Raw genomic sequence first — 70,804 nt, 5'->3', positions numbered from 1 at the left:
TCTTGATTCGGACCAGCTGCATTTCAAGTCCTCAGATAGCACAGATCAAGAGATACAAAAAATAGTAGCACCCAGACCTTTTACTGGAGGGGATCACTGCTTGGTGTGCTAGTGATGGGGGGGTAGGGGGGACAGACATGGAAACAGCCAATTATGTAAAGCAGGGCTTGGTAAGTGCTACAGGGTGCCAGAGCAGAGAGGATATGTCCAAAGTGTCCTACTTGGGCTCTGGAGACTGGGCTTTTGGGCCCTGCTTTGTCACTTGGTACCCCTGCCCAGTGCCTGGTGAGCTATAGACACAGGCCACAGGCAGGCATTTAATGAATAACCACGAGGAGACGCCCATCAGACTGAAAAGTTAAAAGTGCTGGTCCTGGCCGGAGAGCTGAGAACTCTCTGCCCTGCTCACGGAGTGGGAAGTGGGCAATTCTTGGAGGGCAACTTGGCAACATCTGGGGAAGCTCGTCCCCTGCCACCCAGTCACTCCACTGAAGGATGTGTGTCCTCCAGAAACCCATGTGACCACGCGGAGACGGCATGGGGGTGTTCACTGCAGCATGGTGGGTAACAGTTCGAACTTGGAAATGCTCTGTTTGTTAGAAGAATGAATAGACAATCAGTGGCATATTATCATGACCTACTCATTCAATGGAAGACCACACAGCAGCCAATATGAAAGAACTAGGTCTACGTGCATCCACATGTGAAATCTTCAAAAGCTTATTGAGCAAGAGAAAAGCAAAACTGCGTGGTATGACATCGATCGGAACATTTTGAAAAAGACAAACCAGTTTATAAATGTACATAAAACACTTTAGCATTCTGTAAGAGGGCTGCCCACTGGCTTTAGATGAGCAGTTGATTCTGGGAAGGAAGGAGAAAAAGGTGGGATGGGACAGGAGGACAAAGGGGGTCAGGGTCTTATATCAACATTTTCTCTCTTAAAAACTTCAGTGAACATGGCAAAAGGCTAATCTACGTTAAATACATGAGTACAAGTTAAGGTATTCTCTGTACTTTTTAATACTTGAAGTATTCCATAATAAAAAATTAAAACCCCTCTGAGTTAAAAACATGAATTAATGAATGGCCTTCAGAAAGTCACCCATCCTCTCTGTGCCTCAGTTTCCATGTCTGAAAGATGGGTGAATAGTGTCTATGTCACTGAGTTGACGTGGGGCAAAAATGTGGCCATTTTTTCATGATCAGACTCTGGTAACAGAAGCCCTTAATCAAAAACCGTCGTGAATGTTTACTGAATACTTACTATGTGCTGGACACAACAAATGAACTGGCTTAATGACAACTACAAAAGGAAGGCATCCTTACCCCCGTCTTACAGATGAGGATGCTGAGGCAGAGAGGTTAAGTAAGTTGCCAGCATGACCAGTGGCGGACCCGAGATTTCAGCTCAGCCAGTCAAGTTGACTTTTGGCATTTTGACCCCCTTCTGTATGTCGGATTCACTTGCCTTTTCTGGAGATTGAACACTATTTTTCAAGTCTGCAGGTGCCAAATCACGCCCAGGGCTCCGGGCCTGGGCTAATCTCAGGAGAGGCAGGTGGTGCCCACTCTGGTTGCAGATGGCTCAGATCTGGGTCCACTCCTTGGCATGGACAAGTCCTTTTAAAAGACCAAATTTCTACCCACCGACTTTAGGGGGCCCCCATGCGCACCAAGTTCAATGAGCTCATTAAATGCTTCTGAGGATGTGGCCACCCATCTTTACATCTCCTAGCAACAAAAACATTCCACAAGGTGAGGTGGTCACACAGAAGAGGGAGTTCTGAATCCTAGATCTGCCTTCACGTTGCCCTGGGGCCCAGAGAGCAGCTCACCCCCGGGCCTGGCAGCCTCAGCTGGGGAGTGAAGACGGAACTCGAACACTCAGAGATTCTCTCCTTGGCAGCGGGGCTCCACTCTCTGAGCAAATGAATTGTGCAACAAATGAATACCATCTTCCCCGCGGGCACTGGCAGGCAACAGTGAGAAGAAAATGAACTTTCCCTTCTACATGCCATTTAATTTCAATATCTCATTTAATTTAAATTGGAATGACTCACACTGAACCGTGGTTTGGTGAGGGTGGGGGGTGGGAGGAAGCAGCTCTGCCACTTCTTTCTCTAGTATAAAGTTCTGTAATCTTGACATTAAAAAAACCCAGGAGTACATATGAACTGCTATAAGAAAATAAAGATACAGTGTTAAAAATTCAGGAAAAGAGGTACAGGAAAGTGCTTTGCTTGCCATGCTGCTGGGCACACAGAAGGTGATGTTAAAAATAGACAAGAGGTCATATAGTGAGGACAAAAAGGCAGGGCTCCTCTCCAAGCTTTGGAGAGGTCCAGAGGCTGCACGGGGACCAGGCTGCTTGCCCTCCAAGCCGCGAGTGGAAGCCCCTGCAAGGTTACCCTCTTACCTCTAGGAGAAGAGATCAGTGGCTGTCATGCATCTCAGGCCAGGGACAGTCGCTCACTCATCTGGGGTGGCCATCTGGGCAGGTTGTTCTCTGTCCCCTGCTGGCCTGACTCTCTCCTGACTCCTCATTTGGACTAAATGCCTGGCCTTTGCAGAGAAGAGAAATTATGGTTAAGCTCAGGCCTTCCAATGGCCCCCGTGGCTTTTGAAGCTTACTCTGTACCATTAATCCCTGGCTCTCATACGCCCAGGTCTGGCCTCGAGGACATAGAGGGATGGATCAGCTGGAACCCACACAGAGGACAGAAACCCACATGGTGAGGGGAATCAAAACCACGACAGGGGAGGAAGAAGGAGACAGAGGACGTGACCATTTCCGAAAGGCTCTCCTGGGACTTGTGTGGGGCCCTCGTGGGGGAGTTTCAGGAAATTGTTTATATATAGCAGAGGGGGAAATTTCCGGCAATCAGAACTGGGGTGAGTTGCCTCAAGATATGTGAGTTCCCCGAGTTTGAGTGTGTCAGGCATGTTGATCACCACAAGGGGATCTACTGGGATGAATGGCCCGATGACCCTGGGAGCCTGGGAGGGTTTGCACACACTCCTCTTGTGAGCTGGCTGCCTGTCTCCTCAGCTTTCTGAGCTGGGGTGTGTGTGTGGGGGGGTCCTGCAGCACGGGGTGCCCTCACAGTGTTGGTGGGACAGGGTGTTGCGCTCCATTGAAGCCCACATGAGATGTCAGACAAGCAGCCCCCAGGGCAAGACAGCAACCCTGATCCTGGCCTGGGGGCCTCAAACTGAAACAGGCCAGGCAAGCAGCCACAACGGAGCACGTGGATACAGTTTGGGTAGAGAGCTGCAAGGTCTTCGCACGTGGCCGAGACTGTGTGTGGTGGGTGGTTAAGAGCAGCCAGGCAGAGAGACGGGGATTTCCAGCAAGCTGCTCAGAACAGAGTCAGCCATGGCAAGGAAGTCTGCTCAGACCTGTGAAACCCACCCCGAAACCATTCATTCGCACCGGTTCTGGGAGAGGAGACAAGGCTCGCCAAGGCAGGGAGCAGGGCTTCTTTTCCCAGCATGTTCCTCAGCTGCCACTTAGCTCCCAAGCCTTTTGGAGTTCAAATGAAAGAACTCATCGCTAAAAGGCTCAACCCTTACCCACTTAGGGGTAAAGAATGTCCTTGGAATTAAAGCCGGCATGCACCCCGGGAGGCACAGGAAGTGGAGTCTGTGCAGGGGGTTGTGGGCTGTCTCATGCTGCCAAACGACTGTGCCTGAGTGGGAGAAGCAGAGGACTTGGCTTTTGCAGCATGTATCAGATCAGGCTGGAGGGGGGGTGAACTCAAGTCCCTGCTCCCCACTGACAGCCTCTGTTCAGGGACCCCTATTCAGTCCAGTGCAGGCCCTGAGGGTGTGTTCTTGTCATACCTGAGCGACAACCTTGATGACTAGAGTTTCTTTAGGGGTTCTGTGATTCTGAAAAGGGATGTAATTAAACACTGCTGGTGGCCGAGCTTGGCCTCTGCCCAGTGGCCGCTACCCAGCCACTGCAGATATCCACCCTATTCTGTTGTAACAGAGCTGTGCTAAATGACAGGAGATGGAGGCAGAGTGGAGCCCAAGGCACCTGCGTAAGCAAGGGAGCCCCAAGGTGCAGCTGGAAGCCTGGAGGGAAATGGTCATGGTGGAAGTTTTTCCAGACTTTCCCTGACTTCTAGAATTGTTGTCGACACACGCTTCCAAGCACCCAGGACATTCCAGCACTAGGTCAGCTCAGCTGCATCTCTGTCTAGCCCCTCTGCTTAGGGTGAACAGGGTACAGGTGAAGGCAGGCTAAGGTAAGGCCTGGGTAAGGCCGGAAAGGACCATACAGCCCTCACCTCAGCCTCTTCAATCCTCAGCTGGGAGTAGAAGTCCCTGTCCCAGGAGCCCTGGCCCAGCAGCTTGGGGCTAAGCACTAAGCATCATTGCAGGCGTGACCAACCCCGGCCCAGCTTGCTAACTGGTACTTGTGTGTCCTTCCCGGGCGTATTTGAAGGAAGGAGAACCCACAGTTTGGGGGTTTTGTATCCTGCCAGAGCCTGGGTTAGTAGGTGGCCAGGTTGGTCCTGTGGGGTGGGGCAGGTCTCCAGAAAAGGATCTGTGGCCTCACCTTCTCGTCTTTAGTTGACTGCCCTGGAGCAATGGAAGTGTCTGGCTAAGGAAAGCAAAATGTGCTACAAAAAAATCTTCGTTTTCCTGGCCCTCGGAGGGGTGGTGGCTGGAAGGGAGGTAGATGGCAAACCCTGTCCCTCTGAGGGGTAGGAGGCAAGCTGTGATGTGGTGGGAGCCACCTGGGTGTCAGCCTGTGGCTCTCCTTCCTTCCTCGGTGACTCAGCAAACTGGAGAGTTACAGCTGAACTGCCTGGGGGTGCTGGGGAGGACCTGCCCCAGCTGACAGCTCCCTGTGGAGCAGGGACAATCAATGATAAGATTTATTCAGCTCCAGGCTTCGCCAGTGACTCTCACTCTCCTTCCCAAATCAACACAAGGACAATGACAGACAGCCAGGCTCTGCTAGAGGGGCTTTTCAGAGATGTGTATTTCTAGGTCCTTTCCCTGTCGCCTCTGTTTCTGGGGGCCGTGGTAGGGCTGAGGTTCTGTTTGTGACAGATGTCCCCCAGGTGGCTCAGTAAAGGACCTGGCAAAGGCAGTTTCACAGGAGGTACTAGGCGCGGTGGGAAGTGGGTCTGGGGAGGCAGGGAGGGTATGCTCTCAACTCTCACGTATTCTCTTTTCACAGGGTGCCTCTCGGTCACTGGCACAGAGGAGCCACTTCCTTTTGTGATTCCGTGGAATTCTTCCCTTCCTAAATGCCCCCTCCTGCTACCCTGTGGAGCCTGTGTAGGCAGCACCCACACTTCCTCCACGCGGGGCATGGGGGACTCTGCCTGGTCTGGATGTTAAAGTACATGAGACATCATCAGAGGTACAAATAGAAACAAGAGCAGTCAGTTGTAACTCTAGCCCCCAGGCCCAACCCCCTGGGCCGCCGGTTCCCACACCTGTGGCGAGGCTCTGTCCACCACCCAATCCTCAGCCCCACAGGGACAGAGGGAGCAGAGCGGACAGGAACTGGCCCAAGCACAGAAGCAGCAGCGGCCAGATAGGAAACGCGTCAGTTGTCTCAGCCTGCCTCTCCTCCCCCTCCCCTTACCACCTTCCCCACCCAAACTCCTGGGGGCTGGCCACTCCCTGCCACCTGCGTCCTGGCTTTACCCATCTCCCTGACTGTTCAGGTGGGAGTCCCACCTGGAAGCTCCTGCCTGCCCCGGGCTCCCACCTTCCCCAGGGAACCTCCCATGGGCATTTTCACCAGAGGGCTAGCCCTCACCTAAGAACTCAAGCCCCATCCTGTCTGTGCACCTGTCCTGGCATTTCATCACATTAAGAGCCTGTGGCAGGGCCTGTGGGTCACTCCTCTCTGTGCCTTCTACTGCCCCCAATTCAGCATCCAAAGGGCAGTCAACTGGGTTAGAGGTTGCCGAGCTGGGGGTGGGGGGCAGCTTCCAGCACCCACTCCTGATCTTCCTGCAGGCCCAGGGAAGGGGTGGGGTCCAGAGAAGAGCGGCCTACGTTGTGCCCACATGGGGCTTTTCTCAATGGTGGGCTGCTTGGGGAACACATGTGGGAAGGGAACCAAGGGACCCCTTGCTGAAAATGGAACAACACTCAGCTGAATCTTAACTTCCTTCGGGTTCTCGGCTCCTCCCCATCTGTTTTTGCTCCACTGGTCCCCAACCAAAATGCACTCCCCTCTTCTCTGTTGCCGGCCTGCACCACTCTCCCAGGCTCAGTCCTGCCTCAGTTTCCCTCTGTCCAGATGTGAGGGCAGCCTGGCGTGTGGCTGCACGTCAGCCTGCATCACTAACCACACCACCCAAGCAGGGAGAACACCACTCCTCCCGGATAATCCCGTAAAGCGCGGGTGAACAGTGCCTTCCTCCCGGGCTCCAGCCAAACAGGCGGCTCACAAAGGCGCACCCTGGGTCTCTATCGAGTTTTGAGAAGTGCCTCTTCACCCAGAAGTAATTTGGCAGAGAGCTTACCTGACCTCAGGGTAGCCATTTACCAGCAGGAACTACAAATGGCTTTGAGCTCCTCAGAAGGCCGGCGTTGAGTAAATTCCAGGAATTATAGGTGATTAGCAGAACAATTCCACTCCTGAAGGTCTAGCTCTGAGCGGCAGGGCAGGCCCAGGTGGGAAACCAGAATGGTAGAGGCCGCAGGCCACGTCGATAGTAGTCTTCCTTAAAATCTCTCAGAGGTGACTGCATGGATGGATCTAGAAGGTATTATGCTAAGTGAAGTAAGTCAGACTGAGAAAGACAAATACCGTATGATTTCACTTATATGTGGAATCTAAAGAACAAAATAAAGGAACAAACAAAACAGACTCGTAGATACAGAGAACAAACTGATGGTTTCTACCGTGTTTCTCCGAAAGTAAGACCTAGCCTGACAATCAGCTCTAATGTGTCTTTTGGAGCAAAAATTAATCTAAGACCCAGTATTATATTATATTATATTATATCATATTATATTATGTTATATTACATTATGTATTATATATTATATTATATATTGTATTATATTATATTGTATTAAAGACCCGGTCTTATAGTAAACTAAGACCGGATCTTATACTAATTTTTGCTCCAAAAGACGCATTAGAGCTGATTGTCCAGTTAGGTTTTATTTTCGGGAAACACAGTAGATGGGAGGGAGGTCGGGGGGCAGGAAGAGAAACGTGAAGGGATTAAGAAGTACAAATTGGTAGTTACAAAAGTCACGGGGATGTAAAGTGAACAGTATGGGGAATATAGTCAATAATATTGTAAAAACTATGTATAGTAGTACCAGGTAGGTATCAGACTCATCGGAGGGATCACCTCATAAATTATATAAATGTCTAACCACTACACTGTACACCTGAAACTAATATAAAATAATATTGAATATCAACTATGATTAAAAAATAGTCATGGGGATATAAAGTCAATATAGGGGATATAGTCAATGATATTGTAAGAACTATGTACAGTGTCAGATGGGTAATAGACGTATTGGGTTTATCACTTTGTGATGTATATAAATGTCTAATCATTATTTTTTTGTACACCTGAAACTAGTAAAAACAACAACAACAACAACAACAAAAACCAACCAAACAAAAAAATCCCTCACAGGGAAACGCCCTAAGTAGGCTGGGAGAAACCCACAGCTGAGATCCTCCAGCCCAGAATGGTTACTCCCTATTTGCCTATATAGGCCAGATATTACAGCTGAGTCTCAAGAATACCCTAGAATACCCTACCCCAGTACCGAAGGAGCGATGGAGGCTGCTCTTTTTTCTCCTCTCTCTCTCTCTCTAATTTTTTTATTGGGGGATATTGAGGAACAGTATGTTTTTCCAGAACCTATCAGCTCCAAGTCAAGTCACTGTTCTTTTTAATCTACTTGTGGAGGGCGCAGCTCACTGGCCCATGTGGGAATTGAACCGGCGACCTGGGTGTTATGAGTGCTGTGCTCTAACCACTGCGCACCCAGCCACCCGGCTGCTATTTCTTTGGATGCATTCTGATACTGACTCAGTGTCAGAAACTGTCCAGAACATTTGGATTGTATACATGTATTGCAGAGGACTCTGCTTCTTGACATTTTTTTCCCACTAAAAAAAGGACTCTCATGTTTTCAAGTTGCTTCTCCTTGAGGACACTGGTTGAGCACATTTTCATGTGCTTATTGGCCATTTGGCTGTCTTCTTTTGGGAAGTGCCTGATCAACTGAGTTGTCTGTTTTTTTAATTTATCTGTGATTTTTCATATATTTGGATAGAATTCTTTTGTTGGGTAATTGTATTCTAAATATCTTTTTTCTCTCTGTGACTTCCTTTTTCACTGTCCTGTATTGTTTAATGAATAAAAAGCTTGTGATTGTAATGTAGTACAATTTATCATTTCTTGATGTGTCCTGCTTAAAAATCTTGGCCAAGCCCAAGGTCACGAATATACAGAGGGTGCCAAAAAGATGTATATACATTTTAAGAAATGAAAACTGTATTAAAATTGTAACACACAATACACACCGATAAGAAAAGTTGAACACAAGTCACGTTTGACTTCCGCAATTACAAGAGGTGCTCAAAGTGGTTACAGCGAACTACTGCTTGAGCAACGTTGACCAAAGTGTTCACCTGTATACATCTTTTTGGCAACCCCAGTATTCTCCTGTTATTTTCTGGAAGCTATATCATTTTATTCTTCATATTTAGGCCAATAATCCACAAGGTACCACTAACACACCACCAATATGTCTAAAATTAGACTGGCAACACAAAGTGTTGGGTGACGATTTGGAGAAGCTGGAGCTCTCACACTCGGTGGGTAGGATGTTCAACTGGCTCCACTGGAAATACATCCTACAATGTTTAACATATACCCCCAACAGGTTCACTTTTACGTATAATCCTAAAAGAACTGTGTACATATGTGCACGAAAGGGCAATGGCAGCAATACTGGGATCAGCCCTGCCAGCCAAGCACGAGTCAGGAGGCTTTGGCTAGAAATAAATGGCAGAGGTCAAGGGTCTTAGGGTTTACAAACCGGAAACACAAGTAGGCCATCCCTAGTGTTCTGAAGAAAAACTGGGAGTTCTTAAGAGTAAACAATACCTTAAGGATAACCAGCCTGGCATTCTTAGTTTCTGCATTGGTCCGAGATGGTGATCCTCTAGATGACCGGTGGCCTGGATATGTGACCATTCTGTCCTAAGTCCCTCAGGGGATAATCAGAGGGTTATCTATAGGGTTTATATACCGATATCTGTATCTATCTGTCTCCAGGCGTAACTGGAGAGTTCAAACGTTAAATTTCCAGGCTGGTTAAAGCAAGATTTGATCATTTCCTTAAGGCCCAGCCTACTTGATTTTAGTAATTTAGCATCTTGACTAGAGTGATTCTACTTTATTTCTTCCCTCTTTCCTCAACATCCCAGGGTGGCTGGGAAGACAATGTAAATGAAAGCATTAAAGAAATGTTAGCTGCTGTTATTTTTTGAGAACGACTGTTTTTATTCACTTACTCATTCAATAGACGTTTACAGAATGTTTACTGTGAATAAGCACTTTGTTTCTTCTTAGGTAAGGACTACTTCTAGATAGTCCTTCACCTCGGGGGTGAGTCTGGCCAATAAATAGTATGTTCTAGAATTGTTAAAACATTAGCAGTGAAGAACTTTTTTCAATGTAGCCCTACCACATTCCACTAGCCCACATGACGTTGCTGCAAGTAGGGGTTACCATCCTCCTTTTTCAATCAAGACATGAGAAGTAACTCACCCATGGCCACAGACCTAGAAAGTGGCAAAACTGGGATTCACACTTGGCACTCTCACTAAATGCTACCTCACCCCCTAGTCCTATTAGCTGACAGTAGACATGGCTTCAGCATGTGGAGTTACCAAGGAAGAACGAGGCACTGCTGGGGGCAAGAAGAATTCTCCTTTTTTAGAACATCCAATCCTGAGGAATGACCAATTCTTCTTTAGTAATGAGTTAAACGTGGCGGGAGGAGGGGACCCAGAGGGCACTAATGCCCACCCACCTTAGGCTTCACTTACTCCTCAGTGCCTGAGGGGCACCCAGGGCCCTCAGTGACCTGGGTGGGTGTCCTGGCTTTGGGGCCGATTCCCCAACTACTGTGGACTGTACAAGGGCAGGGATCTTGCCCACACAACTTCATGAGTATTCTAAAATGCAATTATTTAGATTTATTGATGGTATCTGGGATGGGTTGCAGACAGCACTAAATATAGGAGGCTATTCTGCTTTACAAGGCGACACAAGTTCAAGCCAAAGGTTTCCTCCAGTCAAATTCCAGGGGATGCTTTGCTGGCACTTGTCACATTACTCGGAAAAGACCAGGAGAACACAATGCTTGGCAATTCTAAAGCTGGACTAGATCTCAAATTCTGAAGAAAAATCTTCAGATCACTGCAAAAAAAAGTGTCCCCCCCAACAAGTTAATCCTTAAGGAAGAAAAGGCTCCTTCGAAGGACGGCCATTCATTTCTAAGAAATGGCAAACTTAATCAGATTTTGTACCCATTCAAGAATATCTTAAGCATTTTCAGGAGTAATTGTCAACAGTAAGAGGATCAAGGTATTTAAGTTATCCCTGCATTCTGGGGTATATGGAAATTAAGTCAGATTAACACACCACATACCTAAGTTAGTAGGGGGGGCACAAACTAACATTTGTGCCAGGCTTTCTACTGAATTGAAGAAAAAAATCCAAAGCTTAAGAGACACTGAGTTGATGGAAAGCCTTAAGAAATGTCAATTAGTAAGCGGAAGTCTATTTTTAAATTCCGCTCTCATCACTATAATTGCTAAAAACGTCCACAGGGCATGGAGATTAATGCCCATGGCTATTTTCCACTTACCATTATGTCATAAAGTAGCTACTGTGTTAAGACAGATAGAACACCGAAAACAGGGCAGTTTTAGAAGCAAATATTTTTCTTTTGAAGGCAAAACAAAAAAGGTGAGAATTACTATATGCAGGAATAGCTTTTCCAAGTACATCAATCAGAAAAATAAGCTATTAAATCAAAGCTAATTATACAGGAACTTTTTTCTTTGATGAGGTTTAAAAATACCCGATCTCTGGGAAATTAACTTGAAAACTTAAATCACTGAAGACTTCTAAGTTGCTTCTATTCTATACCTAATTTCATTAGAACTAGCAAAATCAGTTAGTCCTTAGTGAGCACGTTGCTTTTTGTTATTTACGAAGTTACTGCCGACTTTTCCATGGTTAGTACCATTTTTAAATGCAACCATTAGAAATGGAAAACGACATTTTTATATAAGTAACTGATTTGTCTTATTCACCTTTTTTTGTTATTAGGTAAGAATTTGACAAACAATACTTTCATTAGTGGTAACGGTATGGAGAGTATTGCGCCTTCTCCAATCTGCACGAGAACCACCGGTAGTATGGTGAACGTGTGGCCCTTTCCAAGGCCACAGCTCTTGAGGCCTGCAGATGTCAGCCCTTCCATCTCGCTGTGCGTGTGGACTGGTCTGGTGATCCACTGGGTGTCAGGATTCCGTCCCATCGCTTTATGGAATGGATCGAGGACAACCTCCAAGAATTTGTATGAGGAAACTTCACCAACCCAGTAATTCGGGACTCTCAGAGCCCCACTGTGGCGTCCAACTCTCTCCTTGGCAACAGACTAAAGGCTTCGAGTAAATTTAGCTGGTTAACACCATGGACAGTCTTGTCATACGTTGCACCTTTAGGAACTGGGCGTATGTGGCTACCACAGTGCATGGGAATCCAATTTACGACATAACCTTGACTGGCCTTGTTTCCCAGCCTGGGCCGTTATCAAGCTGGATGAAGTGGGGCTTGTACTGCCAGCAGCACACCTAGAAGAAAGCGCATTGTATCGGACTGCGCCTTCCTCCAGAGCTCCTGGATATACTTGTAAGCACCCATCTTGGCTTAGCTGATGGCTGCGGCCTGACCTGTCCTACTCACCTTACTGGATGGACGTTAAGCAAGAAATAAAAATGTTCACCAGCATGATTGTAAGCATATGGATGACTTGAAGGGGATCTCTCCACACACACATACCCTCTCCCTCCCTCCAAGCCCTTCAGATTTTTAAAGAATACCTTGATAGACTTTTTCAGTATACAAATACACTTGGTGTTGTTCCCTGAATTCTTTTCTATAAAAAGGCAGAGTATGAATACATTTCAAGTGGCTATTTGACAGGCTCACTAATTTTATCCTGGGTGGGGAAAAACAAGTCTGTTCTTAGGGCCAAGGAGGCTGGAGGCCTAGAGGCCACTTGGAGAAGTAAGAGAGAGCCAGCCCAGGACAGGGGCTGGGTGCTCAGGAGAGGCTTTTGCTATTTTTATAAGGATATAGAAGCAGATATCTGCATCTTGGAAATACTTTCCCCCCCCCACAAATACATTGTTTCAAATATTTGATATGCTTTCTTCTGAAAATGTCCAGCCATAGAAAGGGATCCAGGTTCTAGGCTGAAATCCAAACTGGAGGATGGCACACAATCCTGGGAAGCTGGTGGGAAAATCCAGTGCAAGAATTCCACAAAGAGGCAAAAATGAGGGAAAACAACTATGGAAGTGTTAAGACCATCTTTAAAATGTCTCCAAAACTAGCCTTAGCTACCCTGATTCCAAGTAGCTCTGTCCTAGAACTAGAGGGAGCACCTGCTCCTTTGCGTCCCAGGAAAGGATTTTGTGTTTTTGAAGCAAACACAAACCCGTTTGGACAAGGCTGCCCACGCACTCCATTTGTGATGGTCCTGGCTTCTCAGGGGAGGACAGTGAGAAAGATAAAGGACACCGATCTACAACCCTTTCCTTTGTGTTCCCCACATGAAATAATGTTGGCTTCAAAAGTTAAGGGTCAGAGGCATTTAAAGAGGCATAAAAGAAAAGGGGAAGAGAGAATTTGGTGGATCAAATAAAGCACATCTATTGTAAGCAACGTCTGAAAAATGTTTTTCTATTTGTCAAAATATGAATGCTGTGTCACAAACCCTTTCAATAGATCATGCCGACTGTTAAAATTTCCTTCATGTATGTAGTGAAAGAGAAAGACTGCAGAAAAGACATAAATCTCCGAACTCTGCACAAAATAATTCATATGAAAAAGAAAAAATGTAACAGTATCATCACATTTCTCCATTGACTTCCCACGACTTGGTTAAAAAGCTTGACCGTAGTTAAGTTCTACATATAAATGTTACAGACAGTGTGCTCTGTAAATCTTGGGGAGTCTAAGTTTTGTTTTGCTCCTGTTGCTTCAAACACAAAAGAAATAATTATTTTGAAGACATAAATTACAATTATTTGGATAACCATACAAATTAGAGTTAGGGCTGATTTTTTTGCCTTTTACAAATAATCTGCGCACTTGTCCGCTTTTCCTGTTTTGATTCTGCAGGTTACAAGCTTTCTGGCCGACCGACAAGCATTACACTGCACTCCCATTACCAATGATGTTTGTTTTTACTCTTAATGATGAAGGTTTCTCAGGCAACACTGGCACGACTCCCACTGCTGAGCGCGGTGGCAGCTACGTGAACCTGACACCATGTGGGGCAGTACTGTTCATAGCTGTAGCCTCCCGACGGCTGAGCACAGAGACACGGGTTCTCAGGCATCCGCTGGGCACCAGCGTGCTGCGCGCCGGCCCGATCCCGGAACTAGAGGACGTTAACTGGAGAGAACCAAGACTTACACTCTCCTTTGGGTATAAGGTATGGGCTTTTTTTTTTTTTTTTAAAAAAAAGATAATTCATAAGCCTTAAAAAATATCCTCTCCAGATTATAAAAGGTTAATTAAAATTGTTTAATAGGAACAATCTTGGACAAGCAGAAATAGCTTTGATTGGATTATGGCAACATACAACTGGGAAGGACTCCACAGGGAGGGTCAGATTGGACTGTCTGTACGGCTTCTAGAGACGTTGCATTAAAAAGATGACTGATGGGACATTCTGCCCTCTTTCAAGGCACATGCCACTTCTGAAAACTGTCAGCCTTCCACACAGGCTAGGAAATATTTTATTTACATTTAAAAATAGCTTTTCTTCTTCAGTGTAGTGGAAATGCCCAGAGATCAGTCACTGAAATCCTTCCTTAACACAGGTGCAGAACAGCTTTATTGATCTCTGGATTTGTCCAGTCATTCCGAATGTCATCCAGGTGGTTATCAAAATCCACGAGCGTCTCATAGGACCGGCTGTCCAGGAGTGATGCTGAGATCCTCTGGGCCTCAGGCCAGTCTTCACAGTAATCACTACGAGGTGAAACAGGAGAAATCAACTTCTTCATGAAACAAGGTGGCTTTTCAATAAACAGAAAACCAGCCACACACACACAACGGTACAAAGGAAGATAATAATGAGTGCTAGCAACATGTACATCTCAAACACAAAGATGTACACAATCAATACAGAACATGGTTAGGAAATGAAACAGACACCCTCCAAATGAAATGCTGAAAAAGCTGGAGGCAAACGACTGACGCTTTCTGAGTGATTGCAAATAAGCCAAACCAAATGCTTGGAAAGAGCGTCTGGCTTAAGGAGCGTGCCCCGGGGTTGGGGGTGGGAAGACCCTGGAGTAACACTGAGGTTTCCGCTAGTGCTCGGAAGCCCTATTGGCCTTAGTCCCCCAGGGGCTGAGGAACACGCGTGATTTCTGTGTGAGGGCTGTACAGTCTTCTGAAAACACGCTGAGAAACACAGGAGGCTGGGATCAGCTTTCCCATAGGGTAAGAACACGGCACTCACTAGTGTGGGTCTCTGCACCGCCACTTGTTTTCGTGGTGTTCGTACACATGGATCGTGGGTACCACGCAGTCCATCGTAAACTTCGTGTTGTCTACCTGTGCACAAGACAAAGACACACTGGTGAACAGAGCTCACAGAAAGCCGACAGCCAGTACCTTTCTGCAAGTTCTTAGGCCCCTCCTCATGGCCCATGCAGAAACCCCGCCTTGCAGCGTGCAGACACTGCAAATGGGATGTGAGGAATTGCACGCGTGAGCCTAACATACACTATGTGTTATGTAGGATAAATACTAAGTATTTCATTGTTTTTTCACAAAAGTGGAGCTTCCAAACATTACTTCTTCCCTCCCTTCAGAATTCTGTCAGAATTAAGATTGTTTAACAAGGCTCTTGTGTCAGCCACCTAACTACCTAACTCCCTTTCCGAACAGGCTGTGCCAGCTACTCTTATTCAATGGTTCTCACACTTAGTGTGTCAGAATCACCTGAAAGCTTATAAAAATACAGACTGCTGGGCTCTGAGAGTCCGCATGTCTAGTAAGTTACTGGTTGGTGCTGATGTTGCTGGCATGGGGACCCCGCTGACAACCACTGAATTTGAATGACTCCCCACTTTTGGAGATCCGCGTCCTGTGACTACCAAAGGTGGCAACGGTCTGTGAAGTACCTGCAGGAAGGAAGCCTGCTATAGAGCAAAGCTCCATGTTAGCAAGAGAACGCTCAGTAGCCACCCTGCAAATTGAAAACACAACAGGCAATCGAGAGAGACTTACCATGATGAGAGCGGTATCGCTGAAGCCCTCGGCAATTCTGGAAGCCACCTTTTCTGCAACCTGGTTTGGACTGCAGAAAAAGAAGCAGCGAGTTTACCACCACGTTCTAGTTAATGCCACTCGACATTGTCTACCGACCACACAGTTCATGAGCACTGATAAAACGACGGACAGCAGCCCGGCTACAATGTCTTATGCAGAGGACAGGGAGTGCTGTAAGGGCAACGGGGAGCACAGAACACAGAGGTCCTGTCTCATTCCAGCGGGAAGCCCTTGAGGAGGGGATCCTGAGAAGGCATCGTCTAAATAAAAAGGCTCCCTGGAACCCAGCGGACAGCACCAGCCAAGGCACTTAGATGACCTGCTGCTGCCTTTTCCATCTGCAAACTCCCAGATGCAAGTGACTCCATCCAACTCTTAGCTGCTGGTAACTGAGTCTCTTGCTTTTACTTAAAGAAAAAAAATTTCTAAAATCCCTAAGCCATTCCAAATCTCCTCTGCTCGTTAGCCTTCAATCACTGGCTCTGCCCCACCCCAACCTTGATAAATGACGACTTTCAACCTTAAGTCAATGAAATGAATAATCGAGTGGCTCCCACATTATCCCTGGTCACCCCTCCAAACACAAAGTTATTCTTCTATCCTATTTCAGGAAGAGGCCTCCTCCCACCTGTAGGCCCATCCAGTCTGACCTTCTCTCAGAGCCTTATTTACATTCTCTCTTCCCCCAATGGCCCCAGCTCTGCTGTCAAATCTGAAGAAGCCTTCTCCTTTTTTAGGGAAAAAAAAAGTATTCAACTGGTCCCTCTAGCCACTGTCTAACCTCTCTCCTCCCTTCCAACCACATTTCTTCAGCTTATTAAGAAGCCTAATGAAGTTGACGATCTTGTCCCTCTTGATCCATTTTCTCATACACCTGCCTGTGCAATCTGGTTTCCACCCTGTCACCTCTGTGGGCCAGCACCCTCGAAGCCTACCATCCACCTGCCCACCTTCCAAGGCCTTCCAGCTGGAATTCACGGCATCCAGGAAGGCTGGCTTATTTCTAGTTTCTCTGAATGAGGTTACCTTTTCCACTTTTCTTCATTCACTCACCAGGCACTGCAGATTCTTTCCTTGTCTCTGCCTCCTTTATTCTCCCTGTCATCCATTTTGTTCAGGCCATGGTTTCTAAAATTGCTTCCTAACTGGTCTTAATTTCCAGGCTTCTCTTATCTAATATATCCTGAAAACTCTCTTTAGATCGCTTTTCCTAAAATGAAACTCCATCGCGCCCCCCTACCGTTCACTGCTGCTTGGAAGATAAAAGCCCACTGTTCTCAGCCTGGCAAGTCCCGGCCTTTCTCACCGTGGACCGAGCTACTATTCCCACCCACAGGGACAAAGCTCTGTGTGTCTTTAATTTCAGTAAATTATTTACTTATTCAGTAAAACTGTCTATGTAGCACCTCCCTCACTCATTGTTCCCTGTTTGGAATGCCCTTCCATGCCAATCTCTGCTTGCTGAATTCCTTCCCATCTTTAATGTCCAGAAAAATGCTACCCTCTCTGGGAGGTCTTGCCAAGCTGCCCCAGATGAGGTCCATTTGTCCCTTCTCTAAACTGAGTGTTTACGTCTATAATGCTTTGACACTTAATCCTTGGCAGGCAGTTGTCTTTTTGTGCATCTTATTTTCCCTGCACAATTAAGAGTCTCAGCTTTTTGAAGCAAGGACTGAGCTATATATTTTAATGGCCATAAAAAAAAAAAAGCATTATTTTGAGTTTATTTAAAGAAACACACTATACAATTACAACCCTTTCTTTGTGATTGAGACTGAAAAAAGCAGATTAATAATGCTTTATAAAAATAAATTTTATCTAATTCTATTTTCACTTTCAAAGTTGGAAATTTACAGTGACATGACGATTGTAAGTCTGCAGTATTATGTGAGGAAAAATTCAACAACAACAAAATAGTTTAAAAGAGAAAGGGCCCAGGGATTCCTGTCCCTCACATCAGCACGGAAAGCTCTCGAAGCGAAGGCAGTGCTTCACTGTATTTACCGGAAGTCGACAAGTGCCAAGTTCCCACAGCTCAGGTGGGAAACGGTGCGGAGCAGGAATAGGGCTGCCGACTCCCCCACCAAGTGTGGAAAAGACCCACCCTGACTGCTCTGCATCGTTTCCGGTCCTGACTCACCTACACCTCAGGTGCAAAGAGAAGTTGGCATGTGCTAAGTACATGATCTTCTAGGGACACGTGCCACGTAAGCATGTGCCATGAAGAAACTTACCAAACTGTTACCCTAACATTTATGGTCAGCATAGTAGTTGGTGACTTTTATTGAGAAGAGGGTCAAGAAACAGTCATTAAGGGTGGCCGGATGGCTCAGTTGGTTAGAGCCTGGGCTCTCAACAAGGTTGTTGGTTCAATTTCCACATGGGATGGTGGGCTGCGCCCCCTGCAACTAAAGATTGAAAATGGCAACTAGATTTGGAGCTGAGCTGCGCCCTCCACAACTAGATTGAAGGACAATGACATAGAGCTGATGGACCCTGGAAAGACACACTGTCCCCCAATATTCCCCAATAAAATTAAAAAAGAAAAGAAAAAAAATGTGTTAAAAAAAATAAGAACTACCATTTCAGATGCCCAACTACTCAAATTTAAAATTGATTCTTTTGAAAGGTAAAAAAAAGCAGTTAATGAATTGCTAAAGTATTTGAAAGAACTGCCAATTTTGTTTACTTTTTTTGTGTTACGCATTTAGTCTCAAATATACTGACCTATGTCGTTCCTAATGCAAGACCGTCGCATTATGATATTAAAGTCAGTACTTTTTTCCTACCAGGCTGTATCAACTCGAGTCAGCTGCCAAACAAACCTGCAGGCACCCTGGAGACAGAGACCACTTTGCTAACCCCCTTCCCAACCAGCACAAATAAAACGATATAATAACCTCAAGTTTAGGAAATGAGTAAAAGAGTTACAAACACCTTATATTTCTTTCTATAACATTAAAACACTGAATGATCCTTTTTTGAAAAAAGTAATCACAGGACTAGTGATAGTACCAGCCTCTACTTTGAAACAAGCACAAAGCTAAACATGTTGTATGTTGCTTCACTCTATCCTCACGACCACTCACTGAGGTATGAACTCTTAGCTCCATTTTACGGATAGGATCACTGAGGCCCAAGTCACCTACGATTTGAATCCAAGTCTACCTGGCTCCAAAACTTCGGCTGTTAAGCTGATATTTCTAAAAGAAGAGAGCATTTTTAGCTAGGTCTGGCAAAGGAAGAAGGGAAGATTTTCCAGGTAGAGGCAAATAGCATCAAAGAAGGAAACTGGCCCGACCCCAGCTCCTGAGCTTCCAAGCCGTGTGGCCTTTGTGCAGGGACCGTCTCTGGCTGGAATTTCTTCACTTGAGCATCCTTGTGAGGATTAGATAGGATGAAGGCAGGGAAGCCTCAGGTCAGGTACAGTGTAAGGGACTCCAGGTTTACTCCTAACACAGCACCAGCACATGGGAGGGGTGGATGAAATCCTGAGTACAGCAGAGACTCGTCAGAAGGAACTAAAGAGTTACTGGGCACACTACCCCCAAGCCCCCTAATGTTTAATCCTCTCTATGGATCCAACAAATGGCTGGTTAGCAGGTATTTAACATCAATAGAGGGATCAATGGAGGAATGCAAAACCTCCTGAGCACAGAGCAGGTGAAGGAACTGGGAAATTCTAGAAGGCATGATAGCATGAAAATGGTGTCTGAGTAAGATAATTCTAGGCTGGGCTGGAATGAGGTCCAAATAGAGGCAGGAAGATGGAGAGGCCATGAGCCAAGTGAGGCATGTGGACGAGAGAACCTGTGCAGGTGTACACTGCGCTGATCACGTAAATAAGTCACAGATGTGGGGGTGGGGTGGGGGATAAAGGGAAACAGCTACACTCACTTGACAAGCCAGCCCTTACCTCTTGCCTACTCTCTTCTCCTTTCTTTAAACCATGGGAAAGGACTGCTCAGTTCAGGAAACCACCCCCCTTCCAAGGACGGCTCTCCACTGCTTACAAAATGAAGTTCGAAACACCTTAGGCTTGCCCTACCTTTCCTTTCCAGCCTCCCTTCCTAGCATTTCCTCTGCCCCTGCCCACTTCCACCTGGCGTCTTCCTCATGGTGTCCTCTCTAGGAATGCTCCTCCTACTCTCTACATCTGCACTTGCCAGGACCCTGCCCTCTCTCAAGTACCCAGTTCCAATGACAGCCTCCCGGAGCGCTTCTCGGCCATATTACTGGATGCAACTCCTCCCTGCTCCTGCTTTCACAGCCCTCTACACCACCCTCACGGCACCCGGCCTGTTGTCTCGTCTTAGTCCCGTGTTGGCAATAGCTTTCCGATTCAACCCAGCAACCTGCAGGAAAGGGCCAAGAGTCTTTAGCTTTGCCCAGCACAGAGCATGGCTGCCCAGGGCAGGCATTCTGTGCCCAGTCAGTCAAAGACCAAGCCGGACACAGGCCCCATGAATAGGCTCAAGACCAGAGCTGGAATGCAGACAATGGGTCATCAATACACGGGGGGTCTCGGGTGGAATCAAACGGAGAGGAGGTCCTAGAAGGAGTGAGGTTAGTAAGAGAAGCACCCGAGGAGGAGAAACGAGTGGTGCTCCTGGGCTCTGAGAAACAAGTCACAGAGGCAGTGGGAGAAGCTGAAGAGCCGGGGCTCAGCGAGCACCTATGTAGTGCCATCCCGCAGAGGCTTCCACAGGAATCATTTTGAGCCCAGCATTTCGCTTGTTACCCCGCCTCCCTTCAAGCCCTGACTGGACCCAGTCCTCCAAGGGTAAGAGCGTTTTGGTCCCTAAAGTGCATTTGTGCCTCATCAGTGATAGCAACACTCAGTCACCCGTTTATTGTGTTATTTACAAGAATGCTATTGAATCCAACCTCTCGCCTACGCCGGGCCAGTGAACAGAACTCCAGGAGGAGCTTAAGTCCGGGGCCCTTCACTGCATCCGCTAACTGCCGGGCCATGAGTCAGTCAGCTCTGACGACGTGAGGAAAGCGTGTCAGCGCGTCCCGCTAGATACCGGACTGGCCACTTTCCATCGCCCTGGCTCCTGGCGGGAGGAATCAGAGGGAGGTCAGGGAACTGACACCCCCCCCACCCCTCGGGCCTCTCCTTGTAAGGTCACAGCAGGCTGGCTGCTGGCCGTGTTCCTCAAGCAGAGAGGAGGAATTCTTCTTTCTTAAAAACACATTTGTTTCTATTCCTGTTGACATGCAATATTAGATTAGATTCAGGTGTACCGCATAGTGGTTAGACATGTATTTCACTTACTGAGTCATCCCCGACTGGTCCAGTACCCACCTGACACCAGGCGTAGTATTACAATATCATTCACTACATTCCCTATGCTGTACTTTACACCCCCGTGACCATTTATAACTGGCAATTTGTGTACCTTAATCCCTTCCCGAGGCGGACTTCCTTACTCAACCCTTTCCTCCCCGTCCCGTCAGGCCCAGAGATGGGACCGGCTTTTGTCACCAGCTTTGGGTTACCACATTACTCTCTCGTGAGTTCTCTTCCATATGGCCCACACCTTTGGAAATAACCTGCTTATTAAACCCGCCTCAAATTATCCTAACTTCCGCGTGTCATCTGTCTTTCAGCTGGGACGGAGACCGAGGCGGAAATAAAGCAGAGTTCTCCACTTTCCACATTTTCATCCTAGTATCAGAGCGTCAAACCTAAAAGTTGCTTTATTTAGCCCCAAAGAGAGCAGTGCTCTGTCCTAACGCTCTGCCCCACATTATTCCTACTTGGGCAATGGGAAGCACGGCAGGGCGGAGTGGGGACAGAAACTGGAGGCCCATGACTGTTGCTTTCATTGTACGAATTCCCTTCAAGCAAAATAAAGAAGATACAAAACAGAATCCCAAAGTTAATATAAATGTTTAGACTTTCTGTTGTTGGGAATTAGCCACACCACAGTTCCTTGCAAATACTATAAACAAGCACAGGGGGTGGGGAGGGGTTTTGTTCTCACGGATTTTGCATCTTGAGCCTCCAGAAGGTCAGAAAGCACATAGAAATCGTCTGTCTGCCACATGATCATTGTTTCAGACCACAGAGGGTTTCTGCACGGACGTACCTGGCATCCTTTACTCGTTCATTAGCTTGATAATAACCAGCAATCACATAGCTATTATCTTTGCACCACGAATCAATCTGAAAGAGGAACAAAAATTAGGGAAAAAAGATGAATGATTTTCCCCTGAAATATCAAGTCTTAATAAACACAGTGGACCTTCCCCGCCCCAAATGCTGGGATAAGACACCAAATAAACCTGTATCCTTCTCCCCAGAAGAAAGGCTACAAGAATGAAATGAGTGTTCACAGAAAAAAGGTCACACCAACTTGCTTTCCATGGTCCACGTGAGGCCAGAGCAAGCACAGAGGAAGCAAGGGCCCCTCTCTCTCACTGAGGTGGGGCGCATCCCAGATCTGAGGGCCCTGCAATGGCCGGGAGGGGTGGGACAGGACACGAGGACTGACTTCCTTGCCCAGTCCCTGCAGAAGGCCCCAGTCTTGACACCTATTAAACAGGTGCAGTGCCGTGGAGAGGTGGGGAGGGGAAACCATCTTTACCCACCTTCTCTTACAACATAGAGAACTGAGACATTATGGGGCTTGAGAAATCCTTAAGATCACTTAAATCAATCCTTCACAGATAAGCAAACTAAAACTCAAGAGTTTTTACGTTTGCACAGCCAGGTAGCAGAGCCCAATTGGGAACCTAAGTCTCTTTTGAAATCAAGTCTTTTTGGACTGTATTTCAGTATTCCTAGCAACATACCCTGAAAAACTCTTCATACTGGGATGTGGGGTAAACAGGCAAGGCATACAGATGGGCAGACACAGGAGGGGCTGTACCTGCACATGTGTGCACACACGTGCCTGAGGGCGAGCGCGTGCGCACACACACTCACTTCCCTGTGGCGTGATTTTAGATAGGAGCATGGTGGCCGACTTTGAAAGATTTTTTGTGCATTTTATAATGCCACTCTTTTCTCATCAGATTTAGCTTCCTGCAGGTCTAATGCCATTATTAAAAACAACAAATGTCATCCAAACTGTTTTGCTATAATGGAATTTTAATAATGCACAGCAATAAATTCTATTCTTAGTCTGCAGAAGAGGAAAAAATTGATCCTTGTTTTTTTAATATAGTGAATTAACTGGTTAAAAATGTTTTTATCTCTTTCTCTCTCTCTCTCTCCCTCGTTTTAAAACATAGTCCTATTGCTCTTTTTCTTGAATTCTGGTTTGGACCTCAGACAGTCTCCTTTATGACTAAAAGCAGACATTACAAGACGGTTACAGTCCAAGGTTCCCTGGCTCACATGAGGATTAGAATAATAATTCTGGCCTCCTAAGAGCTCACGAATTACCATATTGGGTCAAAACCAAGGCTCATTGAACCAATTAGATGTTTTGGTCAACCACCCAAAAGATTAGGGCTATGTCTCCAAAATATTTATAATGGCTCGTTCACTGTAACTTTGCTGCAAATGACTCCAAAATTACTTGTATTTTGTTTTTATCACCTCTTAAAGGGATGGATTCTAGAAACTTTCTGTTGCTGCCTACAGCAGGAATTTCTTTCAGTTTTTTCTAAACTTATCTCTATGTAGCACCAAACGGCACAGCATAGCTTTAAAATGAGGCATTTGGCCCCATTCCTTGAACTCACTAGAACGTCCTCCCCTTTAGTGCAGCTCTCCCAGCCTTTGTTTCTCATCAAAGACCCACCTGTGGAATGTGTCCTCACTCAAGGTGACCCTCATTTCTGCCCACTTTGGCGTCCCTCTCCCTGCTCTTTGGGGCAGGTTGTCCTTATATCCCGAGTCATAACTAGAGATGTGTCCCAAGTTCGGCTACTGTCTTAGTTTCCTATTGTCCTTGTAACAAGTTACACAAACTCAGTGGCTTAATACGACACCGATTATCTTAGAGGTCAGAAATCTACACTGGGTCAGCAGGGCTGATTGCTTCTGGAGCTCGGGGAGAACATGGTCCTTGCCTTTTCCAGCATCTAGGGGTCACCCACATTCCTTAGCTAGTGGCTACATCACTCTGATTTCTCGGCTTCTGTCAGCACATCTTTGACTCTGAGTAAACTGCTTCTCTCTGACAAGAACCCTTATGCTGGATCCATCAGATAATCCAGGATAATCTCCCCATCTCAAAACCCTTAACTTAATCTCCTCTGCCAAATCCGTTTCGCCATGTAAGGTAACATATTCACAGGTTCCAGGGCTTAGGACGTGGACATTTTGGGGGGCTAGTTTTTGGCTGATCAGAGCCATGTTTAACATAAGGATAAGGTTACTTGCTACTGGCGATGTGCTGACCCCTCCAGCAGCAGTTTTTAGTGAGCAGGCTAAGCTGCTCCTCGATTCCTTTCCTAGGCTGGAGGCAAGCGTGCAGGACTCCTCAGCAAACGCACTGCACACCTTGATTTGACACTTTCCCTGAGGAGGGCAAAGTCCTATAGGAGAAACTTCAAGGGCCTAACCAAATTCCAGCAGAAAAATAACGCCATGACCTTGAAGTTCTAGTAGAACTCGCTGACAAGGCTGCCCTAAAAGTGAAACAGGCCACAAAAACTCTGGCTCAGTTTTAGAAACTTTTGAATGACTCAAACCAGAATAACCAAGGTAACTGTATGTGTGGCTGCCTGCGATGGGCATCTGTCCAGCCACAGACACAACTGGCCTCCAACTGAGGAATGGAGAACTAAGGCCTCCCCACCAGCCATCAGAGCCCTTGGAGGAAGGTAAACGAGTTTGAATAAGAGGGGAAGAGTTTTCTTTGATTGTCTTAAAAATGGTACCAGGTGTCATCAGGTGAGAGTGCCTTGGTGTGGAGTAAAATCCAGCGTGTGGAAGGAGATGAGCGGTGTGGACAGGGCTTGGGGTGGGGATGGGGCAGGCAGGTCCCGAGAGCCTTCATATTCCTGCAGTAAGCCCAACGGCTTGCTAATGAAAATCCTAGTGGGTTTAAATGGGAGCTTGCTCAGTAAAGGCGACTGGCTCCCTCCCAAGGGGGGGGGGGGGGGAGAAGGCCTGGGGGCAGGCCAGGCAAAAGAACTAAGAAGCTGTTTGACCTCTGTTCTCAGTGAATCCATTTCCATTTTCCTTGCCTTGCTGCTATGATTCCCTATTGCCATCAGGCATCCTACGAACAATCAAAATGAAAATCCAAGTTCAGGATAACACCCTGAATGAAACCTGATGTGAACTCAGTAAAACTGACTCTCAATACGGGGTCCAAATTCTCCATTTATTCATGCAGTTTCTTTGACTTTTCAGAGAGAAAGGACTTTTACCTTAGCATAAGCCCACATCCTCTGCTCAATGCAGTTTTTGGCTCATTCCACTCCAGTCACTAGAACTACTAAAGGCGTTGGGTTTAACCCATTCATTCCCAATTCGACTCAGCACAAAGAAAGTAGCTTCTCTCAGCAAACTTGCTAACATTTGCAGGTGTGAGGCACCTTACAATTTTCAAAGCACTATCACCCACCTCATGGGGACTATACAACAGCCATAAAGGAAGCAAGGCAGGGAGCTGGTGACAGCCACTCTGAGGAGGGCTTGCCACTTACAACTCGAGGTTGTCTGTGAGCCTCCCTGTCTGTAGCAAGAAGCAGGCCTTGAGGAGTTGTTAGTGTCAGTGAGAACAAAAGCTCTTTCTCAAGTGGGGTGCTTTTTTATGGACAGAAAGTAGCTGGATCCATGAAAGAAGAGCCCTGGAGGCAAATGGATGGGGACAGAGGGAAAAGTCAGGGGGAAGAATTGACAGGAAGACCCAGAGCAGCCATCTCCCTCTCCCACGCTAGCACGGGAATGTTCTGGAGATAAAAGAGGGGAAGAAGGGAGGAGGGCACTTAGGAAAGGGCCAGAGGACAGCAGCCCATGCAAATGAGCACAGAGGAGGCCCCGTGGAGGCAGCATAAAGAAGTCTGGACCAAAATCATGGTGGTTAGGCCAACTGGCAAATAAGAAAGTCATCTGAGCAGCATGTAGTCGAAAACGGCTCCACAGTGCTAGGAAATCAGAGGGAGGTGGAAGGACAAGCAGGGCTTAGGGAAACAGCAGGTTTACGCTAATTTCCCTACTAACATTTTATGGGTTTTTGCTATTAGAAATAATTCCGTCACTACCTACGTCAAAGGGCTATAAGGATAAATAAGATAACAGGCATAAGTACTTAAAAAAATAAAAAGCACCCAGAGATTCAAGGATTTTTTTAAAATGGAAAATTATAATGAAAAGCCTTTCAAAGGAATCTGATGCGGCCCTTTGATGGGCTGCGTATCAAGCCAGCCTTTCCCACTTATCATGAATTTGGATGCTTTATTAAAATTACATCTTCCAGAGCTGATACCTGATCAACTATGTGTCCACGCACTGAGATTGTTTTCATTGCCTTCAGCTTATAAAGTTGCTAACTCAAAAGCTGAATGATATCAACTTAAATGCCTTAATTGTAACACACAACGTTTTTGGATGAAACTCCAATTGCAAATTTTCCTTTAAAAGTTATTTAACTTGTACTCGATTGGCGTCTTTTTCATACTTGTCAAATACGGAGGCTATGATTCCAAGTGTTGGTCAATGTAAGAAAAGCCAACATAAACCACCACGGCTTGGCAAGGCTAGCACTTCGGCTATTTGTTTTGACTGTTGAAAATAAGTTATTGCAGAAAGGACTTCATTTCGCTGGATGGGAGTCTCAAACAACGAAGGGCAAGTTTGGAGGAAGTGCTGGAAGTTGAGAAACCCAAGTGCAGCGTGTAATGACCCAGGGGGAGCAAGCGCAGGACAGGGCCTCAGCAGTGCCCTTTCCCTCCTAACAAGCCGGTGGCAATGGGCCCCGCTTAAGAGTCAAGGTCCCCTGTGGACATCTTCCCTCCCCAAGTAAGTGGTTTGGGAAACAGACCTGCTCCCTGGGGAAAATTCATGTAAAGGTGACTCAAAGGCAGTTGTTTATAGTTAGTATATTTAATTCTCTCAAGTATTGCACTCGTATCTGGTAATAGGAACATAACTCTTTCAACTCTGGAGAGATTCCTTAAGAATGAGAAGAATTAATAATATTTTGACAATTTCAAGTGCAGTTCAAGTTTGTTTTTACGAGGCTCTTAGGTATTTCTGATAGGATTTTACACGGATTAAAGCAACAGTCCTTTTCCTCCTTCCCCTCCGGCTACTCAGTTACCCTGTGACTCCCCCTAAAAGCCACAGCTCCTCACGCTTCTGTCCATGGCTTTCTTCTCCTTCCACACACTGTCCTGGCCCATCTGACCTGCTCTCACGGCTTTAAACGTCACTGAGAAGCTACTGGTTCCCTATCTGTGTCTCTAGTCCATCCATCTTCTGAGCTCCAGACGCATGTTCTACTTTGACTTCTAGGTCATTTTCATTTTCCCTCAGTGAAAGGCAGCACTGTCTTCCCGATGCATAAGTCAGAAATTGAGGTGTCAACGTTGCTCCCCTTCCCCTATGTCCACATACCATTAGTCACTGAGTCCTGTTGATTCTTCCTCCTGACTCTCTAATCTGTATCCCTCTCTGCATTTACACTGCACTCAGTTTAGTTTAGGCCACCTCGCTGCCTTCAGTCTCGTATGCAACTCCCGTCACCAACATCCTGTTTGCTGCAAGCTGGACCAATCACTACAAGACACAAGTCTGTTCATGTAACTCTCCTCCAGTGGCTTCCCTCTGTCCTCATGACGGTGCCCAAACTCCTTTGTGTGACCTGCAAGGTCTTCTACATTGAAATCTACCCACTGCTCCTGTCTCTACCTTTACACTCCAGCTCCCCTCCCACCAGTTTTCTCCTGGTCTTTGCACATGCCGGCCTCTCTGCCTTGACTATTCTCTCCCCACCCCCTGGGTTACTATGGCTGGCGCCTGGGCCACCACTTGCATGTCCCTTTCTCTGGGCAGCCTGCCTTCCCTAACTCTGCAATCCTGGGTTAGCTGACTTTTCTCTTGGACCCCTCACCACTTTCTGCTTAACCTCACATGAGGTACTCATTCTTCGGTATTGTATTTGTCTGCTTCGTGCAAGTTCAACTGCTACGCAGGTACTGTGTTGGATCCACAGCCATGCCCCCCTCCCATCACGGGCAGGTCACTATTGGAGATAAATAATCCTGCCTTAATGCTACTGGTAAATCTAGTTTCCTGCAAGTGAACACACAACACATAGCCAATTAGCCTGTAATTCCCTTGGTAACAGAATGATTAAGATGGTTGAAAAGACTTGCATTAAAACAGAAACATGCACACCCGGGATATTTTGGTACCCACAGCACATTTCTTCAGGAGCTAAAATGATTGATTTTATGTATAAATATCATCTACTTCTTATCTCTCCCCTGCCCAGAGATGATATGGAGAAATTCACACAATGACAGTTTCACAGGCACTCAAAAATGTTCCCAGTAACCTTGGGTCAGGGCCATTTGCCCAAAGGTACTTCCTGCTTCCTAAGAATTTACATGGGTGTCATCACCAGGGGAATTATGGACTCATTTTACTTGGTGGGAGGTATAGAGACAGGATTTCTGCCTACACCTTCTCAAACTTAACTACTTTTTGCGTGAATTAACAAATGTTTTTAGTACCGTCGTTTACACTTAAAGATAAAACAGTACCGCAGCTCGGGCACTGAGGCGAGTTTATTTCTCCCTAAGGTTTTAACAACCCACTGGAATTTACAGGTGGTCTTTTTTCCTTCATTGATCACCATACCTCAAATACTACTGCCGAGAATTACATTACCCGACAATGCATCCGTATTCCAACTCTTTTCCCCACTGGGCTTCAGTAAAGCAGTTATTGCTAGTGAACACATCAAAGCGTGGTGGAGAGAAGATACGACTGCTCCAGCTTTTTAATTTCAGGCTTTTAGCTTTTAAAACCATGGGAGCCTTCTAGATAAGTCATCCATGGGAACAAATTCTCCTTACCCAGGGCTGCCCGCCCCACACAAAGGGAGCAGAGCCTGTGCCGTCAACGCCACCTCTCTAAACGTGTCTCAACTCTGGGATTCCGGGACACCAACATCAAAAGAACCACGGCGTTGACATCCACGTCAGATTAGGAACCGGCTCTGTGAAGGTGCGCGAGAACCAAACGCTAGCCTTTCGGTCCCAATACATAAAAACTTTCCTCGACTCAAAATCCCAAATGTAAACGCCTGTCGAATCCCAGTTAACGACGGCTTATTTCTATAAAGGCTACTTGCTTGGGGACATTCATGCATTATTCATCGCCTAAAATGCCTCTAAAAGTACCCTCGACAGGTATTTTAGACAGGTAAAAATACCCTCGGGCCGCTGCTACAACTTACGACCCTGCCATCTGCGGAGCGTTTCCGAAGTGCCGGGCAGAGACCCAGCGCTCTCGCGAGTCATCCCGTTCGTCGTCACCGCGACCTCCGGCCGTGGGTGCTAGACTCCCGCGGGGCAGCTGTCAGCTCCCAGCAGGGACCGCGTGGAAGCTGACCGCAAGCCCATCTCCGAGGAGCGGCCGAACGCCCTTCCCGCGCTTACCAGGGTGAGGGCCACCTCCAGCATGGGGGCGAGGGCCAGGGTGCCGTGGAAGAGGGGAATACAGTCCACGAAGAGGGTGTGGTGGGCGCCCGGCCCGCCCAGGGGCAGGTGCTCCTTGCGAGGCTTCTGCTTCTCGGCCACCAGCAGTCCGTTAACGGCGCAGTGAGGGTACTTGGCGCCGTGCAGCACCATTTTGCAGTAGGCCTGGGTGGTCAGCTTCACTCCGGGCATGCTGAGCCCGGGAGGGCCCCGGAGGCCCTGGGGGCCGGCTGAGGCCTGGAGCCGCTGCCCAGCCACGCGGCGCTTCAGCGGAGAAGCGGGACGAGGCGGCGGATGCCTGGCGCGGTCCTGCGGTTGGCAGAGGCCCCCACAGGCTCAGGCTCGCTGCGGGGTGCGACCCTCCACTCGGGATCCCGTAAGCCGACGCGCCCGCCTCAGACTCCACTCGCGCTTCTCGCCCGGCGCCGCCGGAAAGCAGCACGGCCCGGCGTTTTACGACGTTTGCGGCACTCCCCTCCTTCCGCTCCAGTGACCTCCGGCGCGGCCCGGCGCAGGGTGGAGTCTTCCTTGATCCCGTCGTGCCCCGCGGCAGAGCCTCTCTCTCTTCCGGTCGCGAGCTGCCGGGCGTAGAGGGCGGTCGCGGTGGGAGCATAACGGGCGGCTGCTGGGCGGTAGCGGCGGCGACGGCAGGTGAAGCAGGTGGCGACTGGCCCACGCACTCGGGAGGCCGGGGTGGGTCGTGGGCCGGGAGCCATCGGGCCTGAGTGCCCGCGGCCTGGAGCCAGCAGGAAGCGGCGGTTGGGTCTCCGAGCCCGGTGACATTGAGGCCGGTGTGCGGGGGCTTCCGACTCGGGGGCCGCTGGGTTGTGGCCTATGTGTCACCCAGAAGCATCCCGCCCGGATGCATCCCACCCGGCACCTCCTGTCCTGCCCGCGGGCTGGCTTCGGGTTCTGACCTTGGAGCGCCCGCTGGCGAAGGGCGCGGGCCCAAGGGACAGGGCGCTTTGCTGGGCTTCGGGGAGGCGGCCTCGGGGCCTTCTTTGCAGCCTCGGCCCTGATCCCTTTAATCGGTGCCAGTGCGACCTTCCCGGGTCTAACGGGGCTCGAGGAGAGGCGCTCTGCTTCCGCGCCCGCGGGCCAGGCCGGGGGAGAAACGCGAGACCGCTCCGAGTTCAGCTCTGACGTCATCCTTCTGTTTATTCTGCCCTGTTTGGGGTATTTTCTAAATCGTTAGGAATCATCCTCATCAACTGTCCCCTGGAAGGTTCAGTTTTAAAGGAGGGATCGGTAGGGGAGATAAGTCTGAATCAGGAAGGACCCAAGAGAGACGTGGGTCATCCAGGTCATCTGTTGTCCGCTGTGATTGGAATTGGACCAGGGCCGTATTTGCAGCGTTTCTCCCTGATTTCCCATTCCTGTGATAGGCATTGATTAAACATTAGGTTTTTAAGCAAATAGTAGAATGCAGTGCACGCCACAGTTCCTGTGAGTTGTTACCTTTTGCCTCCAAACAATGAGCCCATCATGGCAGCACAGTGCTTTACCGTTTTTAACTTTTTCAGCCTCCTTATTAAATTTTTCTCTGCTTTTTCCTTTTTTTAAGAAAGCTAATTTTCTGCTAATTGCCTGAAATGTGTACATATTTTGGCACTTGGTTTATAATGAAGTTCCGTGCTAACTACTAAGAAAAAAGTCATACTAGGTTATTTTTGTGATTTCAGTCAGTAATGAATGGATCATTTATATTGGGGAGAAGAAAACGAAAGAATTGTATTGATTTCCAAAATGCACTGGGACAAAAGAAGAATCGTTCCTAATACACGTTTGCCCTTATTCATAGAGAAGTACATGTTTATCTTTCAGAATGTTGGCTACCAGAGTATTTAGCCTAATTGGCAAGCGAGCAATTTCCACCTCAGTGTGTGTGCGAGCGCACGGTAAGTGTAAATTTTCTTACTTTTAAATAGGCTGAGCTAATTTCATTTTGCTCCCGCTATGTGTAGGCCCTGTGCTGGAGTTTCAAATGCAGATGTCTAAGATTCTGATCTTGCCATTGAGGGACCTTAGGAGAGGGATAAATATTTTAATAGGGTGTAGTTCTAGATTGTTTATGAATCATATTGAATACCAGTCTACATCTTTGCTTATATTGATATTTTCTCCCTTTCCCATTTTTTTCAAGTTCAAGTTTAATCCCTTTCAAGAGATCTGCTCTACCTGACTTTAGTGATTCTCCCCCACCCCCAAAATTCCTAACCACATAACCTTCAATACCATTTACATTATTGGGGCAATGGAAGGAAAAGAGTGTGGACTTCCTGGCTTGAATTGGGTTTAATCTCATTTCTGTCTTGGACTAGCTATTTAAGTTCAGGAATCAGTTTTCTTATCTGAAATACCATATTTCCCCGAAAATAAGACCGGGTCTTAACATTAATTTTTGCTCCAAAAGACGCATTTAGGGCATGTTTTCAGGGGATGTCTTATTTTTTCATGTACAACAATCTACATTTGTTCAAATACAGTCATGCCATCTTCTGGAACATCGTCATATAATCCATCTGGCTGACGATCTTAACTGGTGCTTATTTTTGGGGTAGGTCTTACTTTCAGGGAAATACGGTATGTGTAAAGAGCTTAGTTCAGTGCCTGGCGCATAGCAAGTTTAGTTTTGCATTTGTCAAACGTCTTTGTATCAGACACTGTCAGGCACTGAGAATAAAAACTGAGATATGGAATCTTTCCATAAGGATATTTGCAAACTGGAGAGGGATAGATACATGAAGATAGTGTTTTAGTAGCAGATGGTCCCTGAGGAGAAGCATGTAGCCTGGCGTGGGGTTCAGGGGAGGCTTCTGGAGGAGAGGCTTTGCTTTGCTGAAGGACTAGTAGGTTTAACCTCACATTCAAGAGGGGAATGACATTCTAGGCAGAGGGGAAGTAACCAAAAGGACAAAATGCGAAGCAGCATGGCAAGGTGTGTTTTTGAGGGGTCAAGTGCAAGTTGGAAGCAAGGTTTATGTATCCAGGGGCTCAATAACAAGTAACTGCTATTTTCTGAACTGCTTTATGTGTGAATTTTTCCTTGAAATTGTGTCCTTTATTTGGTGATACTGCTGTCTTAAATTTCTCTATATTCTTTATTGCCCAGGATAACACTATGGACACACACTCTAAAACAGATCATTTTTGAAGGAGCGTTATTGAAATATCTGTTATTTAAATGAGTAAATAATAAAGAAAAATTCTTTGTTTAATACATATGAAAAGAAACCCTCCTTCATTAAAAGCCTAGGTAATCACTTAAGGCAAAGATTACATTTGTTTCCATTTTGGCTTTGCTGATATATATGCTTAGCTTTCTGTTTTAGTTTAGTTTGCTTGAGGTATAATTTACAGAAAGTAAAACTTATTTTTCTATGTGTAATGTTCTATGGATTTTGATGAACTCACACAGTGTGTAACGACCACTCCCGTCAGAACATACCACATCTCCATCACCCCCAAAGTTCCTTTCTGTTCCTTTGTTCATTCTGCTCTTTTATAAGAAGCCAACTTCTATCTCCTTGTAGAGATTCAGGCCCTGACTTACTCTGAGGTATTGTTTTTGATGGAGGAAGTAAGATCAAGTCCTTTCTTGCAACCCACCAGTGGCGTCTCATGCCTAGAGTAAGAGCTACAGTTGGCCTTTCTGATCTCATCACATCATACTCAAAAAAGGCAAACAGCCCAACCAGCCCTCCCCGTTTGTTTACGGTCCCAGCCCCCAGTAGTACAGTATTTTGTTCCTCATATATATATCAGGCCGGTTAGAATAGCCTTTTCTGGCCACTTGTGCTAAAGATACTCCGTCCTACATCACCCTGCTTTGTGTTTTCTTACAGCACTGCCATACTGTGGTTTTGCGTGTATATTTGAGTATTATGTGTCTCTTCCTCTAGAGTGCAAGCGTTCTGAGGCCAGGGGCCTTGCGTGTCTCATTCATGGCTGCATCTCCAGCACACAGTGGGCAGATGGAGAAAACTACAGTCTATTAGACAAGTTTTGTCCTTTAATTTTTATCCTTTAATTATAAAAGTCATACATGAATACATGAACCGGTTCTCCACATAAAATAGTAACGCAATATGGAGTGCCGTTGGTATCTGCCAGTGTCAATTTGGGTATTTGTGTAGTAAGACATCTGATGGCCAGGGGAGCTCAAATTCACCAGATTTCCTCAGCAGAGGCTCAGCCAAAAATCCATCCAGGTAAGGATAGAAATGACAAAACTTTCACTAGAATGCAAAATCTTTGCTTACTCTCTTTTTAAAGGGAATGTTTGGGATGTTAACCTTTGCATTCCCTCTCCCATTTGCTGGGAGAGAAGGCCCAAAGTGCTGAAGAATCTGGCAGCCCCGAGATCATGAATTGGCCGTTCTTGTTCTAGAAAATGCAATTTTATGCTTAGAGTGCTCCAAGGTTGTTAGCATTTGCAGTCATGCACCACTTAATGACTGGGATACATTCTGGCAAACATAGAGTGCACTTAACACACACCTGGATGGTATAGCCTAGGTCACATCTAGGCTCTGTGGTATAGCTTGCTGCTTCTAGGCTACAAGCCTGTACTGCATGTTACTGCACAAAACAGCAAGAGATTAAATCAAACACAACAGAAAATTCCATCAGGAGACCGGAGTAAACACGGGACATATGAGGCTGCTGCTGGCACAGCAATACTATTTTACAGCAAACTTTTTTTCTGTAAGTAGAAAGAGTACACTCCAAAATAACAATAAAAAGTATAGTGAATATATAAACCAGTAAGATAGTCATTTATTACTATCAAGCATTATGTACTGCACATAATTGTTTGTGCTATACTTTATACGACTGTGCCACCACAAACATTTGAATAGTGCATTGTGTAATGCGTTGTGTGCAAAGTTAGACGGCTCTGACATCACTAGCCATTAGGAAGTTTTCAGTTCCATAATCTTGTGGGACCACTGTTGAATATGTAGTCCAGCGTTGACCAAAATGTTATGACTCATGAGTACATCTTTATAATAGTTTATCGAGATGAAAGTCACATGACATTCATCCTTTTAAAGTGTACACTTCAGTGGTTTTTTTTCACTGAGCTGTACCATTATCACCACGATTTTAGATCTTTCTCATCACCCCAATTTCCTTTTTAATAATTCATGTGTAAGCTGAGTGCTAATGTACAACCAGTATTTTCAGTTCACTAATTATTTTAATAAACTTAGAATTGTAAAATTGGAAAGTAATTCTATTCATTTTCACCGCAAATCTTTTTGTGTTAAGGTCGAGTATAAATATCTAAGTGCGTTCGTCATTTGCATGGCAAAGATAAGTGTTTAGAGAAATTATACTACTTTGCTTAAGGCTAGTGTTTTATTTCACTATTGTTAACATGATTTGTGAGATTTCAACCGTTGGGACTAAGCTAATGGAGGTGAAGCATTTTTGCAGGACTTCATGCTTCTAGACCAATTTGGAACACAAAGTTTTCTTGCAGATGTTGGATAGAATTGAAATAACAGCTTTTAGCAAAGGGAAAACCCTAAGTAAAAATTAAAGTATTCCTTTCTTTTCTGTTTGAACTTTTTTCTCTTTACTTGAGTAATACATAAGTACACGTTCATCTTAAGGAACTGAAAATTTCTATTTGAGCAAAAATCCCCATTTGTCCTCTTCTCTTTCCCTGATAACAACTTGAGTTTACTTTGCCAGTTTTGTGTCTTTAGTTACATATCCATGTGAGTATATAGACCTGATTTACATTTTAAAAAAGAAAAACAAAACCCTGATACTGTTCTGTGACTTGGTGAGTGTACGATTGTCTTTCCATTTTGAGCACGTGGATCTGCCTCCTCGTCCTCGTTTCTGTTATAACTTGTTTCTCCCCCCACCCCACCCCCAATTCTCTTTTCTGCTCTTTTTCTTTTTTTCCAGAGTGCTCATGTCTTAACATGCTTGTAATTCATGCGTCTATTGTGTTGTCTCCCACTTACTAGCATGTAGTCACCAGTAGGTAGGACTCCGCTCTGCTCACTGATAATCCCACACTTAGCATATAGCAGGTGCCAGGTAAATGTTTGCTGAACAGATGAGCGAATGGCTCCACGATCCACGTTTCTAAGGAGCTAGCTGACTCCATCCTCTCTAGTAGACACAGGCTATTATGGGGTGTTATTTTTTTTTGCTATATTAAACAGTGCTGCAGTAACCATCTTTACATGTCTTTGTTGCTGAACTTTGAACCCTTTTTTCTTTTAGGAGTTTTTATTGTTTTTGTTCTTCCTCATGAGTTTGAGTCACGTGCCGAAGGGCCTTTGTTTAGTTCAGTCTCCGTCCAGGGCAGGGGCTCCCTGGAGCCCTTGTCTGACCTCGGCTTGAATACTGTTAGTTGCGGAAGGTGCTGCCTCCGTGAGTAGTGCTCCTGGCAGGCTGCTGTTTTGCCATGATGCCAAGCGCTGCTGTAAACTACCTCCCTGCTATCCTCGTTCTGCTGTCTGGGCCACGCAGAACAAGCCTGCTCCCTGCTCACCGTGATAGGCCTTCAGCTGTGGGAAACGGGCTGCGGCCTCCTGCAACGACTGAGGTTTTCCGGGAGTGCGTGCACCCGCTTATTTCCGTTTTTAGAAGTCCCACCTTGTTTGCATAGCTCTGAACCTGTGTGAGTGTTCCAGTATTTACCCCGTGTGTTTTTAGGGAGCGTTGTGAAGAGTGAAGACTATGCTCTCCCGAGTTACGTTGACCGGCGTGACTACCCCTTGCCTGATGTGGCTCATGTCAAGACCCTTTCCGCCAGCCAGCAGGCCTTGAAGGAGAAGGAGAAGAGCCCCTGGAGCAGCCTCTCCATCGATGAAAAAGTGGAATGTGAGTATTGAAGGGAAGTACAGGCACGTTGTGGGAGAGAGTTTTTACTGCTCAGTGCTGGGCTGCTGCCCAGAGACCAGCGTGCACGGAAGGTCCATGTGTTGTTTTTCCATCGGGCCGCTCCACGGCCCACTTTCTGTGCTCTGCCTGCTGGTGGACCTCTGCCCAGGCTCCTTTGTGCTTATGGGGTGCCAGGCCCTGAGGAGGAGCTTGAACACGGATGCAGAGCGGTCGAGTGGGGGGGTCAGTCGAGTGTGTAGTATGTGGGTGCCGCATCTCAGTGCCTCTGCTGGGTGGGGCGGGGTTTACTGTAAATTATCGACGGAAGATCAGCAAAACATGGTGAGGTAGGGCGGGCATGAAAATAATGCGATTAAATCGACCCTTGCACTAATCTAGAGAAGAAAAAATTGCAGTTTTTATTTTTTTGTGTTTTTTTTTTTACCCCAGGCAAACTCCATGCATTTTTTTCCCTCCTTCACCCCTTATATGCGCATGTGTGCGCAGACGTGCCTGAGCATGTTATGGTCTCAGGCCTCTGTCGTATTCCTCAACTCCTTGTTCATGTTTTCCTGTGGTGGTGTGTGGAGAAATGATGCAGCCGACAGAGTGGCTGGTCCCCATAGTCATTCTGCCTGCAAACGGCTGTTCTTTCTGCTCCCAGTGTATCGCATTAAGTTCAATGAGAGCTTTGCTGAAATGAACAGGAGCACGAACGAATGGAAGACGATTGTGGGCACTGCCATGTTCTTCATCGGCTTCACTGCTCTCGTTCTGATGTGGGAGAAACGCTTCGGTGAGTAGAGAGGCCAGAAGGGATCATTTGCCTGGATTGGCTCTCGGGTGAAAAGCCCTCAGTCACACGAGACGTGGATTTAGCCAGCACAGCTCCATCTTTCAGTGCCCAGGAGTGGGTTGTGGGGTGCCCTTCACACAAGACAGGGACCTCCATTCTGGGTCCATCCCAGGATTGTTGACAGGTGTGTGAAACTGGCTCACGTGAACGGAAGTTGTCTAAGCCACAGTCTCCTTTATTCCTGGTGGGTGGGCCCTACCTGCTTGGTAGAGAACTACTTACCTACTTTGTACATTTCACATTTTCAGTAGACATCAGTCTGCTCACCTAGTCAGTTCTCAGAAGGTGTAGTGAAGGTTCGATCAGAGAGATGGGAACTCTTACTCATTGAAGGGCTATTTCAATTGTTCGGGGACAACGTCTCAATAACCAGCATTCTATTCTGGATCTTCGGACCTAACGGTTTCTGCTCAGTGTGGGTGCTGCCTCTGCCGGGTTCTTTCTGTCCAGGCAGAATAGGTATTTTCCCATTCTGAGTAGGTCCCTGTTGTGGTTGGAGTGTGGACGTGGCTTAATAGCAGACCCGTCTCTGCTCGTCTCCAAAGTCACCTTTGACTGCTCTATGCTTGCCTGTAGACCCTATTATCTGTGTCATATAGAGAAGGCGTTCTGATTTTAGCTGAAGTATTTCATCGCCAACTTACAAACAAAGGAATCGTGTGGTTGGAACCGTGAAGAGTTGTTGGTGCCCAGAATTCAAACCCAGTGCGTGTCCCTTGGTGTTGAGTGGCAGGTGACCTCACTGACCCGGGGGCCCGTGTGTTGGGGAAGACCTAACCCAGACAGTGTGTTGGCTGAGAAACGGCTAGTCCAGGCAGCGTGGCCTCACGCGCTTGTTTTGGACTGTAGTGTACGGCCCCATCCCGCACACCTTCGAGGAGGAGTGGGTAGCCATGCAGACCAAGAGGATGCTGGACATGAAGGTGAGCCCCATCCAGGGCTTCTCGGCCAAGTGGGACTACGACAGGAACGAATGGAAGAAATGAGAGCCGCCGTTCGCAGCTCGGAACCTCACCTTGTGCTGTTGTTTCCGGCAGTTCAGCATATTTACTGGAAACCGTTATTTTGCAGTTCCAATGCTAATAAAGGAGCAGTTTACGTGAAATCCTGTGATCGTTTCCTTGGTGATAACTAAATGAACGTGTCTTATTTGTAACAGTGGCTGTCTCCCAGGTGTCTGAAGTAAATATACTTTGAGTATAAATGAAATGACAAAAATAAAATGAATTGTATACAAGGACATGATAAAAAACCAAAAATATAGAGTCCTGATGTGAGCTATTTTAGGTTATGGGGATATTCTTGTGAGTAAAGTCCCTTCATAGTAGCCAGACCATCTGAAGTCACCATGGTCACTCTTATTCGGGGACTAGCCCTCCCGCCTTGAAACTGTCCATGTTGGTTGGAGTGGGTAGACTGAGCCTGGGGAGGGCAGGAGGTTTCAGCGATGGGCTCATTTCCCTGGGCCTGCTTATGGCCTGCTCAGTGCCCTGGCTACTCAGCCTTTGATCTAAAAAGCTACAGCAAGCCAGTGCCAGGTCAGGCAGTTATTTAAGATGCTTTCTCCTGTCCTTTGGCAAGCTCTCTGTAGGGCCATCATCTCACGGTCCCGCTGTTCTAATCCCTTCTAGCATCAGTTCCCTTCCTTGATCCCTGGAGACCCTGCAGGAAGAAGCAGAACAAATCCTAGAACACAAAGCTGCATAGTGAGAGTCAGATGCTGGTGCAAAGGGGTCTCCCAGCAGCACTGGTGTAGGAAGGAGGCGAGGGTGGGTGGTGGCCCTGGAGAAGCCCAGCTGTCAGTAGGAAGGGAAGTTGGCCCCTAGAGCCTGACAAGGGGAAAATCGTAAGAGGGGGGCCTTATGTATTTACCCGTTTAAAGTTAAGATGAGGTTAAATATAGCCCCTGATTGTAGTGTCCCTCCCGCTGCTTTAGAAATGTCCCTGATCCCTTGTTCTCAAAGGGCCAGCTGACTTCCCTGCCTGGTGGGGAAGAGGAAATGCTGGGACCTGCGGGGCATGGGAGTCTGGCTGTGAGGGCCAGTGGCTTTGGGGGGCTTCAGCTGCAAAGCTTGGGCCTCCTGCTGGGTGATGCCCTTTTCAGCTCCTCAGTGTGGGCTCCTGTGGTGGAGCTGAGGTGCCTGACCTGGCCCAAGGTCACCCTGGCCCACCACCTGGCTCTAAAATGACCATGGGCCAGGCACTCCCACCACCCACTATTTCAGAACAACCCCGAGAAGAAGGGGTTCTTACTGTGGGTTAAGTGTTAGAACCGAATGGGCTGGAGACTGAGGGCTCTACCTGAGGGCCAGAGTGAGTGGTGGAGATTGTGTTGAAGGTGCCTCTGATCCCCAAACTGCGTCTCCCCTGGAATAGCTTCAAACGCGATGGCCCTGAGCCTAGGACTTCCCATGGAGTCATCAGACTCTCCAGGGCCTTCCCCTTACCACGCGGGAGCCTGCTCTCGGACTTGTAAGAGGGTTGCCACTTGGACATCAGTTTCAGGTTCCAAAATGTGCCTGTCATGTTCTCTTCCGTCCTCTATGTCCTTGGGAGTTCAGGCGTCAAAAAAGATGTTTATTGCCATTTTAGTGGGAGTTTGGGAGGAAGCAGAGTTAATGCTAGATTCAACCCCCCTCCTTAAGCTGGGGGTCTAATTGACCATTTATTGACTGTCTACATGTCTTGGGGGATATAATGGTGAACATGACCCTCAGGGCCCTCATGCTTGGGGAGGACAAGTAAAACAATGGACAAAATAATGAGAAGATTTAACAGGGCTCCTCGTAGCTGGTGGAGAGGGAGCTTGGGTGGGCGTGGGAACATTTTGAGGTCGTTGGGGAGAGGCCTCCCTGAGGAGGTGACACACATGTGAGCTGAGACTTGGAGAATGAGAAGGAACCACTCGTGCCAAAACCTGAGTGAAGGAGGGGGAGGCAGGTGGAAACAGTTCCATACTGGACAGCAAACAAGCCCTGAGGCAGGACAGAGCTTGTTCAAGGAATTAAGAGACATCAGTGGTGCTTGGGTCTGATCCAGACCACTGAGGGGGCAGAAGGATGTGGGGGTGAGGGTGGAGAGGGCAGATGCCCGAGCGTGGGGGCTAGCTCCGGAGTGAGGGCGGGCTGAGCTCTATTTGAGGGAGGGTTTTGCTGCTCATTTAGCCCCTAGGCTCCCCCTCCCAGGGGGTTCAGGGAGAATATTGTGGCTCTTTTTGTGACATGAAGTTGGGGCAGGACTTTGAGAAACACCAAGAAGGCCTGTTGCAGTAGCCCCCAGCTTCACTCCCTGGTGGCCAGAAGCGTCCTTGTGCCTCCAGGAGCCGACCTTGACCCCCTGGCCCCTGACTGGCCCAGGTATTATGTCTGTATCTGGGGCCATTCCGGAGCCCCTGCCTGGCTGCTGCCTGCCTAATGCTTGCTGAGCTTGCCGCTTAAAATGCGCATTGTCCCTTTTTACTATTCTTACTTTTGCCTTTCACTTAGTGCTCACTAAAATCATTATCTACAAAGGAACAGACAACAGCAGACTTAGGAAATGTAACCCTAGAAGCCAGAAGGCAGTGGAAGGATAGTTTCGTCTAGAATGATGTAATCAATGAAACTACTAACTGAGAGCAGGGGAAAAAAAGGAAGACATTTACAGGCGAAGATTAAGAGCATTTATTACAGGTCTTTGCGGAGAGAAGTGCTGAAGGACATTGTCCTGGAAGAAGAAAATTGAGCTCAGGAGGAACGGGGAGAGACGTAAGAAGGAAGAGAGAGCCAGGGAGCTGGAAACCATGGAGGCAAATCCACACAAACACAGGTTGAATACAACGGTAGAAATGATGATGACCCGTCGGTAGGGTCTGGGAATATGAAGGCTGTGGGGGCAAACTTTTTCAATTTCTGTGAATTCCCACGTAAAAACTGAGTAGATAGCAAAGCCAAAAACCCTGTTGACAGTATCTATCAGAAAAATTGGTGAAGAGCTATTCCTACAAAGCTCCCCCCACCCACCCATTCCCAAAGTACAAATCATCATGGCCACCAGCGATGCACGGTAGCGGCTTCAGTGGCAGAGGACAAAGAGGGAAAGCAGGGTCAGCTGATGGACCAGAGAACGGAGACCCCATGGTAGCCACGGTTTTCACTGGGAAGGAGGCCCAGCTGGATCACCTGATGAGGCTGGCAGGGGTTTCCCAATCCAACAGCAGGTGAATGCTGGGGCCCTCCCGAAGGTTCGAAGGGGCTGGGGCACTCCCAGTCTTGACACTGACCCTCTTGGGCTGACAGATCCACACTGTAGAACCACACCTCCTTCTAGAAGTTCAGGAAAGTGAACTTGAGCTTCAAGGAAGATACTGTCATAGAGTTAACGCCCATCCAGCTTATTTAAATCTCAGGTTATGAGATTGAAGGACAAAGAAACAGGCAAGTGTGAGCAATGCTCAGGAACGAGAGCAGTCAACAGAAGTTGTGGTTGGCTGGGCTCTCCCTGTGGTCCCTTGGTGTGGAGCCCGTGGACTCAGCCACCATTAAGGCAGGGATGGAGGCTATGCATAGACCCCACATGGGACTTCTGTCCCACAAGCTGACCAGGTGGCTACTGATGTCACGTGCCTAATCTGCCAACAGTCAAAATCCATGCTGAGCCCCAACAGGGTACCACAGGACTTGCGCATGTGGCAGGGCTCACACCCCTCGACCTCATTGGTTTTACCACATAGAAGCAGCTGGCCTACATGAAGGGGCCTTCTGAACACTCAGTGGTGGGCAGTTGGATAATAATGCTCTCAAGAGATGGGATACTGTCTTATAGGATGCAGTGTATGCTTTTTGTATATGTTGTTTTTGTGTGGTGGTAGAATATACACGACAAAATGTACAATTTCAACCATTTTTAAGTGTGCAACTCTGGGATTAAGAACATTCACATTGTTTTGCAACCATCATCACTGTCCATCTCCAGAACTTTCATCATCCCAACCTGAAACTCTGTACCTATTAAACAATAACTTCCCAGTCTACTCTACCCCGAGCCCCTGACGAACTAGGGCTTTGTGACCAGTCTCACAAATGAGGGCTGTAGCATCTGTGCATCTTTTCTTCCTTGTTTTTGTGTGTGCGTACCTGTGTACGTATCGACTATTTTTTCTTTCTGGCTTCCCTTTCCCCTTACTATATTATACAAATTTGTTGGAAGTTGATTTTACAATTTAGCGTTTAGGTAACAGGATATTCAGATGGGACCGTGACTGAATTTGAGCAACAATTTGTACAGCCCAGGGATGTCTCCCATGACTGGTACTTCGTGAGTCCTCGTTTTGGGGTGAGGGTAAGAACATCTTCGTTTGTATGCAGGATATTTGCATCTTATTTGGTGGGGATGTAGACTTGTTTTGATGGTGTGTGGACATTCAAATGTGTGTAGAGTGCTGTGTATGGTTGCTGAGTAGCCTGAGATGGACTGTGCCAGGTAAGGTACTGTCTCTCAGCTTCAAACCTGCCCTTCCATCCTGGCTGATGGATGCTGGCCCTCGGATGCTGCAAACTGTATTTGAGCTTGGCCAGCTGGCTTGGCCTTTGTCTCGAGGGGCCCTCAGGGAGCTTGGACGGCTGGAGGAGAAAGGAGCTCTTCCTGTCTGCGTCAGGTGTCCTGTCTGTTTCCGTTTCCTGTCTGCTTCCTATCGGTGTGCTGTTTACTTCCTGTGAGTGTCACCCAGCAGGCTTCTTCACCTCAGCAGTGGCGCTTCCTTTTGTAGCAGCCACAGAGTCGGTTTTCAGTTGTTTTCACACATGCAGGATCCGCCTGAGCGTATTTCTTCGAGGAGCCCAGGCACAGGTGGAGAGCAGCCTGCAGCAAAGTCTGGGATGTTGAGCAGTGTCTGCATGACCTTCCGTGCAGCTCAGAGGCTGTCAGGTGGGGCTTTGAGAAGCCTGAGGTATCCCAGGTCCCACAAGGTGTCACAGGGTGCTCTCTGAAAGGGAGTGTCGCCATGGGAGGCATGGTTCATTATTTTCGGAAAAGAACAATGGGATAAGTTAAACATTTATTTTTAATTTATCTTTGCTATTAGTATTGAAGGGGAAAAAGCTTTGAAAGGCTTCAGAGCTTGATGCCAACATTACCTTACTGCGCCCAACTTCACGTCAGAACTTCAGTTTTTCCCTAGGTGTGAGAAGTTACCAGGACTGTTACTGCGACGTTTAGGTGTGTTCAACACTGACTCACTGACTCTATCCAGCGAGGCATGTGGGTTACATGGGAGCTCTGCTCTTAATTTTTTGAGGCTACTCTATCCTGTTTGCCATTGTGGCTGTACTAATTTGCTTTCACACCAACAGTGCGCAAGAATTCCTTTTTCTTCACATCCCCACCTGCATTTGTTATCTCTTATCGTTTTGATAAGAGCCATTCTAGCAGGTGTGAGGCGATATCTTACTGTGATTTTTAACTTGCATTTCCCTAATGACTAGTGATGTTGAGCATCTTTTCAGGTACATGTTGGCTGTCTATAGATCTTCTTTGGAAAAATGTCTTTTTAGGTCCTTTGCCCATTTGAGGTATGGTGTACTTATCCCCCCTCAACCAGAGTTCCCTCCCCAGAACAGGGACTCGGAAGGCTTTTAAAGGGTTCTCTTCAGCTTGCAGGCATCTCAAATCGTACAGTTGGACCTGCGTCTTGGAGAGTTCCTTATTTCAGTGGGCTGCATTCTCAGTTCTGGACAGCAGAGGGTGCGCTGAGACCTAACCCATCCTGCTTGTAGAGCCGGGCATCCAGAAAACGCTACCAGGGCAGAGCGAGCAGGGGCTTTGTCCTGGAACTTCCTGCATCCCAGAGGGTAAGGCATGGATGGCACATTTGTTCATACATCCTCCTCTTCATGGGTCTCTACTTGTAGCAATGTTTCTCCCACAGGCAGGGGACTCACAGGGTGACTGCGAGTGGATGGCCAAACCCATCAGTCATCAGGTATTTGCCATGATTTTCTCTTCTCCAGCTGCCTTTTCTCTGCCCTGCAGAAACCTCTGGCTCACGGGGACGTCCTGCTGCAGGCACCAGCTCTACATTCTGGAAACTTCATGTCACTGCCAGGGATGCTTTCCATGGGCTCTGACTTGACACAGACCCTGAAAACATAACGTAGTTAGTGTACAGGTATAGAAAAATGTACCCTGTTGAGAGCCAGTTGCAAGTACCGTGTTTCCCCAAAAATAAGACCAAGCCAGACAATCAGCTCTAATGCGTCTTTTGGAGCAAAAATTAATACAAGGCCCTGTCTTATTTTACTATAAGACCGGGTCTCATATAATAAAATATGATATGATATAATACAATCTAATATATAATATAATACCGGGTCTTATATAATATAAGACCGGATCTTATATTAATTATTGCTCCAAAAGATGCATTAGAGCTGATTGTCCAGCTAGGTCTTATTTACGGGAAACAGAGTAGCTTCTGGCACCACTGCACCCTAAATCAAAGTGCACAAGGACTTTATTTTTGAAATAGGCTGGTGAAGGGTTAAGTGGACTGTCACCAACTCAGGCTGCCTAGGTCCCAGCCCTGGCTTACTGCCCTACATACGTTATTGCCTCATTATAGCTGTGAGGTTATTCTCCCCATTTTACAGGTTAAAGGACAGGAGCACAGAAAGGTTAAGTGACTTGTCCAAAGTCCACACAGCCAATAAAGGCAGAGCTGGGATTTGAATCCCAGTTGGCCTGCGCCAGAGCCCAGTCAACGCCTACTGTGCTGCTATTTTTGCTTGAACACCTTGTACAAATCCTGTGCTCAATAAATGTTTATCAAATAAAGAAACAAGTCCAAACTCTAGGAATGAATCAATCTCTTAAGATGCTTTTGAAATGACTTCCTCATCTTTTGCACTATAACAGCCACCTCCCCCCAAAACCAAACACCAACAGTCAACAACAAAACCAGCTAAACTCAGATGTCCACTGCTCTCCGTCTGACCAGTTCCTTCCTGAGCCATCCCTTCCTGCCCTGCCCTGCAGGCAACATCTCGTCTTGTGATGGGTATTAGGTATCCTATTCCCTCCATAAAACGTAGTGGTATTGTGCAAGTGCCAGATTCAGTCCAGTGCACCCCAAGGGCCTGCATTGTGGAGAAGCATGGAAAGCAGGACTGTCACCCTGGGGGGGACTACAGACGCCTTTAAGAATCTGATGGATGCTCCGGCTGCCACTCTCAAAAATGTACCTTCTCTGGCCCAGCTCCAATTATTTGCCAGTCTGAGGCAGGTCAGAGGATGAGGGTGACTGATTTGCCTTGGTTTTCCTGGGACATTCTCAAGTTTAGCACTAAAGCGCTGCACCCTTAGTGTTTTCGTGTAGCTGATTAATTCTGCCTATTACTGTGGCAGAAAATAACTCTAACTGTGGTATTTTTGTATCTTATTGAAAGAAACTCAAAACAGGACATGTAGGGTGTCCTGACAAAGCCCCAACAGGATCAGGGCAAAATCACCAAACAAAGGACCTGTCCATACAGCAGTCTACACATCCTGGAACACCTCCATCCCAGGATGCCTGGAAGGGGCGGTCACCTGACTAAGGAGCCATGTTAAGAGGCAGGTGGACATTTTACAAGGAAATTCACAATGACATAGGCTTCATTCCAGTGTTTCTCAGTCCGGGCTGCACATTAGGGTCACCTGGGTAACTACTGTTTCCCCGAAAATAAGACCTAGCCAGACAATCAGCTCTAACGCATCTTTTGGAGCAAAAATCAACGTAAGACCGGGTCTTATATAATATAATTAACATAAGACCCGGTCTGTTATAGTAAAATAAGACCGGCTCTTATATTAGTTTTTGCTCCAAAAGACGCATTAGAGCTGATTGTCCAGCTAGGTCTTATTTTTGGGGAAACATGGTATGTAAAGGCGTTGAGGTGTGAACTTTACCCTTGGTGCATCTGTAAGGTTTAAAATCTGCCCCAGGCGATTCAAGTGCAGGTTCAAACCACTGTGTTCATTCCCAGGATGTCTGGGAAACTGGTAGAAAACACACCTCTCTGCACTGACCCAGGGCTCCTGAATCAGAATCTCCAGGGAGCAAATCTGGGGTTAAAACCCCCACGCCCACCCCTCCCGACCCCCCCCCATCCCCCCTCTTGAGGCCAGCCTGGGGGGAGGCTCCACCTCACCCAAAAGAGCTCATTAACAAGGTGGGTGGTCCCAGCTGCTGAAACAGGCTGGTGGGGAAGGGGTGGGGAGGTCCCATTCATGTAGGAACCAACTCCCCAGGAAGGACACCACCTGTTTGCATTTGAATCTGACACCCTCACAAGTGTCGTGGAACTGGTCATACCCCATGTGAACACGAGGTGGCATCCAGGCTCCATGCTTGTCCTAGGGCCTCCAGAGGCTGGCTCTGCATTAAAAAAATGTTTTTTTTTCTCTCTTGTCAAACTTGCCTACCAGAAAGTTGAAAGAAGACTGCACAATCTGGAATTATGGGGTGATGACCTGAATTGTCCTGCCATGTGCGTGACATTCCTTTGAAAGTCTTGTATTTGATTGTGAAAATCCATGGGAATTTTGTATTTTGCTCCATGCCACTGCTGTATTTATTTTTAATATAGAAATGATGATTTCAACACATTACAAGTACAGTTGGCCCTCCAGGAAGATGCTTTTGCAGGCTCAGAGGTAAATGCACCTTCTCTGCCTTGAGAAGTCAGAGCAGACATGATTGGGCTACAGATCTACCTCCTGGCATATGCAGGGGAGGAAATGAGACTGACTGTACCCCTTCTCTTGTTTCCTCATCGATGCTAAACTTCTGCTGTGGGAAACGGGACCCCCCTCCTCAGGGATCAGGTGGGAAGCATTTTCATCTGTTCAGTAAATTCCAGTTTATTTCTGAATACGTGTTGTTATCAAATTATCCATGAACTGCTTTCTACTTCCATGCTTCTGAGAACGAAGGTTATGTAACAGAGCTGAGTACCATCTGAAAGAGCTGTCAAAGACTCACTTTAGAAATGGGGAAATAGAAACTCAGGGAGTGGGGCTGCTCGGAGGGGAGGGCAGGGCAGTGTGAGACGGGGAGATAACCAGGGTCTGAATCAAATCAGCGGTAGCCTGGCTGAGCGTCGTGCCCTCTTCCTGCGTATTTTCACTGTCTGTCACTGGGGAGCGGGCAAGATTCCTGAGTAAATCCCGCATCGCCGTTCAGACATAGTTGTAGCTCCCTAATATAAGCACGCTCATGGACGCCCAGCACTGATACTGCTGCTTCGTAATCCAGGGTCTGTCCAGGTCGAGGATGCAGCCCTCACGGTGACACCATGTTTTAAGAGGAGAATGAAGTTTCCAGACAACTCTTTAGGGCCTCCTTATTTTGACTCTGGCTCTCAGCATAAAGCCACATAAAACCGCAGGCTCGGCCTCCTTGCCCTCCAGAACCCAGAGCAGTGCTCGAGCTGCGTTCAAAGGCCTTCGTTAGCCCTTTCTGCTCCCCCAAGCCTAGCAGCACCAGGTGAGAGAGTGGTTTTCTCCAGAGTGTTTAACAGCCTGGGTTTGTGCCTCTGGCCCTGGGCTCTGTGGACCTCCAGACGTCTAGGGGGATGGCCTGGTGTGGGGGCCTGGTGTGTGCGTGTGTGTGTGTGTGTGTGTGTGTGTGTAAGAGTGGTTAGTGTCTCTGAAGCCACAGGGATATACAGGGCATGTTTCCTTGGGGCATCATTTTCACTCAAAAGTTTTGGAAAAAAATTCTTGTTGTTTAGAAGTAAAGCGAACATGGATATAACACAGAATGGAATGAAAAGCTCAAGTCAATTTTAAAGAGAAAGCACATCGCTTTAAAAAGATTTGCATGGGGCCCAGTTTGCGCTACCCTTGGAGGGATCCTTCTTCTTTGCTTAAAGCAACTTGAAGAATACGTCCATCCACAATACACATTTCTTGAGTACCTACTATGTGCAAGGCACTGTGCTAGACGCAAAGGGGGCAGGAAATGGGAACTACAGCTCCTGCTCGTGAGGATCTCGTGGTCTAGAGAGGAGTCTTAACTCCATCTTCCTCACCAGCATCTTGTTTTCATCGTCATCATCATCACCACTGTCACCATGGGCACCGCCATCAACATCATCACCGCCTTCATCTTCATAAGCTCCAAACACCTGTGTCTGTTTTCTTTCCCACCGTATCCTTAGCTTCTAGGATGTCACTTGGCACATATTAGCTACTCAATAAATATCTACTGACTGAGTGCCTCGTCATCCTATAATCACATCTCTGTGGGGCAGTCCCCCAATTACTGCTTCCTAGAATGCTAGGAGGTAGGAAGAATAGTTATCTGTTCCAGATGGGGGCACTGGGAGACGTTCCACAGCTTCCAGAGTCTGTATGCCAAGTAGATGGTAGAGTCAGGATCTAACTCCGGGTCTAGCCAACTGCAGAGTCTGGGCATTCCACCTTGAACCATGGTGGCCCGAGGCTCCTGGCACAGCCGTCAGGTAGGACTGGAGCTCAGGGAGCATGAGCCCTTGAGGAGGGTTCCGTCAGGGATGGCTTTGATTTAGCTTTCCTGTTGGATACTGAGGTAATCCAGTGTCTAGATGCCAGAGGAGACCAGCTGGAGTTGACCACATGTGTCTAGAAGGTGTGACCAGCAGGGGATCTAGGCAGGAATTTCATGTCCGGGGCTTGGTCGGTGGCCACGTTGGCTCCTGGTGCTGTCCAGGCGTTTCCAAACATACAGTGGCTGTGCTGGGTGCAAGGGGAACTAATGGGGTTTCCCCTTAGATCAGAAGCCTGCTGGGGTCACCTACAAAGCAGAGTCACAAGGCTGCCCTGGAGGACTTTCCCAGCCATTGGGGTCACCACTTCCTCAAACCTCCCTGAGGCCACTTTGGAAAACACCAGGTTGGGAGCCTCTTGAGTCTGGGAGAGCCAGTGTTCGGGGTTGCAGGGGAGCCCTAGGACCATGTCGGGTGCCTGGATTCACGGGTCGGTCATAGCCAATGTCAGGTTTGGGTGGTGTACGAGTGTCCTCTGGCTATCTCACCAAATTACCCCAAACTGGGGGGCTTCAAACAACGGGATTGTTGTTTGAGTTCTGGGGGCCAGGAGTCCGAAGTCAGGGTGTGGGCAGGGCCGTGCTCCCTTCGAAGATTCTAGGGGAGCCTTCTTCCTTGCTGTTTCCAGCGGCCCCAGGCATTCTTGAGGCCGCATCACTCTGCTCTCTGTCTGTGTCTTCACATGGCTTTCCCTGTGCCGGTCTAATCTCCCTCTCCTTTCTCTTAAGGATACCTGGCAGTGGAGTTAGGGTCCTCCCTAATCCAGCATGACCTCATCTTAGCTAATTACCTCTGCAAAGACCCTATTTCCAAATAAGGTCACATTCACAGGTATTGGGGGGTTAAGACTTCTACAACTTTAACATATTTTTAGGGGGACACAGTTCAACCCAAATAGATGGTGCTGCTGCCCTCAGGCCACAGGCCATCCCTACATATGGCACCAGGCTTGCCAGGCTTGCCCAGAACTGGTCACAATAAACGACCAGAGTGCCAGAGCTTGCACTTGCCTAAGACGCTAGCCTTCTTCAGTGGGCAGGGGGTGTATATTGCTTTTGCCACCCTCCCCCCGAATGACCCTGGGCCTCCAGAGCATGCCAGTCGTCTGCCAGAGGATGGACACATGACCCGCCTTGGTCCATTGGATTCTGGGACTGGGGGATGTTCTCCTTTCTGCTGCGTGTGGAGCAGTGAGGGTGTGAGTCTGAACCCACTGGGGGACCAGGGTGGAGTGAGTCTACCTGACGACAAAGCCAACAGAGAAAAGTGTCTCGAGACCAAGATGGAGAGAGACTCGGGCTCTCTGGTGTGATGTGAGCCTCTGGATTCAGCCTTACCTGAGCCCAGCTACTCCTGCACCTTTTGCTTGGGTGAGCCAATAAATTCCCTTTCTGTCCCCTTTATTTGCTCAAGCCAGTTTAAGTTGGATTTTTTTTTTTTTTTTTTTTTGGCATTCATAACAGAAAGAGCCCAACTGAAACACACAGGTTCAAAGGCTTGGAGTCACCAACCTCTTAGAGAATCCAACAAAAGCTAAGCATCCTCTCCCCAGAACAATGTACCAGCACACAGACTTTGGCATGCCATCGGGGTCGTAGCCCCAGTGGAGCTCTTTGTGGACCTTCTAGGTACCAAGAATCTCAGGCTGACATTAATTTGGAAAAAAAAAAAAAAGGACACGAAAAAGTTCTTGGGAGCCCACACAGGAGACTTCTCCGGTTCTGAGATCAGACGAGGCAGCTCGTGTGTACAGGCATCTGTATTCTTCCCAGACTCATCAGAGCAGGTAGCAGCAGGAATAGTCATGCCTGTGTCTCCTGCTCTGATCATGGCTCCTTCCTCTCCTCTGCTATTAGTCATTACAGGCCTGGTTGGGGCAGGAGAAGATGTCCCCAAACACTGCTGGGAGGGGAGAAGATTGGTGGGACCACACACTTGGGAGCCGTCGGTGGTACCAGGCACAGCTGGGCGCGTGGTTCTCTATAGCTTCTGAGGATACGCACTGTGGCACTGTTTAAACAAGAAAACAACTGGAAACAACCAGAGTGTTTATGAATAGAACAATGGAGAAATGGATTGTGGCCTGGCCACACCATGGAATCGCATCCAGCAATTAATCTGGACATAACAGACCTGCGTGCGTCCACGGGGACGATCTTTGTGGGGTGATAGGTGTAAGGTGCTGAAGACACGAGCCGTATGAAACCACGATGGACAAATGGCAGCCCAGGCGGTGGTGTCCAGTCCTCACGGACACCTGCGTCTGTGGAAAGGATAGAAGTATGGACGTGTGGGACAGTGCCACTTTAGGAAAGGGGCTGCCCCTGGGGGGCATCTGGACAACAAAGGGCCCCTCTCCGTGGTGGGTTAGTTCTTGACCAGACTTAGAAGCAGACATGGAAAAGCTCCAGGGTCCAGGGTCTGCTCTGGGTGTCACCATGAATTCCCTGTGAGACTGAGCTCAGAGGCACACACGCACACACACACGCGCACACACACACACGCATACAATGTACACCCATGCAGGCGTGTCCAGACAACAGTGCACATGCATATGGAACTGTACACATGTGACCACATGCACACACATGCACTGAATCCTGACAGTTTTCTTTAAAACCTCTAGACCCTTCATCCTAGATCTACCCCAGGGACTGCCAGGTTATGTGGGTCCATAAATTCCTTTTCCCTTTGTTTAGTCAGGACGAATGGGCTTCTGTTACTAGTGGTTGAAGACCCCTGGCTTCAAAACACATCATGGGGTCAACTTAGGAACCTTGGACTCCTGGGCACCTTTTAACCGTGGTTGCAGTCCACCTGCCCCCGAGAATTGGTGAAAAGCTCGGGTTCAGAGAGGTGAGCTGTACAGGTGTCAGCAATAGCTTGCTACCCTGTAAAAGTGTTTTCACCTTGAAGCAATCCCAGAAAATAAAACCTCAGAATCCAGCCCCCTCCCCAACAAAAAGGAGCCAGTGGGTGGGTGTCCTTGCCCCGATTCCCTGTTCTCCCCGCGCTTAGTCCACACAGAGCCTGTCATTGCCAGACTTCTGCTCATGGAAACTGAGCGTTGGTCACTGGCCATGAAACCCTCCGCGAGGTTTTTTAAATAATAATATATAACCCGGGTCTGGAGCAGTTGAACGCTGAGCTATTTACGTTGCGAGTGAATTATGTATTTTTGTCCATTTGCAGAGAACAGATCTTTCAGATGTTTACATAATAAAGATCCTTGCAGGTCTCAGAATCAGAAAAGCCAGTGTTTGTTTCACATGTCTGAGCAGCCTGAATTTTTCTTTACTTGGGCTTGAAAAACACAGCCGATTCCTCTGAATCCAGGTTGGTGTATTAGCAAGATTGATAGTCTCCCATGGGGTTCTCATAAAGGGGGCGAGTGCTGTGTGTACTTCTGGATGGTTTGGGCAGGCCTGTCCGCAGGGGGCTGGGCCGGGTGGCCCTCAGAGCTGCAGGGGGTTGTGGAGTGTCCCTGCCAGAGCTGTGATTCTGCGGTCAGGAACGGCCTGGCTTTGCTTTCGTATTGTCTGCTGGACCCTTGAACCCTGAAGTTGTGTTTTGGGGTACTACAGAGAGGGGCCCAGGGCAAAGACCACCAGAATATTGGCCAAGGTTCTTCAGCGTGTTTACTCAGTGTTAGAGGTCTGTGCAGTTGGGATTTGTTGTTTTAACTTAAGATCATTATGAAACATTTCAGACATACAAAATTGTCTCCAGGATAATACAATGAACCCCATGGACCCATCGTCTGGCGTAAGAAACAAAACATTAACTGGGACCCCTTCTCAATCACCCTCTCAATTCTCAATCCCCAAAAGAAGTGACACTCTCCTCCACACAGGTGTTTTGCCTCCCCCTCACAATTTTCTTCCAAAAGGGGTGACCTTGAGAGGGACTCTTCCCTTTTCCAAAGGACCCCATGCTTCTTATATCTGCAGCCCTTTGAGTGGCCTAGGAGGCACTCAACAATGAGCAGTCCAGTCCTGGTTCTGGTTGGTCCCCACCTGCCTGACCCTGGTCAACTGTGTCACGTCCCTGAGCTGCTGCAGTTTCCTCATCTAAACCCTGGATCACAGCAGGGAGACATCCCTTGGGAGGGCTCTTGGGAGGATGGCGTGGGCTTGCTTCCCTCTCCCGCGCACAGGAAGCCTCAGTGCACATTAGCAGTTAATATTATCGTGCAACCTCCAGACATATTTGGGCACCATTTCTCCTGGAGATGGAGGAGACGGAGCTGTTTCCTTGTTCTTTAGGGTGCACTGGGGCTTGTCCCCCTGCCTTGGCTGTCATAGCCTCTTTGCAAACAGACAGCACTGGACTCCTTCCCCAAAATAAAAAAGTAAAAGAAAGGGGTTTCTTCACAAGCTGTTTAGCAACCCAGGGAGGGAAATACAATCAGAGACATGGAAACAGCTCTGGGGTGTCGGCTGTGCAGGAGCCGGCGCTTCCCTGCGGTGAGCCCGCAGGGCCCCAGCCATGCTGCAGAGGCTGCGTGCTCCAGAAAGGGGAACAGGAAAGGCATGGCGGGGTTGAGCAACTCAGAGCCCAGATTGGGGCTGGGCAACCACAAGGCTGGGACGCCACAGCCGCCTGGCGTTGGTGCAGGAAGAGCCCCCCAGCAGGGACGCGTGGGGGTGGGGGGGCCCCTTTGTGCATGGTGGGCTCCTTGGGGTCTGGCATTGGCTGCTGTCATCCTGCACGAGGCCAGGGACTGTGGCCCATTGCGTACCACCCCAGAGCCTGCAGGGTGGGAGGCCCGCCTTCAATCCCAAGGGTCAGATAGGCAGGCAGAGCATGCTGAACTCTGGCTCTGGGCTTGTGGTTCTCCCGTAAATCTTCTTTCTCCCAGGAAGCCCCCAGAACTCTCCAGAAGGATATTTGTTACCTTATTATTCAGCACTCTTCTCATATCTTGCTTCTTAACGTTCACTCTCTTACGACTACCTCGGAGTACATGTCATTTATTTTTTAAAAAACTATATAAGTAACTCCTTAGAGAAAGTTTAGAAAACGAAAACAAAACTTACCCATTATCCCACCATCCGAATATCTATAGCTATTGTAATTTTGGTAGATTTCCTTCCCGACTTTTTTCCCTACTGCACATTTTTGCATATGATTTAAATACAGCGTAGACATCATTGGAGAGCCAGCTCTTTACCCAGCATAATCTCGTGAGTATTTTTCCATGCTGCTGTGGTCTTCATACTTAGCCTCTGATGGTGTTTGGACAATTGTTTTAGTTGTAAGGTTTTAAGAAAGTGCTTTGATGTGGAAGAATTGCAAACATACTGCATCAAAGTAGAGTGACTAGTAAAAGGAATCTCCAAGTTCTCACCATCCAGTTGCAGCAGCTATCAGTCCGAGGCTCACCCACCCTGGGCATTTTAAAAAACTGTAGAATAGACATAACATACAGCTTACCATTTTTAAGTGGTCAGTTCACTGACATTAAGTACATTCACGTTGTTCTGCAATCATCACCATCACCTCCAGAAATTTTTCATTATCCCAAAATGAAGCTCTGTATCCACTGAACAATAACTGCTCTCCTCCCTCCCCCACCCCTGGTAACCTCTGTTGTGCTTTCCGTCTCTGTGAATTTGACTATCTCGACGCCTCCTATAAGTAAAATAAGAATATTTGACCTTTTGTGTCTGGCTTCTTTCACTGATGATGTTTTCAAGATTCATCCGTGTTGTAGCATGCGTTAGAATTTCTTTTTTTTTTTTTATGGCTGAATAATATTCCATTATGTGTATAGCCTACATTTTGTTTATCCATTAATTTGTTGATGGGCATTTGGGTTGTTGTAACTCTGGTTATTTTTAAGCAAAGTCCAGAGAGCATCTTGTTTCATCCATGAATGTGTCTAAATGATCTTAGAGATGAGGACTTAAAAATACATATCATAGCGGTACCACAATTCCATCCAGACAACTGACCCATAATTCCTTTATATCATCTAATGTCCAGACAGCGTTCAGATTTCTCTGATTTTCTCATGAAATCTTCCTCAAGTTGGTTTGCTTGATTCAGGATCCAACAAAGGTCGCTCTGTCTCTTAATGTCTCAAACTTTTCTTTCCCTCTTGCCATTTTTTTGTTGAAGAAATTGAGTCATGGTCCCGTAGAGTTCCCACATGCTGCCTTGGATGATGGGTTTCTGTGTGCTTTCTAACATGTCCTCTGTCGCCTGGGGCTGGACCCGACTAGGGGTCAGTTTTGGGGCAGGAACGCTTCAGGGGGTGCCAGGTACTTCCTATTGCCTCGTCTCAGGAGGCAGTGAAGTCAGTTCCATAGCTTTTCCTTTTGCTTGCTTTTGTGTTGAATCCTTTACATTTCTTGTGACTGTTCATTTTAAACCATTTCAAATGTACAGAAACATAAATATTTCAAAGAATTCCTGTGTACCCTTCGCCAAGTTTCCCAGTTGATGGGATCTGTCGTCCCAGTCACATGCTCTCTAGGACATGACCCAATCCAGGATTACACATTGAGTAGTCTTCGGTCTGGGTTAGTTCTGGGGTCTTTCCTTGGTATTTGCAGCCTTGACATGTGAGAATATTGCAGACTAATCTTTGGTTAAATGCCTCTCAATTTGGATTTGTCTGTTTCCTCACAATAGGATGCAAGCTGTCCATTTTGGCTAGAAAATCACAGACATGATGCTGAATTCTCCTTAGTGCATCCTACTGGGGTTGGGGGACAAGGGGGTGCCTGATGGAGATTTGTCCAACCTGTGGGCATTAACTCTGATTGCTCGCTTAAGGTGGTGTCTTCTAGGTTTCTGTTGTAGATTTACTTTCCCCTTTTGGATTTAATACAAAATACTTTGTAATACTTTGAGAGTATGTAAAATCCTGTTTTCACTCCTCTTTCACTAATTTTAGTAACCATGAATATTTGTTTTAATTAATGATTGCTAGTAGGATTGCCAAATGGTGATTTTTAAAATTCCATTGTTCCATACAGTAGTTCTGCTACAAGAACTTTCTTTTCTCCTAGTGTATTTATTCATTAATATCAAGGTGCATTCATGGATTCCTATTTTATTCAAAGCCAAACTCTGCTACTGTCATTATTTATTTTCATCCTCAACTACACATGCATTTCTGCAATTTGCTTTTGCCACTCAACCATCAATGACAGAGCTTGTCCCACAGCAGGACTCACAGACACCTCTCTGTTTCTAAATACAGCCTTATTGTTCTGTGATATGACAGTTCTATTGATGATCCCTTAATCTTTCTCCAATTTCCCCTGCCCCCAAAACATTGCAATGAATATCTTTGGGCAGGGACCCTCTTCCCTTGTGGGAGGCATTCTATTTTAGAAAGCTCAAGTTGCTAGAAATTTCTTCCTCCTTTGGAACCCCAGTCCACCTCCTTGCAGCCTCTGCCCACCTACCCAGGGGTCCCGGTTCTGCTGAAAGGTGCCACGGAGGAGCTCTAAAGCCACGTGCTCGCCCACCCAGCAGGTCAGAACTGGTGAAGATGGCTCTCAGGTCCCCACACAACGACCCCGTTCCAGGTGTAATCTGTGGTGCCAGCAGCTCCTCTCCCTGCCTCTGGGCTCCTTGCCAGCCCCCTTGCTCTGATCTCAGCCTGTTCTGCAGGTGCGATGCCTGAAGTGAACACAGGCCTCTCTCCCGTCTTCGGGACCCCAGATCCTACTGCCAGATACTGCTAGCTGCATCCTGGCCCAGCTCAATTTACAGTCAGCAAAATGTCTTTTCTCCCACCTGCTTTGGTAAATCTGTGCCTGCAGTCTATGTAATAGTTGAAGCTTTTTCATATCCATCATCAACTTAATTCTCACCACAACCCTGGAAATAGGCATGACCATCCATATTTACACTAAATTCTATGAGGTTACCCTGTAGGCCCCCATGCAACGATGGCAGTCTCCAATTAGGACAGTTCAAGGGTCCTTTGAAGAGACCGTTTCAAAGGATGTGGTGGGTGAGCAGAACTTAAAGGAAGAGTTCACGACCCCCGAATGATAGCAGAGTTGCTGTCCCAACCCCAGGCCGGAAGGGGTGAGGGAAGGAAGACATTTCTGGAACTGGAAGGAGAGAGTGATTAGAGCAGGTTGCTCTAAGGGGAGCAGTGCTCTTCCATGAAAGGACACAGCCAGTCGCAGACAGGGAGGGGCCAGGGGATAGATGCCCCAAAGCCCTCGCCTCCCTCCCTCCAGTCTCTCAGGGGTCTCCCCATTGGCTAAACCTGTGAGCCAGGGGAGCCCTGCTGATGGGCCACACAGGTCAGCCTCCCGGGGTGGGAAGAAGGGGAATAGAAAGTGGATGTGGAGGGGAGGGGAGCAGATGGAAGATTCTGGCACAGAGTTTTAGTGAATTTTCCAAGGTCCGAGATGGAATTGGGGGTAATGGCTGGCTAACCAGGGGTTCTAGACAAGGGATCTCAGCTCATTTTTCCTCTCTCCAGTCCCTCCCCCCAACCACTTGCTCTCTTTAAATCATGGATGCACACAGCTCTGTATGCACGGCAGGCTAATCCCTTCATCCCAGGCCCCTCGCTGCTCCTCCACAGTGAGTTAGTGAGTGTGAGTTGGTGAGTGAGGGAGTCACTCTATGCTCAGTCCACTGGAGCAAGTGCCAGAGAGGCCGGCAGAAAGGCCGTGATCCTAGGCCGTCCTCTAGACCCTCCTGGGGAATGTCCCCCCCCCCCCGGTGCTGGTATCTGTTCCTCCTCAGCACACGGCTTGTCTGGAAAAAGTCAACTCTTCTGACAGATGGTGTTTTCCTCCAGAGCAGGATGGCTCCACTCAATTTATTCTCCTGCTTGATCTGCGTTATTGGTAAAATGGAACAGCACCAGGTTGAGTATCAGTTAGAATTAAGTTGGGGTGCAAACAAGGGAGGAAGAAAGAAGAGAGGAAGGAAAAGGGAGAGAGGAAAGAAGGGAGAGAAAGAAGTGGGGAAAGAAGGAAGAATGGGGAAAGCAATGAGAGAGAACAAGTTTTTCTGTAGACAGATCATTTTTTTTTCTCCTACACGTTAAAACAAGAAAACTCCACAGGTAGCAGCTCCAGGCTGGTATGGTTAGTGTACAGTCATCAGCACCTTAAGCTTCTCCTATTGTGCTATTCTGTCATTCCTAGCACAGTACCGCATGGTCAAAAATGGCTGCTCAAGCTCCAGCTATCACATCTGCATTTAAGCCAGCAAGAAGGAGAACAGGGAGACAGAACCACCCTTTTTGCTTTGAGTGGGATATATGGAAGGAACATACCACAGTTCAGTTTAAATCTCATTTGTTTTAAAAAAAAAAAAAGCTTTTCTGAGAAACACCTCTGCAAGGACGCATGCCAGCTCTTAATGGTGCATACCTCTGGGGATTGGCATGATAACTCTACACACTTACCAGGAGATGGATCAACGAGGGGTCCAAGCTAGTGAGGAATGAGGAGCTGTATAAGGCAAGGAGAACAGGAGGTATTTGCTCTGAGAAGGGCAGCTCTGTGGGGGAAACGTGCGCGTAAGCCATGCAGAGTCTGTCACGTGGAAAAGGAGTTAGGAATTAGACTGATTGTGGGGCCATGGGGGGAACGTCCAGGGGGCAGATTTCAACTCAATGTGAGAAAGCACTTTTACAATGAAAGCTTTCAGTGAAGCAATGTGATGGATTGTCCTCTGCCGTTTGGGTGGGGGACAACCTCCTGCAGCTCAGTGTACTACCAAGAACAGAGAGCTGAGAATCTTCTAGTCCACTGAGGAATTCCTCAAAAGCTTGGAAGGGAGAGGAAAAATAAACTTGCCCTCAGAGTCAAGTCCCAAACCCCACACTTGGTAATCATTAATCTTTCTGCTGTGTGATCATTCTGTGCCAGGCAGTGTCCCATCTCAAACAATCCTTTAAGCCTCTGCACTCCACAGCTGAGCAAACAGAGGTGGGCGGGGGGCTGTGACGCACCCCGTGTCCACAGCTGGCAAGTGGCAGCGCCAGGTTTGGAAGCTCTGGGCAACCTTGACTTGGGCTGGCATGTCCATCTGGCATATTGGACCGAAGCAAAATTATGCAGAGAGTCAGACGTGGCTTCCACACCCGCGCAGACCGACAGGGTCCCATGAAGGATGTAGGCACAGTAGAAGAAAGATCGGCTTCCACAGTGGAGGGAGGCTGCGGACGCTTGGAGAAGAGAGAGTCCCAGAGGCCAGTGTCCCTGCAGGCAGTGCCTGGGGAAGAGGGTGTCAGCTCTGCCCCACAATGGTCCACCCGCTGCGGACACCCATCCATCGCAGGATGGATGACCCAGACATCTTAGCTGGGGCTGTAGAACATCTGCTTTATGCAGCCTCTGCTGTCTGGCCTGGGGCCTGCTAAGACGCTGCCTGTTTATGACTCAGCTTCCCATGCAGACCCATCTAGAGGGAGAGACGATGCAGGTAACGCTGACAGGCACTTTCCGCTCCCCTGCCATGCAGGATTTTCAGTGCCGGTCAATACGGCAGCATTCTGGTTTTCTGGGCTAGTCTAGGGGTCTGCACTTGTTCTGCGTCTTTGAGACTGGCAGATCCAGGAGGAGAAGGATGAATGGGCAAGGGGACGAAAGCCACCTCTCGAGGCTTCCTGGAGAGGGCCACCTGGTCTCCAGCCAACGCCTCTCTACATTCCAGACCCTTCTCTGCAGTGGCAGGTGCTGCTTATTGGGCTTTCAGGACGGGGTTTGGGATTCTGGATGTGGAAATGCCTTGACAACATCCCCCCAATTTTTCTGGAAAGTGGGGTGTCCCTTATAACTAGTGAACAGAAGATCAGTGCTCAACCAGGAAAGCCACTGCAGGGTCCCTCTGTCTCACTGCACCTGTCAGACAGACCTGCAAACTTTAAACAGCCTTTAGGTCCTACACACATGGGAGTGCTGAGAAGGGAGAGCAGGGCAGCAGCCCTGGGATTCTGGGCCCTTCCTCTGAGCCCCCTTGTGCTGTGCTATGAAGAATATTGGTTCAGAAGCCAGAAGGAGCCTTGGAGCTCATTTAATCCAACCTCTCATTGGCGTGATGAGCAGAACACAGCCCTTGCTCAGGACGCCTTCCTCCAAGGAAGGAAGGTGTGTTGGTAGATGTTAGCAACCAGCTGGTCAGGGGAAAGTCCTGACGCCCTAGTGCTTGCCAATTACCATGGTGTGAATGCTCCCACCGTGGCCAATCACAAGCCACCAATGCGGCGTCACTGAACATGGAGTTGGAAAGAGAGGTGCCCTTCCCCTCACTGTTCCTGTTGGGCTGGAAACTTGATGGGCTGGTCTGCAGGTACTCTCTCACGGAGCATGGCGGAAAATGACCTTCTACCCAAGTGAAGCCATAAACAAAAGGGTGCTTAGAGAAGTTTCACAGGTGTCTATTGAAGCCAACAAATCCTGCCGTGCCCAAGGACCCAGGGCATACAGGAGACCACAGTCAGGGCAGCACACAGCTGTGGGGGACAGCTGTGCGTCATTCATGGCCCCCAGGGACCTGTTGTTCTGGGAGTCCAGTTGCATTGTTGCAACTCTTTGACTACAGTGTTGAGTCTTTTTATGTTTTCCAGAGCTGTGTAAGATTTGAATGTAAAAAGAGGATCACACAGAGTAGAGAACCCCTGCCCTACAGAACGAGAGGTTTGAAGCCACTATAAAATGACACTTTGTTGTCAAAACTGGTGGCTTTAGAACCAACATCAGCAGGCCATGCGGGGGTTGGAAAGGGCTAATGATGTCATCTCAGTCCCATGGACGTGCGATGCGAGTCCAGCCAAGGAGGGTTTGGAGGGCACCGGCTCTGAGCCTCAGCTGGCTGTCGTGTCCCATGGGGATCACAGCCCCCACCTGGGAATTGTTGGGAGAATCAAAGCGAATCAAATGCTTGTAAAGCTTTCAGCTTTAAAGGTGATTTAAAAGTCACTTTTTAAAGCAAGCTAAAAGGCCATTGATATTAGTAACCTAGGAGCTTATGCAGAAAGTTATTTGCAAAATAAGTTCTTAGCTTTGGATATCAGTTGAGTTTCCATCCAAATTCTCAGAATGAAAATAGCAACAAAGTCAAAAATGATTTATTCAGCTTTGTAGTTCAAACTACTTTGAAAAGTAGGATAGAAAATTCATAATGAAGTAAGACTTTGAATAAGGGAATTTTAAAAATTCCATCTTTTGGAGAAAGAAAGCACATCGACCTCGGGCATTAGAAATGACCGAAGGAAGTTCAGTTTCCAAGGGATGTCTTTAAGTTGGGGTGGATTCACCTACATCTCTGATACTTTCTATGGAGAATGGTTTTTGAGTTCTAGGAGTGGAAGTGCTTCAGAGTCCTCAGTCTCCGATGAGGAAATGGTCCATGGTGGTTATGCAAGTTAGAGTCATAAATCTCAGAGCTCAAGGACTCAGGAGACCTTCAGTTCAACTCTTTGCTGTTCAACTCTTACCCTGGAGGTAAGGCCCCGCTTTAGAGCTCAGCCTGAGAGCCATGGGCGTGACTCACCCAGGTAACAATGAAGAAATCACAGGCTGGAGGCAGGTGTTCAGTTTCTAAAACAGCCTGGGTCCTCTCCTGGATGGGTGGTGGGCAGGCTTTCCTGCCCCTTGATGCTCAGAAGCCACTGAGCTGTGTTCACGTGTGGCTTCCCAGGCAGAGGATTGGGGTGACTCTCTAGAGAATAGAGGTAGACATAAATTAAACCTAACATCGGGTCGGGGAGGGGAAGTCATCATTTGAGTGGGAAACGGAGCTCAAGCATTGCCCACAATCTCTGCTCTTGAGCAAGAGGACCCATTCCCACCCTGTCTTTTACACTAAGGGATGTCACAACTGGAGTGGATCCAGAAATCTATGGAGAACATGAGAAAGCAGTTGGCATGGTGTCAAGTGTACCATCGAGAACAAGTAGAAGAGGGCGCCTCAATTATTAAGTGAGGGGTGGGCATTGCTGGAAGCCCCACAAGAGAGGGATGAAGTGTTATTCAACGATCGTCTCAAGTCCTGGGACCCACAGAGGGCAGCAGGCGAGGCTGGTTGTGTGCATGGGGTGGCATAGGTGGGAGTAGAGTTGGGGTTTCCCAAGGTGAGGCTCCTGAGCCCAACACTCAGGGAGTCTGTGTGAGACTCAGGGGGTGCAGAGGGAGGAGTGAGATCGCCCGACTGTCCTGAGCACGGTTCCCAGACAGACCCCGGATGCCCCTCTCTTCTTCGTCTGTCCTCTTCTGACGACGGCCCCACCAGTAGGCTCAGCCTTGATCCTGTGCTGGTAAACCCAGCTCCAGTGAATCGGTTGATAAGGACAAACTCTGTTTGCTATTGGCCAGGCTCTGTGTGAAACTGGGGGACAGGCAGGTGGCTGTACCGATACTGGGGAATGCAGATGGTGGCCCAGAAATGATGGATGAACAAAACATAAACACTAGTGTGGTTTCAACCTTATCTCCAGGCCGAGTCCCTGAGAACTGGCTCCCCATCCAGCTGGGTCAGGCTGCTGTTTTTCAGTTCCCCATTGGTCCCCTGTTCCCAGGGCCGCTGCTGCCCCCAGCCCAGCTGGAAGTCTGGCCATGGGCTGTGGTCCCTCTCTTGCGGCTGGCTCGGCAGCTGGGAGTGTGGCTGTGCGTGCCAGCGCCTGACCCAGTCAGATGGGGACACGGGTGCAAGCCAGGCCAGCCTAGCTGGCTCTCAAAGGGCTGTGTGGTGCAGGGGAAGGTTGGGATCTCAGGGCTGCTTGGCCTGAGCTGGGCGCTGTCGTCGTTGGGCAAGTGGCTATCTCCTCAGCCCCTCTGAGCCTCCTCTGTGAAGCTGGACGGTAAGAACTACAGCAGAGGGTGGCTGGCAGCATCACGTGACACAAAATGCATTAATTCCCTCTCAGGGGCGGTCGGGCAGCTCAGTGGGTTAGAGTGCGAGCTCTGAACAACAAGGTTGCTGGTTCAATTCCCACAGGGCATGGTGGGCTGCACCCCCTGCAACTAAAGGTGGAAAACGGCGACTGGACTTGGAGCTGAGCTGCGCCCTCCACAACTAGATGGAAAGACAACGACTTAGAGCTGATGGGCCCTGGAGAAACACACTGTTCCCCAATATTCCCCAATTAAATAAAAAAATAAATAAAATAAAAATAAAAAAATAAATTCCCTCTCGGGGACCTTCTCCTTGCCCTGACCCGCTTTGTCATTTCCCAGGAGGGACACGTCTGTGTGGTCTGCCTGCTGCATGCAGATGCAAAATCCCAGTCAGAGTGGTGACCGTGGTGACAGAGGGGGCACCTTTCTGTGCCCTCCTGTCCTGGTCTGCAAACGGCAAGCCACAGCCACACAGCTCACTTCTAAAACTTGGGGTGACCATGGGGACAATCAAATTCGAGGGAAGTCAAGCCCAAAAGCTCCATGCATGTGTGACTCTTACCGACAATTTGGAAGCAAGAAATTGTCCTAAGTCCCAGGGGCAAGTTTCCTTGCCATTCTCTCCAGGGCATTCTGTGTCTAAATCCATTTCTAGATGTTCCCCTGCCTGGGCAGGCACGTTTAACTCCAGCCACCTTGTAGGATAGACCCCAGAGACCATGGATGCTTACATGCTGGTCAGGACACAGCTGGGGACTCCGTGTCCTGATCCCACAGAATCCGCAGGGAGAGAGGCCAGGCAGCCTTTATTCTGCGGTCTTTGGAGTGTATGCACCTACCAGGAGCCTTGCTGTTCTGGCGGTGCTTCCTGAGTCCTCACGTGGTCCAGGAGATGGGCCTCTGCCAGGTAAGGGCTAGCACCTGGACAATACCTGCATATGCATACACCCAGCAGTGTCATCCGCCTGTTGGATAATCCAGAGACACTGGGGAGACCTGATGTACCTTCAGGTTCTGAATTTTTCCCCATGGTAATAGTCAGGGTGAACCCTGGTCTGAATGGCCATCACACAGGCCCCCAAATCGAGTTGCAAGTCATCCATCCACATGTCCACATCTCCAACTTGCCCGGCCAGGGACCCTGTCGTGTGCCTTTTGCTACTCCTGGGGATATATTTGGTTTAAAATCCTCTCTGTGGTATTAAGATTCCAAAGTTTGCCTTTGAACGTTTAATCACTCCAGCTGTGGGCCTGAAGACTTTTTTTCTTTCAATTCTAACACACAGAATTTTAAAGTATTTTCCCTACGCGTGAACAGCCTCTTTCAAAGCTTAGTGCTTGCTGTGTGGTTATTCCCTCCCCGGCAACAGGAAACCTGGTTATTTATAGCTTCCCTTCCCCCCCCCTCTGATGACCCAGAACAAACCCACCTGTCAGGAAAGGGTGTCTTGTCTCCACCTATCCCACCTTGACTTGAGTCAGCCTGCCTTTATGAAGCTCCTCTCCAGAGTAGAAGTGTGACTGATTGATAGATTGGGTGCTTACATGATTGATTTTAAAACGGACTCGTGCCAGTGTGCTAAGTAAGGTTGATTGATTCCCTTCTACACGGGGTGAAAAGTTTCATGTGAGTCTCCTTGAAATACCTCCAGTGTGGATAAAGCTTTTGACCACTTACACACTACACACAGACTTAGGTCGGTGTATGAGCTTCCCAGGGCTGCAGAGACAAAGTACTGCAAACCCGATGGCTTAAAACAGAAATGTATTCTCTCGCAGTACTGGAGGCCAGAAGTTTGAAATTAAGGGCAGGGCTCTGCTCCCTCTGGAAGCCAGAGAAGGGTCCTTCCTTGCCCGGCTTTTATCTTCTGGTGGTTGCCATAATCCTTGGTTTTCCTGGGCTCATAGCTGTATCACTCCAACCTCAGTCTCCATCATCACATGGCCTCCCTGTGTCTTTGTCCAAATGTCCCTCTCCTTCTTAGCGCACCAGTCATTGGATTTAGGGCCACACTAATCCAGTCTGACCTAGCCTAAAATGACGACATCTGCAAAGACCCTATTTCCAAATAAGGCCACATTCACAGGTTACCAGGGGTTAGGACTACAATATAACTTTCCAGGGGACACAAGTCAATCCACAACAAAGAGGAAAACTGAGTCCTGACTTTTTTTCCTTTTTTCTTTTTTCTTTTTTTTTTTTTTTTTGTGTGTGTAATCAATAGAGTTTACCCTTGGAGCACATTAATTTTGTAAGTCCTATCAAAAGGCATAGCATGGCGTGTTTTACTTATTTATTTGGTTTTAACCATTCCTGTGGTAACTTATGACCCACTTCAGGTTGTCTTCACCATCAGTCACTTGTATGTGGCCTCTAATGGGCCCATGTGTGACTGGATTTTTAAAAGCACGGTTCTCTCCTTCACGGTCCTCACCTAGATGCCCTTCCTCCATCTTTTGGGGGTGTGGTGGGTGGATAAAATGTGAGGTTGATCCGGGTTCCAGGTCCGGTTTTGCTGCTGTAAAGGGAACAGTTTTGTGGGGTGAAGTCTGGGGGGACCAGGCACCAGCTCCCGGGTCCTCTCCCGGTGGAGTCACACAGGACACGCTTAATTCCCCCAGCAACGAGTGTGACAACACGTGTGAAACGTTGTCCACCAGGGAAGCTCATTAGAGACTCCGTGCCCAGGCTTTCTGTTGGAGGCTGGTCACGTAGGCACCCTCTGCTTGACAAGTATTTAGCACCTACCACACTGCACAGCTTAGGCCCAGGGAGCCGCTGTGACCAGCGTAGGAGTGGTGAAACCCAAGTTCCCAGACGCCAGCTGAGGGCCCACCTTGGCAGCAGGCTTTTCCGGGACTGAAGTCTCAGGCCTGCTGCACAACTGTCTTCTGTACAGTGACACTGTCCTCAGTCCCTCCGCTGCCCCCTTTGGCCTCCTGGTGACCACACTGCTTCAAGGTTTCGGCATCTGGCATTTTCTGAACATCACCCCTAAATCCCAGCACCGCTCCCATGACCCTCCCCACGCTTTCGTTTTGGCCCCCAAAGTCCTTAAAACAGAGATGTCTATGCATTGCCCCAGCATCGCAACGCCCACTTTCTTATGCGTCCACATGCAGCTGGAATTTTTACCACTGTTTAACCGCCCATGTCAAACACATTGCGACGTATCCCCACTCAGCTCCCCCAGGGCAAAGATTGCCTCTATCATTGGCGTCACTGTTTCAACTTTGGGCTTGTTCAAATAGAAAGACATCATTCCAGATCTTTTCTAAATCAGTTGATGTCTATGTTGCCTTTCACTCTCTTTAGTTTTTTCAGGTTGGCGGACACATCTATGTCTTATTCTCAGCCTGCTGACAATTGTGCAGTAAGTCATACCGGTGTTTGCTGTACAGGCGTGTTCCTGAACTGCTGTCATATCCAGGTCTCTGCTTGTCTGCTTCTGAGTATTATTACTTTGACCCCTTCATTGCACTCTTTCCCTGTATGTTTCTGGAGCCAAGAGCACTTTTTCTCTAATAAAATAGCAAAAGGCAGCTGTTGGAAGGAACCCGGGCTGGCTGGGCGTTAGTGACGGACATGTTCTATTTAAGCGACGCGGCCACTTCCCTCTTTGAGGTTCTCAGCCACTCTCCCCTTCAGAGCGGATACCTCAGGGCTGTGTGTTATCTCACACTGTTTATATGCCTGTGGATTTCTGAAGGTCAAATGGAGTTTAACTCATATGTGGTACAGGAGAGATTGATGGTGATGCCGGAGCTCTGGGCTGCATAGCGAGCTACAGTGTCTAGCTACTGACCTTGTCTGACAGGCTGAACATTCCCTGTTTGGTGTGGCTTCCAAACAGTTCCCACTTCTTAATTTCAGAGTGCTGACAGAAGAATGTGGGGGGCAGGTCTTATTTCATTGAAAAAGGTTTACCCTGAAAATAAATCCTGCACAACCTTCAATACTCTTTATTGGTTAAGAAAGGTCCATGGTCAATGGTCAAGAACAACTGAGTCAAGGGGACCACACTTGTTTGTGGGAGACTTTGCTCACACAGTGCTGATTTCTGAGGAAGCATGGATTACCTCTCCTGGCCCGGCCAAGTTCTCGCACATTCTTTGGACATATTTAACACAGGACACCACTCTTCAGCCTGAAAGAGGCCTTCTGTGCCAAGGTCGTCATTGCTGGACTTGTCCCTTCAGGCAATTCGTCTGAATTTTAATTTTCACTGCAGCTCTGCGGCCCATCTTTCTTTTTCCTTGTCCTCAGACTTGCTATCAAGACAAAAACAGTGTATAATCTTGGAACTCTCATATTTATACACGGGCAAGACAAACAATATCTGGGAAGGAGATCTTGGTCTTTAGTGGTTTTCCTTTCAGATTTGCTCTCTTGCTCTCTCTGTCCTCTCCTTCCACAAATATTTACGGAAACCCTGCTGTGGGCAAGACACACTGGGCCACACACTGTTGGGATCACAAAAACAGTCCCATGTAAATTCTGCCCTCACCGAGCTCCGGATGTGTCGGCGGAAGTAAGACATGTTCAGAATGATCCCAAACCCAAGCTCTTAGGAAGACTAGGAGCTCATTCGGGATGACTTCAGGTGGGCCCATTTTATCTGCGAAGTAGAAACTTCGACTCGTACCCTTGACTGACTTTGCCTGGGCCCTAGGTCTCCATCTGGGTTGTTGCAGGGGAGGGGCTTGAAGAATCCAGCGTGGATTTGAGGATTCCCCCAAAGGTGATGTGAACCATCCTGTGTGTCCGGCACGGCTCTAGATGTGCCGAGCAGACTTGACTCGTTGAAATGGTTGCCAGGGCCACAGAACAGGGACCTTTGAGAAAGATGACAAGGAGACCGCCTTTAGAGTCGGCAGCCACAGAGGGCCTGATTATTTAAGTGAAGCCCCAGCTGCCCAGCTTGAGAGACGGGTGGGGGGAGTATGTTCCAGGAGTGACACCACGAGAAGGCCTGAGCCGGAGTGGATGACCTCTAAGGTGTGTGGAAACTCTAAACACCGTGATTCTCCTGCAAACAAAAGATTTGGAGACTTTACAGCTAGACAAAGGGAACCTGGAAATCGGATATTCCAGAAACTAGTGTGAAGGCAAAAAGAAAAGCCATCAGCAAATATTTGTGAGGGGTCTAGATTACATGTTTAGGGCAGAAAAGAGGGCTGACTCCAAGGCTTGGAGGGAAGCCAGGTGGCAGAAAGATTGGGTGTTGAGCTCTGGATGCAGAGGAGGGGTACAAGGAGAGGTCTTGGCAGGTTCTGCCAACACTGAATTGGCAGGTTCTTGCCAAGAGGGGTGGAACCAGGCCCCGTGGAGGTGCTCTGTGTGCTGACCAGACACGCTGGCAGGCCCGGGATTCTCACTGACATCAGTGGTAGTAGCCTGACTTTTAATAGCACTCCATTTTACTCATAAAGTTGTGCCAGTTGGCACAAAAGTGGACAGAGCACATCATTCCTAATAGTCAAAAACTGGAAACAATCCTGGTGTCCATCAATGGGAGAATGGATAAACAAACCGTGGTGTTTGGTACAATGGAATGTTACTCAGTGATAGAAAGGAACAAACTACGTGGATGAATCTCAACTTTATGCTGAGTAGAAGGAGCCCGACCCAGGAGCATACTCACTGTGTAATGCTATTTACATGAAGTTCTAGAACTGGCAAATCTATCACGGGGTGGGAGGAATGAGGACAGTGGTCACCGTGTGTGTGGGGGAAGGGATTGTGTAGGAACAAGGCATGAAGGAACTTTCTGGGTTGATGGTAATGTCTATATCTTGACAGGAGTTTAGGTGGCACAAGGTTGTGCATTTGTCAAAACTCAGCAAATCTATAACTCAAATGTATGCACTGCATCATTTGTCAATTGCACATTAAAAGAATAAACCACAAACAAATGTTGACCACAAGTTAACAATAGGCACGCTGAGGAGTTAGGGGAAGGGTACCGATGTCTGCAACCTATGTTTAATGTGTCAGGAGGCTAAGACGGATAGGTGGATGACTAAGGGAGCATCGATGGACAGCGATTTGACCAAGCAAGGGAAATGAAAGGTTCGTGGGGACATCCAGGTAATGAGGATGTGTCCCCAATTGGGACAATAAACGTGTTATCATCCCTTACATAAAATCTGCTGTCTCTCTTTGGGGGCACTGCTTCTGGACCCCCAGCAAGGTTCAGGGGTGGAGAGGGCACACCATGTGTTTTGATACATCATGAAAGAACATGCCAGACCCTTCTCTGTAAATCTTCAGCCTGGATGGGTGCGAGCTCTCATCCTGTGGTGTCTCTCAAAGGTTAAAAAGCATAGTGTGTGGAGAGAGCTCGGGCAGACACAGACCTGGCCCCGTCATTTCCTAAGTTGTGGTTTTTTTGAACTCGGGCAAGTTACTTAATGTCTTCCAGTTTTAATTTCCTTGTCTGTAAAATGGGTCACTCTAACCTACCTCACAGGGACTGCTGTGAGGAAATAATGTATAATGCCCAGTTTTAATAAAATGCTCCACTGTCATTTGCTCAGCTCCCAGCACAGTGCTGGGGGCACAGAAAGCTCTCAATGGACATTTACGGTGGAGTAATTATACTCTGGGTTTCCACTCCAGATGTGTTGTATCCTTGTACATCTCTCCACCCTTCTCTCCACTTCTGGGGAACAGATCCTGGCTGCACCCTGATGGCTCCGTCCCTCAGCTCTTCTTCCTGCCTTTGTGCTCTCAGCCAGCCCCTTATTTTCAAGCATCTTTAGTTTCTTCCTTTCCACAGATGGTTTTTTCCAATGAAATGGAATAATATAGTGAAAATGGTGCTTGAATCGGAGTAAACAAAATGTGGGCTCAGATCTATAAAACCTTTAACAAAGTATCTGACACATTTATCAAAATGCTTGATAGATATAAACTATTATTTTTATGCAAGTGCCAGTTTGTATGATGTAATAATAGTAGTAATAATCATAGTTAACGTAACTGAGCAGGTAACAGGTGTCTGTGAGGTTCCCAAAATACTATTTCATTTTCCAGATGGGAAACTGAAGCTGGGAAGTCACAGGTTCAAAGCTAGGACCACCTGATCCTGAGCCCGTGCCCTTAACCTCTTGCCTTACTCCATCTGGGGACTTGTGTGCCACTTGGAACCTCTGACTCTTTAATTATGAGAGAGAGGAACGATAGAAATCCTGAGTACCAGGCTCTTTTGAGAAAGAAAAGAGAAATGTGTGTGAAAGGCCTCCTCATAGTACTGGGTGACACATGACTTTGTCACTCACACACGTGTAGGTCTCTTCTGTGAGACCACCTGCCCTGTCCCTTCCCCGCTCAGCACCATACTGTTGTGCCTTTGGTTGCCAAGTTCCCAGAAGCTGTGGTCTACCCCTTCTGCCCCACTTCCTCTCCTCTCATGTGGGATCCTTTGTCCCCTCTCTGCTCCTCAGCCCCACAATATGGGAGTCGTTTATCGGAAAGCAAAGTGGGATTTGGCAACAGGAGATGTGAGTGCAAGTTTTAGTTACATCCTGCACTGGTTATGGTCTTGGACAAGTCACTTGACATTTGGAGTGTCACCATCCTCATCTGCAGAACAGAGACGTTAATGATTCCCACCTCAAAGGACTATGGTGAGGCCAAAGGGAGGTGGTCATCAGCTTCCTACTTCACCTTCACTTTGATTGCCTATGTGTGCACCCCTAAACTTACAGTTTAGTTTTGTTTGTTTCCAGATTGACATTTTTATTTTAGGGGTGGGTGGGACTGGCGCCTTTCATTCAACACTTGATTAAAGATTCGTCATGTTATATGTAGCCCTAGGCTGTTCCTGTTCACTGCTATATATTAGTGCTTTGTGCGAATATACCACAATTGATTTATCCATTCCAATGTTGATGGACGTTTGTTTTTTTCCCTCTAGGCTTTGGAAATTACAAACAATATTGCCATTATATATGTATATGTACATGTAATAAACATATACATGTTATGTATATTTAATTATATAAATTATATGTATTCTGGTCTTTGCATTTTTATCAGGTATATACGAGATGTGGAATTGTAGGTCATAGGGTATACATAATTGTAGCTCATTGTGGTTTTAATTTCCATCTGTCTGATGACTAATGACGCTGTTTTCACATGTTATTAGCCTTCTGGATTCCTTGTGAAAGTGTCTTCAGACTTCTCAGTTATATCGTCTGTCATTTTCTTGTTGATTTAAGGAGATCTTTATATATTTTGGATAAGAACCAGTTGTTTGGCCCATGTGTTTGAAATCTCTAGTCTCACTCTGTGGGTTGCCCTTTTGCCTTTTTAATGGCATCTTTTGATAAAAGAAGTTTTAAATGTTAGTAAAGCTGAATGTATCAGTCTTTCCTTTTGTGGTTAATGACTTATTTTTGCCTTAAGAAAACTTTCCCTACTCCAAGTTCACGAAGAGAAACTCCTACATTAATTCTAAAGATTTTGTAGTT

The 70,804-nt window shown here is 47.6% G+C and overlaps 2 protein-coding genes and 1 pseudogene across 2 annotated transcripts; 1 reads left to right on the top strand and 2 right to left on the bottom strand.

Annotated features, from left to right (window-relative positions):
- Window positions 1–11,223: 11,223 nt before the first annotated feature.
- Window positions 11,224–12,090, bottom strand: LOC141567475 (large ribosomal subunit protein eL15-like; annotated as a pseudogene).
- An 892-nt stretch (window positions 12,091–12,982) lies between these two features.
- Window positions 12,983–29,687, bottom strand: EMC8 (ER membrane protein complex subunit 8). The gene is made up of 5 exons (XM_019747115.2): window positions 29,202–29,687; window positions 21,719–21,795; window positions 15,579–15,648; window positions 14,806–14,900; window positions 12,983–14,309 (listed from the first exon to the last, which is right to left on the bottom strand). The coding sequence occupies exons 1-5, from the start codon at window positions 29,430–29,432 to the stop codon at window positions 14,150–14,152; spliced, it is 633 nt and encodes a 210-aa protein (XP_019602674.1). The 5' UTR covers window positions 29,433–29,687; the 3' UTR covers window positions 12,983–14,149.
- A 64-nt stretch (window positions 29,688–29,751) lies between these two features.
- COX4I1 (cytochrome c oxidase subunit 4I1) lies at window positions 29,752–38,053 on the top strand. Its single transcript, XM_019747116.2, has 5 exons — window positions 29,752–29,891; window positions 31,065–31,138; window positions 35,925–36,092; window positions 36,757–36,888; window positions 37,798–38,053. The coding sequence occupies exons 2-5, from the start codon at window positions 31,066–31,068 to the stop codon at window positions 37,932–37,934; spliced, it is 510 nt and encodes a 169-aa protein (XP_019602675.1). The 5' UTR covers window positions 29,752–29,891; window position 31,065; the 3' UTR covers window positions 37,935–38,053.
- The last annotated feature ends 32,751 nt before the right edge of the window (window positions 38,054–70,804 follow it).

Source organism: Rhinolophus sinicus, linkage group LG11 (genome assembly GCF_036562045.2).
Source record: "Rhinolophus sinicus isolate RSC01 linkage group LG11, ASM3656204v1, whole genome shotgun sequence".
NCBI lineage: Eukaryota > Metazoa > Chordata > Mammalia > Chiroptera > Rhinolophidae > Rhinolophus > Rhinolophus sinicus.
Note: the sequence above shows the minus strand (reverse complement) of the source record. Positions and strands in the feature narration are given on the sequence as shown.

Excerpts from the sequence above, each read along its gene's own strand:
- COX4I1 (XM_019747116.2), top strand. The coding sequence starts at position 31,066 with ATGTTGGCTACCAGAGTATTTAGCCTAATTGGCAAGCGAGCAATTTCC. Across the intron at positions 31,139-35,924 it reads AGTGTGTGTGCGAGCGCACG|GGAGCGTTGTGAAGAGTGAA; the intron begins GTAAGTGTAAAT and ends GTGTGTTTTTAG. Across the intron at positions 36,093-36,756 it reads CATCGATGAAAAAGTGGAAT|TGTATCGCATTAAGTTCAAT; the intron begins GTGAGTATTGAA and ends TTCTGCTCCCAG.
- EMC8 (XM_019747115.2), bottom strand. The coding sequence starts at position 29,432 with ATGCCCGGAGTGAAGCTGACCACCCAGGCCTACTGCAAAATGGTGCTG. Across the intron at positions 21,796-29,201 it reads TGGAGGTGGCCCTCACCCTG|ATTGATTCGTGGTGCAAAGA; the intron begins GTAAGCGCGGGA and ends TTCCTCTTTCAG. Across the intron at positions 14,310-14,805 it reads CGGTGCAGAGACCCACACTA|TGATTACTGTGAAGACTGGC; the intron begins GTGAGTGCCGTG and ends TTCACCTCGTAG.